The 72,089-nt window shown below is 45.8% G+C and overlaps 2 protein-coding genes across 4 annotated transcripts; both read left to right on the plus strand.

Moving 5' to 3' along the window:
- The first annotated feature begins 7,816 nt into the window (after positions 1-7,816).
- On the plus strand, positions 7,817-35,804 carry LOC139113566 (uncharacterized). Of its 2 annotated transcripts, none has more exons than XM_070674798.1 (6): positions 7,817-9,850; positions 12,189-12,723; positions 32,293-32,436; positions 33,817-34,139; positions 34,217-34,491; positions 34,771-35,804. In XM_070674798.1, the coding sequence occupies exons 2-6, from the start codon at positions 12,411-12,413 to the stop codon at positions 35,486-35,488; spliced, it is 1,773 nt and encodes a 590-aa protein (XP_070530899.1). In that variant the 5' UTR covers positions 7,817-9,850; positions 12,189-12,410; the 3' UTR covers positions 35,489-35,804. The 2 variants fall into 2 exon arrangements, with proteins under 2 accessions (XP_070530899.1, XP_070530900.1); XM_070674799.1 differs by having other exon boundaries at positions 7,817-9,768.
- Positions 35,805-66,966: 31,162 nt separating this feature from the next.
- Positions 66,967-68,694, plus strand: LOC139101203 (uncharacterized). Of its 2 annotated transcripts, none has more exons than XM_070654180.1 (6): positions 66,967-67,072; positions 67,190-67,327; positions 67,521-67,692; positions 67,818-68,006; positions 68,104-68,212; positions 68,318-68,694. In XM_070654180.1, the coding sequence occupies exons 2-6, from the start codon at positions 67,228-67,230 to the stop codon at positions 68,513-68,515; spliced, it is 768 nt and encodes a 255-aa protein (XP_070510281.1). In that variant the 5' UTR covers positions 66,967-67,072; positions 67,190-67,227; the 3' UTR covers positions 68,516-68,694. The 2 variants fall into 2 exon arrangements, with proteins under 2 accessions (XP_070510281.1, XP_070510282.1); XM_070654181.1 differs by having other exon boundaries at positions 66,987-67,072; positions 67,220-67,327.
- The last annotated feature ends 3,395 nt before the right edge of the window (positions 68,695-72,089 follow it).

A 72,089-nucleotide genomic window follows, 5' to 3' on the forward strand; every position in this document is an offset into this window, starting at 1 on the left:
TACCGCGCGGTCTTTCATTAGTTACACATATCGTTCGCCAACGAACGCGATGAACGTCGGTTGCGGGCACCAAAAAATTGGTTAAACTGTTTGTCTTAAAATCGCTATAACGTAAAAAGAAAAAAAAAAATGCGTATTGTGCCAATAGTAAATTTAGCTAAGCCGCCGATCGATCGGTCAGGCTGATTAAAATTCCAACTCTTACAATACGCGACTTATCGCCGATACCAAAGCTACCCGCGGTCTGAGAATTATCGGAGCGCGACCAATTATTTGCCATGTCAGCATTAATTTTAGGTCAAGGGGTTAACAGTCCGCAGGAGAGATACGCCGTAACTTTTAGATACTTGCGGGCACGTCGCGAAAAAATGCGCGGCGTATTTTTGCCAAACCGACGTATCATTTATCTCTCGGGATCCAATAATAACTATTACACAACGGAATTTAACAAAGCAATAAGCCGTTTTTACCGCCTCGATCTCGACAGTCCATGGTTTGTAAACTGATAGCGTATAAGTCCGATTTGAAATCCGAATAAATAAGAATAAAGTGATACAAAAGTAAAATCTTCTTATTTTTCCTTCGAAAAAAAAACGAGTTAAGAAAAGCGTGTAATAAAATATTTTGGTGTTTGCACTATGAGCGTGGGTAGACAGCGGAACTAATTAACGGGACCTAGCCTTTTCGACTATTTAAATGCAATGCGATGAACGGTATAGACAGGAGTGCAAGCGAGCATATCTCGCCGCGTGCAACAAGTGTAGACCCTCCCTACTTTGAACGCTAGCGGTACAAAGCGCGCGTTAATTACGGTGATTTTGATTTAAGCCTCATCGTCGTGGATTTAAGAGCCCCGCCCGTGCATGTGTATCGTAGCCTGCAACGGCGCGATCTCTTCTCGTGCTTCTCTCGTTGACCAAAGTGCATACCTAACGCGCTGTATTGTATCACCATGCGCAGGCACGTGCGTGCGTGTCGGCGAGGACGTGCAGCTCGAGACGGAAAGACGGATTAAGCTCGGTCAAATATCAGACGGACAAACCCGCGGTCCATCGATCAATGGATCGAGAAAGCACCGCAAACGTCCGCCAGCTGAATAGAGCCAATCACGGCGCGATTAGTTTGCATTTACACTTTTTTCGGTCCATTCTTCCCTTTTTTTTATTTTTTTTATTTTTTCTCTCTCTATTTTTCTTCGATCCTGCCTTTCGTTTTACGCGTATATCTCTTTCGGCAAGAAGAGACGAAACGATACAGCACGACGACGTAATTGCAGACATGCTCAAAATGTCCGCCGTTAATAAAAAAAAAAAAATTGCACTTCTATTTAATTTTCGTTTTAATTAATTAATAATAAACAAATGAAGTCAGATGACCATCGGCGGATATACCCAGCAATGCGGATTCGAGCGATTGGCGTTAACTTTATTCCACTTCCTCGTTTCTCCCTGCTATAATTGAGTGAAGCTAACGAATGCCCTCAGTTGGGTAATTAAAATCAAGGTTCCATCACTTTGTCGGCAACGAACGTAAATCTATTATTAATTACCGGCTTCGACATTCGCGTGTATAATCATAAAACAGATCTACCATCGACGTTGAATAAACCTGACTTTTTTACGCATAAATAATTATCTACACGAACGTTTAACTCCGGACGAGATGTATTCATTAAAATAAATTATACTCCCTCAATATTTTACGCAATACATATTTTATCGCAAACATTATCGTCGCGGAATTCTACTTAAATTTAGAATCTCCTAAACGCGATGAATTAAGATCGATTTAATGTTATAATTAATGTTCTTACTTTCTCCGAATCTTGCTCCAGATCTACGGGTATTAAATTCGACGCGATTAAAATTACAGGCACTTGTCGGTAAAAAATAAAAGGAAATCAATAACTCTCGCGCTTACCCGTTATACGCTCTCCGAGCGTGAAACGTGAGTTCTTACGCAAAAGTGTTTCATACGTTTCGCGCAGCGATATCGCGGCGAGGTCGGCAAACTTTTTCCGATTCAGCGGAGACGATCAAACGACGATGACGCTTATACGTTGCGTCGTTTCATTTTCATTAGATAATAATTTTATGATGACGGTTCTCCCGAGACTTTTGCGAGCCGCAATGATAATAACCGGTCACAACGTTGCTTTCACGGCTAATACCACGTGGACGGCTTATTATTATCATTACATAACGCTGCACGTCCGGCACTTTGCGTCAAACCGAGAAAAATTCACCCGCCCGTGCACTTGGAGTACAAGAAATATGAGACGAAAAGCGGACGAGATCGTACCGAAGGATGTAAAAGTCAAGTGTTTTACAAGGGAGAATATTTCAAGGTGCATCTTCTCTTAAATCTACGCGTAAAAGAAAAAAAAAAAAAAAAATGCCGCGCGCGAATTTTATTAAAAATTTCTATTTTTATTTGCAGATAATTTATCGCGCCGCGATGGATTTCCGCGAGTGAATAAATCTTGAGAATACGAGTTTACGCGTAACGTAACATTTGCCAACGGTGAATGTTAAATCGAGAACAAATAAATTATCGGTTGAATGAGCCAGCCGCTTCCGGATGCAGCGATGGTCTCGGCTTAACGCGTATCGCGGGAGCGCGTAATTACCGCTTCCTTCACGCCCCGTCAGTAGGGCGCCTTGCTATGATAATACGGATCGTTTATTACAACAATTACGCAACGTATCTTGGCAAATCGTTTCGCGATACGGTCGGCGGTATACGACGTGCTAACAACTGTCTCTCGAGCGCGCGGGCTGCGAAACAACGGCGCGAGAAAGGCACGTATCGGTTCCCGAAGTTATCCTTCTCGCGACTCCAGGAAGCGGGTTCTTATCGGGACCTAGCGCCGTATTGCGTCGCGCACACCCACCAAGATTATTTCCGCCATCTGCCCGACGCGGTCCGCGCAGCGGCGCGTTACCGGGATGACTCGCGAAATCGCTCATTCGGCGACCCGCGTTATACAGATCGTAGCGTAATCACCCGGAATGTTTCTTACGGGATTATTGCTCCGCGGCGGATTAAACCGCGAACGATCTCCCGCGCGATTCCGCGGTGTCGCGACATTATATTAGGTAACCGCCCGATTGTACGACGTACGTCTCGTGTAATTCCCAGTGGCCGGATGAAACGCGTGAAACTCGAGCTCGCGAGTCTTACCCCCAAATCGAAAATTAAACAAGTAGCGGAAAATGGAAAAATTTTCAATAATCGTAAGACCGCTTTATCGAACCGTCATTCTTTCCGACGCCGCGTCTTCGATTTCTTTCACGCGCGCTCGCGTCGATGAATTAAAAATAAAATAAAATAAAAAAAATACTCGAGCGACGGGCATCATCCGCCGTTTTTAACGGTTTATAAGCAATTCCGTAACGACGCGTTTGACACGGATACGCATAATTTAATGCGCGCGGCGCACGTGTTTGTAACGCGCGCCCGTCGCGCGTGGCGGTACATAAAACCGGCACCGTGCACGGCAACGCGGATCTATTCCGTCGATCAGAAACGATTGCACGGTGCTCTGGTCACAAGACACGCTGGGCACGCGGAACACGGCCGCTTGGTCCGCGAAGGCGTCAATGGCCAGTGCCGATCGCCGATCGGCGCGGTGACAAATACGCCGCCGATTCGTTCGCGACGAAATCTCGATCCTTATCTGTCGCCACATTAATTTCCTCCCGTGATAAAGGTCTATCGCGATTTCACTTTCCATTTGAATAACACGGTCACTTTAAGAAATTACGGCGCGTAACGTTATTATACAATAGACATTTTCTTCCTGAACGAAAAAATTATTACTGTTTCGATACCGTAAAAAAAAAATCAGTGTATTGTAACGTTATGTTACGTGACTTGAAATGCTTGCGCTGTATTATAAAATATCTAGCTCGGGTAATTTACGAGTTAGTAGCTTCGCAAATTAAATATATATATAAAAAAAAAAATTTTTAATAAGATACTTTGCGATTTCCGAATATCAAAATTATCAAAAATATCTACAACGGAGGCCTGCATCGCAAACGTTCGGATCTTGTAAATTTTGCATCTGCAAGACAATAACGAACAAGTTAAGTGCCGCTGTTGGTCGTAACTGGTATTAAGATGCATTCCTTACTTGTCCGGCGAATACACTCGTAAACCCGCGGCGCGTTTCGAATTATCATTGCTCGGCAGAAAAAAAAAAGTCGCGAACAATGCCACTGAGGCGAGATTATCGTGTCCCGATCGATAGCGGGCACACGTGCGCGGGACTTTTATCGTTCGATCAATCCACTGCACGAATTGTATCGTTACCGGCCACGGCGTTTACCCGCGTAACCTAACATAACGTAACCCGAAATGACCTAGTTTCCGTTCTGAAGATCTTTCATCCTGCCTATCACGAAACATTTGCGAGTAAGTAGGGACGAGAGCTTGGCGATTACGTCGAAAAAGCATCGAGTAACTGTACCACGCGCTGTTACGCTCTGTTTTCGCGCGCGTTGACGTAGCCTGCTTTGCTCCAAGTGCGAATAAATGAATTCGCGGAGCCTCGGATCTCCGCGAAAATATCTGCCGCTCGGCGATGTTTTATTTTTTTTTTTTTTTAAGCGCTCAGCGCGCGTAAGAAAATTAAATGTTAATAATTAAGTATTTAGAAAACTGTTTTCTGCGACTACGCAACGGAAGCGGCGAATGACCAAAACGCACGTCGGACGAACGAGCGTGCAATGATATTTACGGGGACGTCACCGTCCCGCAGGTTGCGCAATTTAACGCGAATATGAAAGCCAAAGATGGTGCGTACACGGCCGTGAGTGAAATTGAGGCGTTTAATATGTATGAATGTTTAAAAGGAGCAAGGTGACTCGCTCCTCGGATTCCCTCGCGATCCATCCGTCTTTTCGCGGTTACGCAAGCCCCACGTCTACATAAAAGCATCGATCATTGTCGGTCGTAAAATCGACTGCGTCGCTTGCACAATTCCGCCGCAAGTACACCATAAATTTAATCGCTACTATTTACCGTATCGGTATTTTACATTAGCTACTATTTACTCCCGAGGCGTCGCAAAAAGTCACCGTGTATCGCAAGAAATGAATCCAAGTGCACGTCACACTTTCTTGCCCGGCATTTGATTTATCTCCTCATTTCCGCAAACCTGTTGCAACCGTTTGGACAAATCTGTCCGAATTGACTTTTCGAGCATTGAGATTTATTATTTTCTATACCTTTAATAATTAAAAAAAAGTTAAGCCAATAATTAAATCGAAAATCGAGATTCCGCATCTTGGCAAAATTGAATATTGAAGTCTGAAGTTCACGGCGTAAATCGGATTTGTTTGTCAAATTATACCAACACGTGAGCGAACAGACTGCGTCGCGTCGTATAGCACGTTCCGACACGCGTGCTCGTGTGCACGTGCAGTTACGCGCGCCCACGCGCGGCGCGCGCTTTATGCAGCGTCGAATGCACGAACGAAAGGGAAAGGTTGTCGTCACCGCACCGTTTGCGAAATCCAAGCCCGGAGTTTTACGACACGTTAAGAAAAAAAATGAAAAAAAAAAAGACCTTCCGTCGCCTTGTACCAATTAACCCGTGCGACCTCACGTTTATTGTCGCCAGACAAATAATTTTCGATTCGTAAAACTTGAAGCCGCTTTTTCGGCGCAAATAAGGAAAAGAGATACACCCAGATTTACATGGAAAATCCATAAAACGCGTATCGCTAACTGATGAAATCATACTTGACGGCCTTTATATGCGTTTGTATAAGCATTTTTTTATGGACAGCATTTAAAACTTCGGTTCTGAACGACGGACCTCTTAACTCTTTTAACTTCCCGTCTTAAACTTTCGGCACGGGCAACTCAGTAGTAAACTTCGATTGATTCTGATTGCTAATCAACTTACGAACGAACGATATTTACTCGCGTAATTAACGGTTCGGGTATTATGCATCGTGTGTAACCAATTACCCGTATACCTGCGCCCCATAATTTAAAATTTCACGTTGAATTCGAAATATCCGTGACTCGTAACCTTCGCAAATCCACGTGAACCCGTAAGCTGGAATGCCAAGATCATAGTCGCGTGACTTCTCCGCCGCTGCTCATCGGTCGGCCGTGTACTCGAGTAGCAAAATTACTGGCACCGCGGCGCGATATCGTCTACCGTTGTTGAACGTCGAAAACAGTCGGGCAATTATAAGGACGTAACAGTTAATACCGAGTCATTAAAAAAAAATAAAATAAAAAAAAAAAGTATCGAAGTAATACCCGCCGACTTGAATGACTTAACGCCGTGCTCGCCATATGTTCGCCAAGCAGATGGCGTGCCACTTTTCGCGAATCCGTGAGCTGGACCGCTACACGGCGAATTGCATAACAATGATCGCCATCAAGAATAAAAAAGAAATATCAATTTTTTGTCACACTTGTTGTAACTGTATCCGAATAAGTGTGTCACGCCTGGCCACCTTATTCGGCCAAAGCTTGCCTGTTATCCGTTGTCAAGCTTCGCGAGCGTCGTGCACTCTTTCGTGCAAATTATTATTTAGCCGTGCCAGCGAATGATTCAAAAATTATTAGAGATCTCCGAGAATGGCATGTCTTCGGCAAACAAGAAATATCAGCGTTGCGTGACTTTATTTCCTTAAAAGAAATACCCATTAGATTAAACGTAACGCGGCAGGGTCATGCATGTGATTTCCTAGACAAACTTTTTGCGCCTCGTTAACGAGCACTTTCACATGGCTAAGTGCACGCCCAGCTATCCGACAATTAGCCCGGAACGCGGGAATATTAATGTCTGTGTTTAGGAGAGAAACGTTGCGCGAGTGTCATTGTCTTCGTAATTGTCGTCCCGTCGCGAACTGATTATTGACTCGAGAAAGGCTGATTGCAGCGACGAGGCACCAAGTGCCTTATTGTTTTCTCCACGGTGCGTCATTAATATCTTTTCGCTACGTGCCGGGGCCGGGTCAAAGATCGGAAGAAAATACGAATACCCGCGCGCTATAAAGCCATCATAGGCGTTTTGAATTTCATCGGGTGATATCGCGATTTGCGCTCTGTCTTCAATCCCGAGACGCGCGCGAGCGTTTACGGCCGATGGCGTGACTGTCATTTTCTCGCGGATGCGTTCGCACGCGTGAAAAAAAAAACGGACGAGCGCGATGAATAAATAATCGGACGTCTCTGATCTCAGTTTCCGGTTGGCGAGATCGCAAATTTTTATTAAAAAAAATTTTTTTTTAATGTATAAATATGCTACAGCCATCGACTTTCCTTATGCGTCGGCAGAAAATCGAGCCTACCTATCGCGGAGACCGCAATTCATGAGTTAGGTAACACGACTGCCGCCGCTTATGATTTTTAACTAAACGGCGGCGGTTAATTATTTCTATATCGGCTCGTCCGTCGCGCTTCGTTAGGTAACGACGATTTAATTTGCCGCGCAAGGGGTCAATATTCCTTACCGAGCGTCACGGAATCCCCTTCGCTACCATGGATGGTACACGGAAGCATATCGTACATCGCTGCAAAACGGATAACCTTCCGAAGGTCAGCGCCTTTGCTCCTCGCCATCGACGGACACCGCCATACGTGCAGTGGCTCACGAAAGTCTACGCCATTGAAAATCGGCGATTCACCGTTAAAAGAATTACTTTAGAAAACATGAATTGCAGTAATAAAATCGTTGTAATATAGAACTAAAAATATTTAAATATCACGCGTATTAAAAAATAAATTAAAGAAATAAAAATTAAAATAATCGACGGAAATAATCTCAGAAAAGTGTACCATACATCTGTAGGACGTACTTATGAAATTGTTGCTTGCAGAAATTAACATATATCCCGAGGAATAAACGTTGAAAAACAAATTTATGCTAACCTTCGGTGGGCCTTTATAGGAGCTTTATTATCACTCCGTAAATGCACCGGCAAATGCGTGTCAGTGCATTTATGTGGCTATAATTATACGCGTAAAGGCCGTTAAAAAAAAAAAAAAAATTTACAGAACTCGTACAACGATAAGACTGCTACATCTCAATTTACATATTGCTACGTAATTTATTAATTCGTGCTCTTTTTAAACTTTTCTGCCTGTTTTACGTATCACGCAATGTACATCTGTGTCTTTGCAGATTTTGATACTACAGTATTATAGCATTCTTATTGCAGATTAAATAAAAAAATTTTTTTAATTCAATGACAAAACGCGTAGAAATGAGATTAATTATAAACCAGCGATTTAATGAGAGGTATCCTTTGAGATCCTGTTAGACTAATAATCAAGGCGTGCAAATAGTGGAGTTTCTTGCCGTTTCCGGCGTCTCGTTTCAAACTTTACGCCGTGTCAAACCCGATGTTGGGAGCGCGACGCACGTTCGTAAGAAATATCGATGGAAAACCTGAACTCTCTCTCGCCGGCCGACTGTCTCTCGCTGTTGCACTTTAACGGCGCAGCCACGCAGAAATAAGTGCAGCGTTACGCCGTAGCGTCGTACGTGGATCGATCCAAGGCTCGCTGCGCACGATCCTTGCATTCCTGCTACAACCGATAGGCACAATCGCCACCGCGTGATTACGCGCGATATGCCCGATATGTATCTGAATCGGTTACAATACGGCTTTATAACAAGCGAAATTGGGATAGCGATTTTCTCACAAAACACGCGTGCGCTTAATTGTTTCCTGTTCGGAATCGCGTACCAGGGTGATAGATCGAAAATTATGCCGCTGATCGACGAAGAGATACACGGAGCCTTTCAATTAAAAGTCCTGTCGTACACACGTAAGAAATTTGGGTCGTGGAAATGGAGCCATGTCGATAATATAGAGTGGATTACGATCAAGACTTAAAAAATTAAGGCGATCGGAATTGGCAGTAGCTCCGTTGTATATGACAAGATAGCTGGCGTAAAAAACGAGGGATGGATTCCGATTTCAAGATCGACTATTTTTTCTCTCTATTTTTTCCGTCGCCTACATTAATAAATTAATTAATTTAACAGTTGCTTTTCATTTATCGATTATTTCCAAAAGACAAGGGGGCGTCAAACTGTAATTTAAATTAGGTGTTCGCGGACGCTCTTGCGGTTGAAAAAAAATTTTACCGAAACGTTTCGGGCGCTGATCAAGGAGAGAAGTCGGTAGATCGCAAGCAAGGAAAAGGCTTGATGACTCGCGAAGAAATTCCCGGAGTACGCGAGCCTGCGCGATACAGTTTATTTGAACTGGGGATTCACGAAGTGGGGAGACACGGCTCGATGTTAGCGCACCGCCGCGTCTCTGCGCTCTCTACGGGTTTGCGAACTTTAGTCGCGCGATCTCGTCTGAAGTGTCGAGGTCCCCTCGCAACTTGTGGTCCGATCGACCGGTCGTTCGATGGGTCGAACGTGCCATATGTATCCGATTTTAGAGAAGATCTTGACGAAACACCGGAGATTTTCATTGATCGGGGTACCGAAATAAATTTCGCGCGAACGTAAACCCGCGAGAGATCGCGGATCGCGAGGGAGTTCAACTCCCAGTGGCTTCAAATCGTTACTTCGACATTAAAATTGACGAAGACGTTTAAGACAATTTAATCTAACAGTTCGTTCTATGAGAACACAAATCTCGGAGGTGTCGCGTGATCTTGACACGTGCTTCGGTTTTACTTTTTTTCTTTGCACGCGTGTGTGAGACGAATGGTTCGTAGGACGATTAAATTTTGAATATAACAGAGCTTTGTTAAGTTCCGACGATCGACGAGGTGAGTGAGGATTAATTATAGTGATTGGAGCCGAATCAGAGCACCGTGCTCCAAACATCGTAAAAATACCGGATGCTTAGAGGTTAGAATGGAATTGTGATATTCGTAGTGGATTTCGTCAACGCTGTTCTTTCTTCTCGTTTCTTCGGAATATGGAGTAAGATATAATAAATACATTTCAAAGAAGTAATAAATAAAATAGAAATATACATTTGTAAGTACGTTAAATGCATAATTCGAGTTTGACTTAAAAAAATTTTTTAGCACTCTATAATATTTTTTTTATTACATAATATTATTTATTTGAAACTTTGATTATAATTTTTTAAGCCATTAGCACTTCTTTTGCGTTCTGCTTGGCAAAATATTAATTACCAACGAGCTCCAATATTGTATTCCTGATTTACTTTCACCGCGCTAAAGTATATTAGACCCTATCGCGGAAAGTTTTTATTATACTCAAATTAAAACCCCCTGTTTTGTTCCTGGTATTTAATTATCATCATATCGTTAGAAAGTTGCGCGCAACGCAGAAACTTTCATAAGCTCGATTAAAATCGGTGGGCAGGGTTACGTGCCTAGCGGCGCGATAAGTCTTCTAGAGAAAAAGATAAAAAAGAAAAAAAAAGAAAGAAAGAAAAAAAACACCATCAGGGATGTTCACGGCACGCGCACAATAACGCGAAAAACATAAAACATTCGTAGGCCTTAGAATAGACGCTAATGGACGAATTGCTAAATCCGCACTTTCACTTTGTACAATCTATTATGCACGCGACGAGGCTTTTTAGTTTAACTCCGCGTGAATGCGGCTTAATTACACGATATCGCGAATTCTCGCAATTCGTTTCCCGTCCCGAATCGCTTGCCGTCGCGTTCGACAAGACAGACGCGTACGCTTTAAGATTTTGACATCCAGCCTGTACGTGACGAACGTCAGTTTTAAGCCGCGGACAAAAGCGGAAGGTGAAGTTTACGAAGAATGAAACCGAGCCTCGACAAAAGGGGAAACTATTCTCGTCACAATCGCTCGTATTTCCTTTGAAATTTTCGGTCGGAACGCAGGTCGTCCCCGTTCGCCGTAAGCCGCGTGGAAGAAGGTGGAAACGCGATTTCTGAAAAAGATCGGCGCACGCGAGCGGAATAGCGAGTATTCGTTCGCGTATACAAGGTGCGTACTAACGTGCGAGGGGACGGGACAAACGAACGGCCGCAAGAAACGCGGAAAAACGGAGGTTTCGCGAGGAAGCGTTTGCGTCATAGCCGGTCGCCGTAATAATTCACGATACCTTCGTCACGGTCGCTTTAGTCACGGGCAATTAAAACCCCATTACATGGCGATTACAGAAGTCGCGGGAGGAAAACGTTCGGGCCGCGGACTTACACAAAAAAAAAAAAGACTCCCCATTCTCATGCGTATGCATAACCGGAACTGCGGGTAATGCCCGGAGTCCCTCGCCCGCGCATCGTACCTTACATATGTAGAATATTAATTCCCGTCATTCGTATGCGGTGCGCGCAATATCGCTGCGAATGCGCGTAGCCGTGGAATGTCGCAGGTGCAAGTCACTCAAGAAAGTGCATTATGGACTTGCGCGCGACAGCGGACATGAATAAATTATATTCCGCGTCGCTCTCGTACCTGGCAGCTAACACGAATCATCGTTCGTAATTACGTGAAAATCCCCGGGATTTTGCAAAATCGGAGAGTAAAATTGAGGCTGGAGTCGAGAACGCGCGGAGAAAGTTCGAGGAGACGAGTGGGCTAACTGTAGCGAAAACGTTTAGCTTGTGCCGAAATGTATGTTGAAAGAGACCAAGGAAACAATACCGAGCGGTAAAGCTGCAACGATATTTTAGCGGTAAATTATCCCATTCGCTGCGATATGTCTCGTCTTCCGCGGTACCGCGTTTACTGTTCGTTACGGCCTCGAAGACAACCCCGAGACGATGACGACGTTTCGCAAGTAACATAACAGAGCGCGTGCAGCTTTGCCATTCCGCCCACGTTTCGCGACACACAGAGCCGCTCATCTGAAAGATAAACACCGGTGGCGACACACCGGTATGCCACGCGAGATAATCATCGTCATAAATTCATCATCGTCATCATTGTCCGAGACGCCTGGATTGTAATCACTCATTAGTTTGCGCGATTCACGACTAGCGTATCACTGTCGGGATTGTCACTTCTCGCGAGACAGTAAAAATGATAAAGACAAGAGGGGAGGAGATAGTGAAATACGTTTCACTCCGACATTCCTGAACGCGAATCGCCGATGAGGAACGAGAATGCGAGAACAGCGTTGCACGAATTTTTTTTAATAATTAAAGTCGCACGAATAGTTTTAAATAAACTTAAAAGAAAATTTTTTTTTTTTACGATCTCAAAATAATGACAACGATTTTTCAAACTTCAGGATTATGCACCGAGTCGTTGTGTTAAGCGGTAATTTATTTTCATTAAGTATGCGGACGGAGGGAACGTTGTCTACACCTGATTTCCGATACTGATAGAGAAAAGGTTTTCCTCTCGGCAACGTGAAACGCATACGTACCGTTCGCGCGGACTGACGACATGTAAAGGAAAACGAAGAAACGGATTTAGTGCGCGAGGTATTGTGGAAAGGTACTGCCCGGCGATGTCGTCGAGTGGTGAATTTTCAACGCTGTCGAGCGGCGAGGCGACCGGAACCGGCGACGACTCGTTGCCGAGCTCGAGAGAGGCGACCGCCGAGGCCGCGGGTTCCGGCGGCGGTTTCATGTCGCTGCGCGAGTTCCTGGACAGATTCTCACTGCCAAGGGTGGTCAGGGTCGAAGGTGCCGGTGGAAGGCCGATACTGCTGTACAAGCAGCAGCAGAGATCGCTCAGAGTCACGGCTACGCTGCTGATGCATCGTTACCGTCACGACGTCAAAGTGGGACCGGAAATAGTCATCCCGGAAGGCTATCCCGGTGAGTACTATCTCAAATATTACGCTATTACGTTAGCTTGTACTGTTGCGCCAGCTTACTTGCGAAACATCGAACGTCGGTGAACGTAAAAATGCACCGTGCAACGCGAGGGGACTCCGTTCGACGGGTATTACTCAATATACAGAAATACACATAGGCGCCTTTGCGCGTAATCTACATAGAAACGTTTCAATTTTCTCGGGTGCGGTGCATCCACACACGTTGCATCTGCCACGCCGGCAACAACGATTTCTCACGGCCGTAATCGCGCTCGCGAGTGTGTTAGCGTGCACTCCCGGCGCCGGTTCATAGCTCTCGCTGGCAAGAAGCACGTACGGTACGTACGAGCGAGCGAGCGAGCGAGCGAGCGAGCGAAACGAACATCGGCCTATAAATAGTGAAGGAAAGTATGAGGTAACGCGGCAGAGCGTATCGCGAATTATAATTTAATATCGTCCTGGCTTGTAATACTCGCGAGTACGTTCGCGATAATGTCTATGCGCGCAAAACATACGCGAATGTACGAATCTTACAATGATTTCCCGACGCATCAGCCGAGCGAACGAAATGGACAGCGAGCGCAGAAAGGAAAAGAGAGAAAGAGAGAGGGAGGTGAAAACCTAATAGCTGAGAGAAAAGGAAAGACCGAGGAAAACGCGTTAACGTATTATTCAGTTACTCCGGGCGCGGGTAGGTGGTCAGTGACTTACGGCCGTGAATAATACCCCGCTCATATCAAACATAACGCCTGACAATACTTCTTCTTTTTGTTAATTTTTCTATTTTTATTTCAATGAGCCCAACATAAATTACAAATGTACGGACGTCGGATTGGCGTGGGACGAGATTACGTCGACGAGCGCAGCGAAAACTCCGCTCGCTCGCGCGAGATAGAACAGCGAAAGTCGAGGGACCCGCTTGGCAAAAACGATCCGACAACAAACAGCCGCGCGGGAGAAAACGAAGACCTCGAACGTTGTGAGATGCAGACCGATGCAGCCCAATTAGTCACCGTTAGAATTGGTCGCCTTAACGTAGGCCGATATCGGTTGCACTTGGGCACAATCGTCCGCTAACGAAGTCCCACCCTTAATCCCGATGTAACTTCGCGCGATTCGCGTCAAGGTATCGCTCGGTGCCAGCGGATTAAATAACTCCAAACGATCGTGAATGCACGCGAGCGCTTGATCGAGCGCGGGATTACGCGATGTTATAATCAGCCGCGTAAGAACGACTTTTCGTTTTCCGTCGCGAAGAAACTACCCTCGCTGCTAATCGATAATAAATATTTGCATACGCAGAGAAGGCACGATTTGAGAGTGGGTTTAAAGCTACGCTTCCGTCGTCGTTCTGTTATTATCGAAATTTTACGCAAGCGGAATGGACGCGTGACGTTGCAACCTCTGGTATTACTTGGCGCAGTTCTAATACTTTTCGAGAAGACGACTTCCGCGAGCGAAGCCACGACCAAACCCCTTTGACCTTTTGTTCGGGACCGTTTTCTTTCACATCGTGCCGGATTGTCTGTTAACTGCTCATAGTTGCTTTATGCGCTCGTTCCGAGCGGAGCGACAAAAAAAAAAGTGAAAACGGACGTAACTTTAGAGACGGGTGAATCTATCGTGAAAGCGCGATCGTGACTTTACTTAAATATAAAAGAGTCGTTTAAAAAGGGAAAAAAAAAACAGAAAAAAAAGAAGAAAAATATTGAATTTGCGTAATTCACGACGATTTGAACGAAATTACAATTTTATCAACTTACGAAATAATATTGTACTCTTCGTAAAAAAATCTCATTTAAGCTTCTTACTTTTCCGTTTCTCAAATTATATAAAAATAATTGTGATATTAATTATACGCGGCTAATTAAGAATACACGAACCGACGCGTAATTTGATAACGTAATTCAAATATACTTTTTTAAGAAACTAGTTCCCACCGGCGCGGTTCTTTTTCCACGGACTTCATCAGACGATGTTACGTTTGAGTGCTTTAGTTACGCGGACTAAACGAGTTTATGAGGCTCGAAGCTACCTTTGCATGATAATTAAACACGTCTCGATAAATAACAAAGAACAACGTGCCCCATCACCAATACTCCGCAGCGGCTTCGCGGCTGGAAGCCATTCGTCATGACCGAGCGATTACAGCCTCGAGCGCGATTTAAGTCACTCGGAGTGTCGGAGTTCAGTAGTGGGTGAAGAAGGAACGCGGTGGATGCTGAAGCGTTATTGGGCGGAAGTGGTGGCTTGCGTTTTGCGCCTTCTCTATGCATAACCCTTTGATTTATAGCCAGAAATACGTCACAAACGCGCGCAAACGCCCGTATATAAGTACACGTAGACCGCAGGCACGGGGAGGATTCTCTCGGAACTCGCGCCGCGCATCCCGGCGATGCTGCCTCCCTCGATCATTCTCTCGCCCGTTTTTCCTCTCAACCTGCACCGGCTTCTTCCGCGCGCTTCCGAGATTTGCATAAACCTCGGAAACGCGAGGGAGGCGCGAAATCGAAAGTTCACCATCCCGCCGGTATTAACTACGTGGGGCGTATTCCTAGTGCCTTTTACGACCGCGAGCCGCGGGCCCGAGAGAATTCCCGGGCGCGAGGCGATCGCTTCTTGGACGGCGCGAGGATGCCGACGCCGCGCGCCGGCATCGAGGTCAACGTGGAAGGCGCACGCAGTTTATGGCGAATAAAATCGAAGCGATTTCCGATTTTATTTCCGCCGTATATATACAATATTATATACCTATAGAAATAATAACGATCGGAGGAGAGGCGCCGCAATCGGATCTCGCGCGCGGAGCATCTGCGAGCCGCGACTTTTAATTTCCTGCCAGTTTTGCGAGCGCGGCTTCGTGAGAACAACGCTCTCGAGGTGTAGAAAATATTTTACGGGCCCCGGCCCGTATTAATCGGGCGTTAATCTCTCGCGTATAAGCCCAGCAGATCTCAGGTATCATCGAGCAAAAGTGCTTGGCGCTGAATGCACCTGAACACGCGCGCGGCAGGAGGGAGAGCAGCCGCCGGGGTTTTTATCAATTAACGTATTAATGGATAGCGAGGAACGCGGGCTTCCGCAATTGCCGAGGCATCGCGATGGGATACGACGGCCGTGAAAAACTTAACGGAGCATTAATTGTCGTTTACCTGTGCCTCGCATTAGTGTCCCTCGATAACCGCATCGCGCGGCTATTGAAAATACTCGCTGGCTACTTTCACGATTTCTGTACGCGGTCGATACGCTAAATATACAACTGTACCGGTTTACATAGACTCTCATCACGCAAATACATGAATGTATCGAAAGAAACGAGTTAATAAAAAATATATGTACCTTAACGTATCTCTTATTTGTAAAATCCTTTTTTTTTTTTTTTTCTTCCATAGAGATTTTTAATTTGAATCGTTTATTACGAATGGACGTAGGTAATAAATGCATTAGTATATTAATCACGTCGACAGTGGGATGTATTTCAAGGTTCGGTTGTCACGTTTACGTTTCAAGAATTACCGCTCGATTTTCTCAATAGCGCAATCGTCGGCTTGTGCGTGGCAATCAAACGCGCGCGACGTATCTATACGGCCTATTCCTTTTCAAACCGGTGTTTACACTTGTACCTTGAACCGCCTTGATACACAAGCTGCATTTCAATGTTGTTACGTCGCGCCGTATCGCGAAACGCCGATGACGTTGTCGATAAATATCGCGGGGCGCAATAACGAGCGATTAAAATTGCGAGGTAACAAAGCGAGTGGATTAAGAGTGAATTATAAGAGCGTATTTAAAGTGGCCACAAATACTAAAAGTTGCGACGTCCGCCTCATGAATCTCGTAAAACATTGCGGGGGTATTAAAGCGCTGTCTTCGTAGCGATTATGATAATTAAAATTATAATCTGAACACGCAGCGACATAAACCATTTGCGGTGCTGACCGTCGGATAATAGTATATCATTTAGAAAAGATATCGCAATAATTCACGGCGGTGGTCACTCTTCCGCAAAAAAAAAAAAAAAAATTAAAAAAAAATGCAGAGGTGAATTTTTCTTTCCCCCGAAAGTCGACAGGTAAAGTGAATATATTATTTTGAAAGCGAGAAAATCTCTGATCGTAAACTTGCCGTTATCTTTCGCGAGGTAACTGTTAAGGCGTCGTTCGATCGCGCAGAAAACTGCGGCGGAATAATATAATTGAAATTGCGATAATACCGGCGAGTTAAAGTGTGCGCGGAATATTCGTTGTCTTTTTAACGAGATAATGCATCCGCGAGATATCGAGGTACTCCACACATTCGCGCGCCTAACACGAATCGGAGCTCCGTCCTTCGGATGCAAATTGTAGACTGAGGATCGCGCGGCAAAGTGCTTATCGGGGTAAGACTAATGCGGAATATATTATACACAAGCGACAATTAACGCGCCAAGCTTTTTTGCTATTTGTCTAACAATCGCATCTGGTATTTAAAAAGAATATACGATTACGTATGCATTTTGTAAAGAAACCCGTATTTCGCTTTCAAGTAATAGAATTTGCGTGAAGTGTATTTTTCGTAACTCTTTCTGTAAGGAGTTATCGGAGAAAAATTTTCAAGATAAATAGCCGCACTCTTCGCCGACACAGCGCCATTGTGCTTATTGTACGTCGTTCTTCGTTCGAGGCGCGAAAAAGAGGCTTTTCTGCGTGAATTCTCGCGTGTGAGAGGCACTGTATTAGCGCGCGGCAACGTCCACCAACATGAGACTTATGGTCGCCGTTCGGTAAATGAATTATTGTGTCGGGCACACATTGCAGGAGGCGCGGCGGCGTTGTGCAACGCGAAAAGAAGGCCATTCCCGGCTTCTTAGAATTTTACAATTCCGCGCGGACCCGTCTCCGCCGTGACAGCGCGCAGCAGCCTTTCATAACCGATTTTAATAGCCACGCCCAAGAAATTTCCAAGTCCTATCGTCCCCATCGATACACGAGACCGATTCCCGGTATCGAAAACAACCTGGGTCTGCCGCAATATTTTCGACATCGGAAAGTCCGCTTGCAAAACTTTATCTACCTGAATTCCGGACGCGAATAATCGGATGAAGTCTAAAAAATCGACAAGTGGGTCGTGGAAGCTGCCCCCGGGGAAAAACGAAGGACTTTCTTCCCGTTCTCGCGAAAACTTTCAAGCGAGTGGTTGCCTCAAACTTTTAACTCGGCATCGAATATCCGCGACTTCCATTAACCAAGGATTCAGATCGGAACATGATAGCGCACGTAACAAATCTTTCTTCCTCTATTCTCGTTACGCGAATTGTGTGTTTGTGAGAAGGCTCCCTGAAGAACAGCTTCCGGCGAATCAAGTATTCGATCGCGGCTTAATATCACGTGCTTCTACTGTGAAATTGGAGTAATCTTCCTCGCAACGGGAAGAAGAATCAAAGTGGACTCTACGTACATCTCGCAGATTGATATTCTAGTGAGAAAAAACTACGCCACCGCTGTAGATGAACGATTTTAAGACCATTTTTTTTAATAAAAAAATAATTTCGTATTTTAACAATTTATTTAATTAGACACGAATATTTTCTTTGTAAATTTTTACAAATTTAATTCGAGAGCAATGTGTAACGTAATAAAAAAAATATTCCGTTATTAAATTAATAGCGATCTTTCGTAATAGTTTGATTCGCCTACCGTTGCGTCGAAATTGTTCAGGAAAAATGCCGCCAAGCGTGAAATTGATATTACTTATGGTAATCGATGCGCAGTTCCCGCACGAGCGTTCATGCCACAGACACACGTTCCACAAATTGCACTAATATTTCAGACGCAGCGCCAAGGCCTGAGCGAAATACTTGGCGCATAATTTCTGTTAAGCGCCGGGGAAAGAAAAAAGCAAAAAAAAAACAGCAAAAAAAAACAGCAAAAAAAAAAGAAATAAAAAAGAACTCGCTTGCGCACGTGATAATGAACGAACCGGAGGAGCTCGGCTTAAGAAAATCGTGTGGGTTTCTATTGACCCCGCGAAGGCGCGCGTGCACATCGTCTCGAGATTACTACCCTTACGCGATCCCGCCACCGTAAAGGGCTCGAACGAGCGCTCGCGTACGGGACACCCTGTGTAATCCCCGACGATAATTCTCAACGCTGGTCGGTGTTACAGCCGCGGTATTCGCCGCAGATGTAAATACCCGCGAGCACCCGGGAGCCCCGCGGGTATTAAACATACGTTCCCCGGGTAGTCGACAAATTGCTCGCATGAACCAGAATAATTAGCATCCCTAGCCTCCGGTGGTGTATGCCTACTCGTTTTCTTTCGTTCTCTCCCGTCCCGTTTCCCATTTCGTCCTTGCGTATCCACCTCTCTTTTCCCTTCCCCGCCTCCCCCGGGTCTTACCGACAACTCTTATGCCGCTCGAATCCGAATAGCGCGGTCTCCGAGCACCGAGGAATACCCAGAACGACCGTTTCTCTCCGTCTCGCGTTCGCCCGCCCAACGCAGCTTCTTTTCTCTCCGTCCGTCTCATTGTGCCGACGCAATTGCGTACCGTGGCTGCGTTTAATCAGACCCCGGCCTGACTTGATGCGCGCCGTACCGCCCGGTCCCCAGCGTGCGTGTCGGCTGCTTAAGAATGTAATTTAATATGCGACGTTACTGCGGGCCCCGCCGTGTCATATTTATAGGTATTTATGCATCAGCTTCGCGGGCACGTTTGAGCCGCGCGCTGTGCGCGAGCTCATTGAAATTGCTTCCCGAGGAGGAGGTATTGCCGTACACGTACTCCAGACTCTCTCGTACGGTCCCGTCCGCGTAGGTGGGAGGAATTTATCGTTGTTTATCGTCGGTTTAGCCCTACGCACCGCGCCGATTCTCAACCGCGACGTTTCGCGCAGCTACGACGAAGAGGGAAAGGAAAAAAAGAGAGAAAGAGGCGCATCCGCAGCTACACCTGCTGTTAACATAATTTATTCCGGCCCGCCGCTCGCTGCGCTCGTCAACCTTATACATCAATCTCGAATACGTTTTTTCAACGAACGCCTAGTCGCGATCCCTGGTTTACTCTCGGTCTCGCTTCGCGTGATGTATGCCGGGACCTCGCGTATTTCTCAAACCCTTCGCAGAGATTCTCCGCTGCGCGTATACATGCACGGCGCGGCAGGCGTTGTCTCGCGGAGACTGGCATTGAAAATTAGCATGTAAAATGAACGCGCGTGAGTCAATTCTTTATAACCCCATTAGCGTGACATACTACGATTGTGGGTCACGTCGCGTGCGCGCGATAATCAATTATTAACCTACTTAACGATTCGCGATAAAAAGTCGCGGTGAAATAGGCGGAATATCGTCTCGGAGATACGGAGGTGCATTTGATATCTTCGAATTTATCACGGCGCGCCGAAGGCGATGAATCCACGGCGGAATAATGCACGGCGTGAAATAAATCCGTACCGCAAGAACGTACGAGGCGATTATCTAACCACGTTTTCACAACTACGCGTATTATGTTTATAACGTGTAAAGCTGCACTTTGTTACTCCTCCGAGTTATAAATGAAAACGCGTTGTAATAAGCCGACTGTGTCATTATGTAACGCTAATATAATTTAGAAATCAATTCCGTGCCGGCCAGAAACTGGCATCGCCGCCTGTATCACACTTGATTTAGATTTCACTTCGACGTGATAGAGTAGAAATCGAATTTTTACTCGAGGCGCATAAGGTACGAGCCGTGTAAGTCGTTCGTCAGACACACGCGCGTGGAAATGACGGTGCAATTACGTTCCGCGAGACGGTTCGCGGTGTCGGGTCGCGAGACAAACCGGCGATCGAGCCGCGTTATTACCGCCTTCTCTTTTCTGGGACGACGGGGGCGTAAACGCGCATCGTATCGGCATCGATATATTACGTAAGACGATTAATCGATGCCCTGTTTCGTCGCCGCCATACGTACGAGGGTAGGCGTTCGAGAAGAACACACGTCGACGATACATTGTGCTTCGCGCGATGAATATTAAGCGCTTCGCAGCGGGCCACCTCGGCGCACCGAAAGTATCGGCAAGCTGTTAATATATCTACGCCGAGTATTACGATTTAAATAACAGATTTATTTCGCTATCTCGTCACTCGATATTTATACGCTCGTTGAAATACCGCGGTCACGGCACCTCCTCGGTTGCCGCCGCACGTTATTTATAAATCAACCTGTTTCCTCGTGTGCGCCGCCGAGGAATATAATTTTCCGCATTTTCCGCGCGTTTTCTCGAGAGAGCGGATCCACGGCGTCGACGTGCCGTCGCCGTCGGCGCAACGCCCTAATGACGCGCTCCGTGCATGAACGCCGTAATATTTCGCGATGCCGCGCGCGGTGCGTAATATCGTCAAAGTGTCGAACCCTGTCGGAGAGCATTGCGCTAAGAGGATCCTTCCCGTTAACTCGCGCGCGTCCACTCGCGAGATCTTTATTCGCCCCCGTTTATTTCTCCGCCCTGACAAATATCTATCCTGGCAATTTCACCTTTTAACGCCTACAACTATGTCATTTCTAAGAAGAAACCGTCTACGGCGGACGCTCAAGGACGTTACTACTCGCTTGTCAAAAGGCGGGATAGGCAATTTGTAGGTATCGTCAGCCGCGAAAGAAGAGGACGTTCGATTCGAGGCCGAGATTGCCGGCGGAGCCTCGAGGCGCGATCGTAACTCATAATTGATGAGCGGCACGTCGAGGATCCAGATCCGCCGCGGATCGGCGTTGCCCGAAAAAAAAAAAAAAAAAAAGTCCGAGAGTCGGTACCGAGAATAGCGCGCGTGCCCCCTTTGCCGGTGATGACTTTATAATGTCGTATCGAGGGGGCCCCAGCCGCAAGCAATTATTATCCGTTTCGGTCCGCACTTTTCCGCATCGGCACCGCGGCTCGACGCAACGCTAGCGGCGCGATGGCCTTAATTACAAGGACAGCGGCGAATTCCCGAGCGTACGTTGTCGTTGCACCGCGCGAGGGATTACGTTGCAAGTCGAGTCGCCTCACGTCCCACCCCCGGGAAAGAAAAAAGGGAGAAAATTTCGCAGAAAATTTAACAAGCTCGTCCCTCTCTTCAAAAATATAAGTAGACAAAAGTTGTACGGAATACATTTTGTTAATTAATTCAGAAAGTCCCTGCTATCGAGAGAAAACGACGTTATTATTATTAGGTAACATATCGTTCAGTATCGCATTTCACGTACCGCCGCGTGCAATCAAGTAGAATCAAGACCACAACTAACTCTAGCCGCCGACTTGTCGGGGAATAAAACACGCCCGTTAATACGATTAACTCGACGCACGCGGAAAAAGCATCCAGGCGCAGGAAATTTTATCTCACAATTAATCCGGATGTTGGAGTTGATTGGAAACTACTTACGAGTGCAAGAGGAAATTTAATTTAACATCCATTAAACGAGCTGTTTCTCAATCTTACGTTTACAGAAATGTTATAACGAGAAAATCGCCAATTTAATTATTTCAATTGTATTCCGCTCGGGCCTCAATTTAATTGAAAAAAAAAAATAATTTACTCATCGAGAGAAAAAAAAAGAAAAAAAAAAATTGGATTTTTCGACGAGATAGATCTTGACTTTGAAATACTCGGCAGCGAGTCGTTTCTAAGTCGCGGATACGGGCGGCGGTAATACCGATTTAATGTGATCGAACGAGTCCACCAGCGGTGTTGGCAACGCGGACGGGAGCGAGGCCGCCGCGGCTAACGTGATTACCGGTAGTAGGCCCGACCTGCACGAGGGACGAGTACGTGTGTACGCGAGCGCGTACTTAGCGCGGATGGGCGAACGGGTCCGGTGCACAGGCAACGGTGCCTCCGATCACGTAATCCGACTGATCGTTTCCGGTTTTGCCGGCGCGAACTCGCTTCCAGTATTATGACCACGCGAGATAATGTTAGACCATCTCCTCACGTCGGCTGTGCATGCGCTGATGATACGCCTGACTCACTATGCAGAGGCGAATCTGCACGGTTCACTTGTGACGATCATTCCGGAAAGATTGCCCGGAGAAGTTAAAAAAAAAAAAGGCAAAAAAAAAAAAATTTATTCACAAACCGCACATTCTTGAAAAGATTAACCTACTTTCGGGGAAAAATTATGTGCGACCGTAAGAGATTTATTCTGGCGTTATTATAGAACGATACGGAGTTAATTGATTCGTTTTGTCATTTAACGGCGTATACAATATTCATATATAATTTGCATAGAATAATTATAATCTGTAATTAATTAATCGTTTGTAGCTGTAAATTTTTATCATCGTCAAGACGTCAGATAATTAAATTTTATTCGTCTCGCTTCCTTTCAACCGTTTCCTCGCGAGAAGTATCGAATAAATAAAAATCCTACGAAGCGAGTTGAACGACGTGTTTAATTCCATCTTGCAAGAAGATTTCGGTGTATTAATTGTCGCGAAAAAAAAATTGCCGCGACCGAGCTTGGCGCATTCGGCGAGCGCGAAGAACTTTGCGCGATCATTCTTCAAGTAACCTATTCCGTCGAGAGCCGTAATTTAGAAATTATCCGTCGAATTGTCTCGGAGAAGGTCCGGCAACGTTTTCCAAGTCCTTCGAAATGCACCTCGTTAATAATTACCGTAAGTAATCCACGTCGGGGAGCTTTAATGCTTTTCGCTCGAGCAGCGCTCAATTCCTGATATTACGAGATCGCAAGGTCACGCCGCGCTTACAGGTAATAAGGGAAATGCACGGAGAGCCGCGATTCTTTCCGGCAAACCGGTCACGAGAATCCCCGAGGGAAATACACACCGCGCGTGCATTGTGCCGCGATGTCGGAACGGTGCACGGGCGCACGCGCGCGCATTCCTTCGAAAGCGAACAAAGTGCGGCGGTTAAAAGCGCTAACAATACTCGCATAGGTATGCCCGGCCATTCTATTATTCCATTAGCTATCTTCGATTTCGCGGGGGAACGCAACGGAGGTATATACCACCCGCCCGGCGGGCACGAGCGCCGGATTTTTAACGCGGCGCGCGAAAATTAGCCTCGCCTTAAATTTCGAGACACAGGAGTAGTCGCGGGAGTTTATTATACGAACAACATTGATGTAAATCACGCGGCATCTGCACGCGCGTATTAAAACTGCATCGCAAGCATCACCGGGGGATATAATGATGAAACGAACGTTTCGCGCGAAAGCGCAACGTCACGCGCGATAATAAAGTATAACTAAATTTAAATAAAATGAATAAAAATTAATTGTCGTAAGTGACGCGATAATCGAGCCGTCTGACGGCCGTGTGAATTCGTAGCTCCTTCGCCGGGACTTCCGCGAGAGGTTAAAAGAAATCGGCGCTCCGTCGGGCGTTAGCCGGCAGACGGCCGGCTTGATCGGGCTCGGCTCGGCTCCGAGGAAATCGAGAGTGGCCGCGGGACGAGAGAGCCGCCGGGACAAGGTCGTAATCCCCGCGGTTGGAAAGGAGAGAAAGCATTTAGCTCTCGATCCCGGTTGTCTCGGAACTCCACGAAAGTATATCGGCCGGTTGCGTAACCGCGTTCGAGATTGCCTCGGCGAACCCGACGGAGGAGGGGAATAGTCGGATCTGCTTTTTTGCACCGTCCCGACGCGAGTCCGCGAGCTAAATTTCGCGAGGACGCGCCCGGTTTCGATGCCTGGGTGAAAGATCTCGTAGAAAAATTTCTCGCGTCGCGCCCGTGACTCGGTTATTTCTCGTTGGTTGAATTTTGCGCAGGAGCGAGAGAAAAAGAAATAGAAACGGGAAGAGAAGAGAAGAGAAAGAGAGAGAGAGAGAGAAAAGGAGAGGGTCCGATGGTCGGTCCAGACGACTCGTTCTCCCGGTGCAAGCGTGGGATGTGAAGGTCGACGACCCGACATCGCGAGGATCTCGTCAAGGCCGCGCCGAGCGGTCGAGCGTCACGAATTTCGCGCGATTATGTGAACGATAGACGGGGTGTGCTCGGAGAGTATCGATGCCCCGCAGAGAAAAAGTTTGCGAACTAATTCCGAGACGAACGCGAACGTTAAAGAATACTTTTGTAAATAATTCCGCGTAATCAAGAAGAGACTCTCTCATGTCAGGCACTCGGTGCATCTCGCAGAATGCAGTGCTTCGATAAATTAATTATTCCATGAACCAACGTGTTTATCGTAATTATAAAAAAGAAAGAAAATTACAAAAAAAAATTGTTCAAAAAAATCTAGAATAAATTAAAATAATTTACTAATTATAAAGCGCGGCGTGAAACTTTGTTAGGCACAAATTATTTTCCCTGTTAATTAATATTTTATTTGTATGCGGACTCACCGTTTGCGTCAGCTGTGAAAGTTGCGTCGCATCTCCATCCTCGTCTCTCTCTCTGCGAACGGGTGATGGTGTCCAACAATAGGAGACATCTGGGGGTGCTCGTCGAATCCACGATTGACCTCTGGCGTCCACTTGCGATACGAGACTTCACGTTTCCATGCGAGGTTATACGCCGCGCAGCGTCTTTCGTTTTCCGCAGAGAAATGTTTCAACGAGTGGTTTCGTCCGAAATTCACTCGCGTAGCAGTAGCGCGCACACTTTTTACACTGGCACGTTGACGCGTCGTTGAAGAAAGAAACGCGATTGATTTCTAATTGTCTCGGGACCAGCTCGCTCTCGTTGCGTCGACGTGTCACTCTTCTTCCCGGAAACGGAAGTGGCGAAAAACATGGCGGAGGCTCATTTCCGCGAGGAATTACTAATTATCGCCGCGCGTGGCTCTGCCTCCAGGAAGGGGAACCGGCGAAGAACATGGCGGCTCATTTTCGGCGCCAAAGACGTCATCGTCGCGCACGGAGATACGCCGACTTGGGCGACCCGTCGTATTCCGATGTCTCACCCTCGATGAAAGGCCGTCGAACGACGCCGAGTCTTGACTTCCGGCCGAGATTCATCGTTTCCGCGACCCGCGCGAGAACCGAAGGTGAAACGGCCGGTCGAGCGCCGCGTATTCACTTGCACTTTCTTCAGAGTCTCCAAAGTCCGAAGCCGACGCACTGCGTCGATTCCGTTCGACGCTGCGGGACGAACGCGACGATATACCGTACCGCGTCGGAAAAATGGATCGCTCGCGACGAAATCCCCGATGCGATCGATCAATCGGACACGGAAGTGCACCGAGGCCAACTGCAGGATCAGCGTCGCGCAATAATCCGCAACGAACTGAACTCCCCCACCGAGTTAGCAACACGGAAGCACGCGATTGGTCGGCACGGTGTCGCGAGATTTGTGGGCGTTTTCGTAACCGAAATTTTACTAACACAACCGTCTTCGCGACGGACCTAATGTCCAAGTAGGAAAAAAAACATCTGAACGCTGGACGTAAACAGAAAGTTTTAGTCCGGCTATGTTTACATTCTGTACATCAGCTCGACCGTGCTCTTGCTAAGACGAGTATTTTGTACACGAAATAAAAAGATATCTACGATCTCGACCACGTTCGACACTTAATGCTAACGAAATACGTGAAATAAAACCTTGCAGCGATTTATTCGTGCGTCTAGCTTTAGATCTAAAAGCGTATTTAAGTCCTATTTAATATTTTACAAGCTAAAAAGACACCTTTCAATAATTAATTTTAATTAATTTACTTCTCTGAATTATTCGAAGCTTGACGGAAAAAATTAATCATATAAAAAATTATCCCAAAGTCGTACAGAAAAAAATAACCGACAATGCGTTTCAGGAAGAATATCTCGGAAGACTTTTCTTCCGTTTTCTCGCTTTTTTTTCTTTCTTTCTTTCTCTCTGAGTTTCTCTTTTTACTCACTATAATGCCGATCCTACCTCGATGGATAGATCAACTAGGAAGCTCCAGTACGCGAATTGCGTTTACGTGCGTAAATCTGCCAAGTCGTCCGCGATGCGTGCATAGAAAGGAAGAAAGTTCGCAATCTCGTTCCTCGGCTTCTTTGCCTTTCCCCTCATGCTGTTGCGCGTGATAACAAACGCGTGCGAACGTCCGGTATTCTTATTGTTAGCGAGCTCGCGACTCGTTAGCAACACTCCGTTATGACCTCTCGGTCGCTTTTTACACGCGCCATCTCGTTGTACTTGCAAATTAAAAATAAAAAAATTTATTTAAAAAAAAAAAAGATACGTAGAGATTTAATTCTTGTCGCATTCTCGCGGCCGAGTCTTTCGCTTGACTCGCTTTTGTACCGCGAGAGTAAATGAAATTTTAACGTAAATTGACACAGATTTGTACGCCGAGGGAAAGCGAAGAAGAGTGACTTCACAGAAACTCAGCGTGATGGGTCGAAGACGTCGTTCTACAAATATCGTGCAGGACGTGACGAAAAGCCCCGTCGAAGCCAATCGAACGCGCCGTTTATCATCAATTTGCGACACGTTGAATTTAGCGGGATGAAATTCCTGTGCGAATAACGGAGAAGGTGAAAATCGGGCCAACTGTCGATCACCGGCGACTAACAATCGCGTGATTGTATGATCAATACGACGAGACTGCAAATTCGAAAATCTCTCGGCATTTGAGCGGTTATTCGATCGATCTCGATAACGATCGCGTGCAGACACTTGCCGATAAAATTGTTAACGACTGCGTTTCTCCATCAGACGTCGTGATGCAAATCGAGTGGAAACGAAATGTAAAATGTAGACGACGGAGTCGAAAAAAAATGCGGAATTTTAGGCGCGCAAGTCCCGAAACGAAGATTATCGTCTTCCGACGTCGTGACGTCGCGACGCGTCGCCTCATCGACAGGCCAAGGAAAATGCTGCTAGCGAGGAAAAATGAAAGTGAAAGCGAAGATGTGGGCGATATTTTAAGAAGTACCGCGACGCGAGAATTCGCGATCCGCACGATAACCGATCTTGCAAGCGTTACATAGTTCTGAGGAATAGCGAAGAGAAAGTGCGTTAAGTTATTATTAAAAAAATGTACGCGGTAACAAATCTTTTCGAATAATTAATTTGACTTACCTACCATACGCGTATTAAACTCGATGAATAAAAAAAAAACCCCAGTAAAAAAGAACTCTGCGCGTAGAAAAAAAAAAAAAAATCCGTCGATCGTTATTTATTCTGATTCTTGTATTACGCGGGCGGCCGGACATTTACATACGAAATTGGCAATGGCATAAGGGCATGAATTTCCTCTCGCACGATCGAACGTGCGAGCTGGACGCGAGCAAAAAAAAAATAAAAAAAAAATTAAGGCCTGCCTTACGCAATTGTACGTTGAACTGTGGTCAGGAATCGGCCGTCTCTTCGTGTTGGCACGTTGACACGTATCATTTATGTATACCTCATCATGTTCACGGAAGATCGGCCTGCACGAGCAAGCGAGAGGTGAACGAGCGAGTAGTTTGCAAGGAAAAAAAAAAAAGAAAAAAAGACACTTGGCCCCGCCTCGCTCTTCTTTCCATTCACTCTGCCATCCGTCGTTTTGCACGTCACTCGCGGCCAAGAACGCGGCAAATTGAACGTGTCAGTCGCGATAGAATATACATATGTAGATCGGCGAGTCCGCGTGGCCGCAATTGAGAGCGAAATTCCACGCCGGCCAACTCTTACGGGAGCTTCGCGCACGCGAAAATCAATTCGGAGCGATTGAACGAGCGATGCTCGTTCGCTCGATAAGAAAATTTTAATTTGTGGACAACGAAGCGGTATATAATATGCTTGGGAAGTGCAAATTAAAATTCGTCCGCGATGCTTAGCAACCAGATTACGATCTCGCGGAATCGCTCCGGCAAAAATACGGCTAACGGTTGCAGCGGCCGTGGTCTATTATTACTTAATCAGCGGATCTGCTCCAGTTTACCAACATCGCGGCTGGCTTAACGTCGGTAAATCGAACACGGTAGCGTGAACAGGAATTCTCAATTGCAGACAGATAATTTCATGCATCGAGTGGCGCGGTAGCTACGCAGCTCAAAAGTCCCGGCGGGTCTAAACGAATTGTTCATCGAGCGTTGTAAATCGTGAAGCATATTCTATATGGTTATTACCATCTCGTTTGCGAAGGTAGAAGCTAACGACCATGACGTAATGCCTAGAAAATGATTGAGACAAGCGAGATGTTAATTGCGCGACAATATCCCGCGTTAAATCTCGAAACCTTTGCATAAGCTTTGCTCGCGATTATTACGATAACAATTGTAAAATCAAATGTCTATTTTCTAGAATAAAAAATTGACGTATTCAACCTAAAATAAAGTTTATTTGCATCCAGTTTTAAAAAAACCTAGTAATTGTTAGATAAAAAATTAAATTTATAAAAATAGCATTCTTGTAAAAGAAATATTGCGCGTTATCGCGTATGCATAGAAACTTGCTTTTAACTGCGCGTAACATGGCACGTGCTAGAAATAGCCGTACACACGTGCGTACGTAGGTATACATATATGCGACCAGAGGGCAACGATTACGCAACGTGAAAGTTGCCAATGGAATTCACTCTTACTTGGACGTTCGCCCTGACCTCCGCTCGTAATGAGAGTGATCTGAATACTCCAATGGCACGCATTCGGGAACGTATACGATTACCGACTTCTCTCTTTTCGAGAAATTAGCATACGAATATGATTATCGCGCCCGCTTATGAAATATTCAGATTAGTTGGACTCAGGAATTGTATTCCGTTGAAAAGATTGATCGACCGATAATATACGTGAGCACGGTCGCACGCTTAACTTTTATCTACAAGCCAAATTTTAAGCCAGATGAAACAAACGACAACTATGAATATTTAATCGAGACAGGCCGCAAAACACGTTCATCATTCACCGCGCATATAATTATTTTGTCAGATATTCCTAATGCGAGTCAATGTCGATGTCTCGTTTATAACCGTGGACCGTTAATGTTTTTCGTTAATCATCGAACCGGCGAACGTGGACGTGCGTGTGATCGACTTCTTCCTACGTATACCGTCCTTGAAATTTCTTTTTTTTTCTTTTTTTTTAACCCGCCGGAAATTGGTTATCGGCGCGCATAAGCCAACCTATGTAACATCGTTGTGAGAAGAGAATTTTTTTAATATCTACGCGGCGTCGATATTATCTCGGACCGCAAAGGATTAAACTTCGATCAAGATTACAGCCGGAGAAGCCTTGAGCGTCGATTCAACCCGCCGGACTTGTACGGCCCGATGCCGCGATGTGTTTGAGTAACGGTTTATACCGAACCATCAAGTTTCCGCGGCTGGCCATTCGTACGGTACCTATCTCTTGAATAACTTCGTAACCGCAATAGAGAGTTTTCCGCGTCTCTTAAAACGACAGGTGACACGAGCATGCGAGCTTTCCAATATACACCCTGATTTATTAACGCGCGTTCAATTACATTTACAAATAACGCAAAGCGCACGTTTGCGCCGCTCGCCGATAATCGAAGCCAGCGGGGTGAATAAAGTAAAGAAAGAAAATAAAAGAAGAAGGTGATAAGAAAATCTAGTAGCCTCGGAGATTCGTCCGCAGAAAAGTGGAGAGGAAGAGAAATTACGAAGGTGCCGACGGTAATGTTAATAAGATTATAAATCGTCCTAGTTTTCAGGCGATTAAGTCGAACGAGATTTACTGCTGTTTTCCGAACATCGGTAACGGAGTAGTAGGCGTAGACCGGAGACACGGTATGCCTAACGAGTGAAATCGAGGGCGAGATAGATTTCAAGCAGGACGACCGCGCCGTGAATGAATCGGCCTTTGATAATCGGTATAATAGTTATGTCCGCAATCGGTTTTCTCGCGGACGATACGCACGTCCCACGAGAAAACTTTGCCGGTCCGATCGGTATCGCGCCGCCTCACGGAAGTCGTTGAGATACGCAAAGGATAACTTTTCCGCGTGCGTTTTATCGTCTCTATCGCGCGGTGAAATCGTACACGACCGTAACTCTTGAATTAATGACAAGTATACCGCGATGATTGCGCGCTCAACGATTTCACGGTGACTGAACGTAAGTATCGATCGCGGAACGATTTACCATAATCCACATTTAGATTATCCGACGAAAATCCGAATTCAAAGCCGGCGCCGATAGTCGGCTGGGATGGCTCGTAGCTCGAGATGCTTTCTCTTAATTCCGCGCCGGTTAATTGGCACTCGTTAATTGGAACTTATCTTATCGCGCTTTCTACGTTTAACGTTTTGTAAGATTCTTTAACTCGCGCTTTTACATCTCGAAAACACGTCGCGAAAGTTTCGAGCGCGCGTGCATAATTGCACGTTCGGCGTCTCTCAAATTTGTCCCGGATGTATCGGCGGGGGAATACCAGCGCAAAGAAAATGGTAGAACCCAATTAGGCGAATGGAATTAATCGAAAATTTATCGCGCGCCGTGAGGCCGCGCGGCGCACGTTTTATCCCTTCGCCTTTCGAAAGAAGACGTTGCGATTTAATCTGACTATCGCGCGGTACGAAGGCCGATTAACGATAAATCCGAAATTGGCCGTAAATGTCCAGACGGCCGATAGCTGATAAAACATTCGCAATATCCGCTTGCGGAGAGGGACCGTATCGCGAAAAGGGCGGCACGGTCGTCTGGATTCGTGAGCAACAGGCTCTCATTGTGTAAATCAATTCGAAATGGCGGAAACGCGATGTATAAATCGCTTGCGAAACGATTCGACGATTTATACGCTCTTACTGTAAATACCGTGCCCCGAAGCGGGCACATTTATATTCGGCTATAAATTTCCCCGCGATCCACGTCGCGCCACAAATCGACGACGAATTACTGATTTAATCTGTACTCACGTGACGGTGATCCACGGTTTGCCATCCGAGTAATCTGCTTCATCGTTCTCGCACAGATAACTGAAAAAAAAAATATTACATTGATGAGTGAATTTATTAATATATATATATATATTTTTTTTTATTCATATAAATATATTAAATTTAAATTGATCGATTGAAAAAGTGGAGTAGAAAGAATGAGGTAATCTTAGACAGTTCACCACGACGAAAATCACGACTGAGCGTGATATAAAGACATAACTCGATCAATGTTATAGGTGATTTAAACTGCTTTTACAAAACTGGATCTTAGGATCTCGTTAGGCTGTTATAAACGTCGACGTTCGCTTCGAGACGCGGACAGACTGCTTTCGCGTTGACAAAGTAGATCAAATTGACATCGGGATTTCGCAAAAGGATTATTAGTTGGCCGCCGGTTTATTTTAACGACGCCGCCCGAACGTAGGTTTGTGAAACCAGCCGGTGAGTTTTTCTCCGCGCCGTGCGAAAGCGCGCTCCTTAAAGTGGAACGAGTTTCCACGCGGCGTGCGCGTGCGGTGGCGGCGCGACGCTTGTTACGTTTTGCGCGCGCGGAATGGAACCGAGAAGCGTTAACAAACGACCCAGCCGCCGTGAAACAATGTCACGTACGATCGGTAATCTGTGCCGCGTTATCCCGTCGTTATCCTTCTCCGAGAAAGCGAAATCATCCCCGCGCGTCACGTAGAATAAAATCTTTTACGCGTCGAGAAGCGCGTTTTCTATGAGAACGTAAAACGTTTACTTATGATTTTTTAATTTCTTTTTAAATAAAATAATTAACGATAATCTTTGTGTCGCAGGCTGGTTCTCGGTGGTCTCCAACAACAGCGGTACCGGAAATGCCAGAGTGTACAGAAGAGTCGGCGCCTTGGTGCGCGCTGGAGTACCGGCGTTCTTGCTCGTGAAACCACTGCGGGCCTACACGTTGACGCACTCCAAAATGGGTGAGTGATTTTTTTTCTAACAATCCGCTCGTATTACTACACATGTCTCGTGTCACATCCCGTTGAGTTCATTATTGTACCCGGCAAGTCCGCATTTTCCTTGGGTCAACTGTCGTAGCCGCCGCGCTATCGCCCGCTGCGATCTGTCTGTGGAAATGCGGCCCACTGCGGATTGCACACCGCGATCCGCGGCAACCGGTTGCCTCGCCGACGATATTAGATCCTTTCCCGTGCGAGAAATTTCCTTTGTAATTCTTTGGGAAAGTAGCGTTCGAAGAAATGGCAATTGTGCGCCGAGTAGGCGAACGGTAGACCAAACTCATTTTTCGTCTGCTTAACGGTAACGAAAGGCCGTTAGTTTCGTTTTTTCTCTGGGTCGTCATTTAGACTCGATACCTTACGATTATTCGTACCGGTTCACAGATTCACGCCGCGTGAATAACAATATTTTCTCGATCTGGCTGCGCGAGTGTCGAGTACATGACTGCGTTCGGCGGAAGAGCTACTTTTGCAAATGCTGTAAAACTTCTAATTCCGTTCAGCGCGATGCTTTTAAATTCAATAAAAAATTAAAAGCACGCGGCAATCGAATTCGCGAGTTTCGCAACAGCTTTGCGAAGCAGCTTTGCCTGGTGAATGCATGTGTTTGGAGTGTGTTTAAACGTACGCGAGGCGAGGCTCGCGTCGCGACAAACGTATAACGTAATAGGCACGCGGCTTGGTGAAAGCCGTCCTCGTGAACGCGCGTGCATAAGCGGCCGCGAACGCATACGCGCGGATACAGCTCGCGGCGCGAGCATTATGCCATCGTAATGATTATGGTCACGGTGGAAAAGGAATCTTCGCGCGAGCGCATCTCTCTCAACTCCTCCTTTCGACGAGAGCCAAATAGGTCCCGTAAGTCCCGCGACGCCGTCGACTCGCGTCGGTGTCCGTTATCCGGCGTGTTTATTGTCGTTAATTGCTCGCCACCCCGCCTTTCGATCATACCTAAGCGTCGGTGCAACGGTACACGATCGATTGCATGAGATTCATATGGAAATTCGCCGGCGCGATCCTCGAACGTCAAGATAGTATCAAACGGTCGTCTTAGCTATTCGTGCTATTAAGTTAAATACGCACGGCATTATTAACGATTTAAAAACAAAATTAGCATTTTCGAAGGCTGCGCTTCTGCAGCGTCATGGAGTAGCGGAAGCTTTAGAATCTCGGAAAGTGCCAGTTGAATAGAAAGTGCCAATCATATTAAGCAACTGTATTAACGATTAAAAAAAAATTTTTTTAAATAAAGAAAAAACCAGGAGACAAAAGTCGCGAATTAAAAAATGTCAATTGCATTAAAGTTTCGCATGTCGAGTTTCGGATCAATTTTTTTCGCAGAGAACGGAAACCTGCGGGCTCATTACACGAAGACGACCGTGCGCGCCGGCGAGGTCTTGCGGCTGACGGCCGTTTTCCAGGACACTCGCCGGGCACCGGTGACGACCAGCGCGTCCGGAATGGTCCCGGAAGGCAAGTGCTCGAGATCGTCGGAGCGGGATCAGTACGCCCAGTGCTTGGACTCGCACGGACACGAGCTGTTCGCGCCGCTCTCGACTAGAGGCGAGTTCTACGCGACCTGCCAGAGCGGCAGCTTCGACACCGGTAGCGACGCGGTGCTCTACAGGGTTCATCAGCTCGCCAGAAGGGATCTGCCTTTGAGGGTAAATCTTATCGCGGCACTCCGAGATTAATTAATTAAAGCGATACGATCGCCGCGTGTATACGATCTGATCTCCAGGTGCGTCTAGTCGCCGGACCTTTACCTGTGCCGCTGCCACGAGATTACAGCGGCCTAATGCAATTGGAAAACGCGACCAGAGGGCCGATAGTTCTCGGATGCGCGGTACCGCTGATGCCCGAAAGACCCTTGCCTAACACCACCGTGCCGGAACTCTTGGAGCTCGTCGCCATCGGACCAACCGCGCCCCGGGTAAAAAGAGCACGACTGGGCTGCCCCTCCGAGGCAAGATTGCTCGCTTCGCCAAAAATGCAGCGATTACTTTCCGCTTGCAGGTAAGTCTTGACCGTACGGAAAAATATATTACTTGTGTGTGATATCAATATATTTCTTTTTTTTTTTTTTCTTTTTAATTAAATTTTTTAGATTTAATTTGAGAAAATATTTCTGCAAAGCATATAAATTTTATGTATTCAATTTTTAACGCGCTTCAGATTAACGCCTATTTTCTTTAATAATTGTACGTTTAATAATTTATTTGTATTTAACGTGTATGAGATAAATTAATTAAAACGGGAACGATTATATGCTGTGATATTGATATCGCTTTATAGAAGAGCCTTAGACCAAAGAGCGACCGAGCCTCGAGTCGCTCCACCAAAACCGACCTCCAACAATAGTCAACTGAAGGAGCTGCATTTGAAGGAGATTAAAGCGAAGCCAGATACAAAGCCGATACTGCAGAGCTTGAAAGAGGGTTTGGAGCACATCAAGAAGACGACGATTCGCGATCGAAGCAACAGTCGCAGCACCGGCAATAATCATAGCCTTCTCGACAGGATCTCGAGGATAGCGCAGGGTGGCAAGAGCAGAAACCCGGCGAAGAAATCGGCATCCTTCACGTTCGCCGTGCGACCGGAGATCGGTATGCGATCGCCGGAACGATATGCCAGTTTGGAGTCGGAAACGAATCTGATGCAGGCAACGCAGGCGTCGTCTAGATCGCAAGTGCAGCGTTCGATCTCGACCAGCGTCCTCGAGACCAGCAGCCCGGACATGGATCCCCCGTACTCCAAGGTGAGAGACAGCCTGACGCCGCTGCCACCCACCCCGCCCCCGAAACAGGAAGAGATCTACGCCGAAATTTGTGAGCCGGGCGGCGGCAATAATCCACCGCGAGATTTATCGCGAAACGAGAAGTCGCCGCTGCTAGGAGGAAACGGCACCAGGGAGCGGGATCGGGGCTACGTCAAGCTCGCGCTGTCCGAGATATCCGACGTGTCGGCGAGCACCGGCGACGACGAAGAGGGCATTTACAATACCGTTTGCTGAAAGCGCGCCTCTTTCCGCCGGGATGTACCGGACTATTCACGGGGAAAACGTTTGCGATTCTCAATAATTGACTCTAGAGTCGACCGGAACAAATGATGTGACGTGTACGTAAGTCAAGAGGTCGCGGGAACTCTTCGGCCGCAGTTGTGGATATCGATGGACGCTTACGAACGCGAGAAATATTGGCGGCACGTCTTGAAAAGATCGCTTGAGGATCTCGTTAAAGTGGTTGAGCCAGTATTGTCATAAATGTTTTTTCCTTTTTTTTTTTTTAGAGAAAGAGATGTAAAAATATAAGCGAGATTTTTTTAACCGACTGATAATCTATTCTTATTTTAAACAGCCGCCGATTATTCTGTTATTAAAAAGATAAGAGTGATATTAAAAACCGGGAGGTTAGCGAGCGGTTTTTCGGAAGAGACGGCGAAGGCGGTGTATCGATGGCATCCACGAACGAGTTGACGAGGGGATTTACAGCTCGGACCACCGTCAAGGAAATTGCTATGCCGACCATTTCTTTTGCCGCAGAGGACGCGAACGCGAACGTCCACCACGGGGTATTGCGCGGAATGATTTACAAGGCTGTTGACCGAGGAAAATGATCCCGTAATTACGGGCCCCGGTGCATGCTGCTGTAGCGGATGTAGCGGGGCACGCTGACTGGGAATACAACGCACTATCGCTTCTTCGTGGCTTCCGTCATTAGAGAATCTGTCGTCCGCGCAAGAGGCGTGTTAATAGTAGCGGATTTTTACGCGATTACCTTCGGCCACGGCCAACGGAATGACATCGACATCGGGAAAAACATGCCCGATCACAATTAACCGATCAGGTATCCGTTGATCTGTGAGATTAACCGCGCGATCGGAAACCGCAAATCTCTTTAATCCTCTCACGACAATATACGTGATATCGACAGTTCGATTAAATAAATCAATTTTAAAAAATCAGAACTTTGATTCTCTGTTTTAAAAAATTTTTTAACGTTGAAAAGTTCTTTGGCATTGCATTTATTTCAACATTTTACGATGACTTTAATTTATTCTCGTGTAAATTTTTATTATTGCACGAGCTCTCTTCTAAATGTATAAAAAAAAAAAGAATTTTGAAATGTTCGATCTTTAAGCTCATAACGCGCAGTTTATATCCTCGAAGCAAATTTATTGGCCGTGTACACTCGTATATTCCGCCCGGTGCGGATCCCAGCTCCATAATACGAGAACAGGATAGAATGAAATGTTCCGACTGCAGCTTGTACGTAAGGATCGCATTGAAGGGAACACGAGGCGGGTCGTTGAACGTCGATCTAAACTTTCCGAACACGTTCGAAGGCAGCGTGTATCGCGATGCGCGGCAACCGGCGCGCTACGGAGAAATCGACGGTAGAATGTAAACGAGCCGGTCAGCGGCTTCTAGGAAGAGAAAATTACCAACGTCCTTCGAAGGTCTAGGTCATCATTGGGATCGTTCGGAGCGCGAGCGAGGCGGTGGGCAGCTTCGGCCGCGGTTCAGGCCGAGGCCGAGCCCTCGGCTCGCTCGCTCCTATCCGGAGCGATATTTTGTGACGATTAATTCATTAGCTCGTCATGCTCCGTAGCATTTGGCTTCCTTTTCATGTACGATGACCCCGTAGTCTCGCAGGCTCTCGCACTCGATTGCGTGACGCTGCGCGATTGGCTGTTAAACGCGTGATTACAAACTTCGCAGTACGTAGCAGGTACTGCGTTCGAAACGCTTCGAGGAAACGAGAAGATCTCCTGCGCTCTTCTCCATCGCACCGCCGCCAGTTCACCTCTCTCTCTCCTCCTTTCTCCCTTTCCGTTCCCTCGCATGACGGAGCGCTCAGAGCTGCCAGTCGGTCGCTACGCCGCTCGAGCTAGGATGATGAAGAAAGGGCGTAAAAAATCGAGAGAACGACGGACGAAGATGCGTCTAATGGAAAATACCCGCGGGAGAACGCGAAGAAGATCCAGGATTCGTTTGCCGAAGGTTCCCTCGGAAGAGCTTAACGGCTGTAATCTCGTCTAATTCGACGTCCCCGTCGTTCGCTCGAGTCGTGCGCCGAGCGCGATAACGATGTAATATTTTGCAGGTTTTGTGCATATTCGAATGAAGTCGTTAAGAAGGGCGAAAAATAAAGATAGAGAATTTTCACCGCAAGACGTAACGTAATGCATTTCCTACTGATTTCCTCGTTAGCGGAAAACCAGACGTCGTTTGGAAGCCCGCGGATAAGTGACTCTTGAAACGCGACGTACGCGCAGCGCGATCGCTGCGCGGATCTTTGCAGGGCTCGCTTAAATTTAACGCGACGTTAATTTCCATCGTCTCGCGGAGGAAACAAGCGCGTCTTTTGTCACGTCGTAGCATTATCCCGCGGTGCTACGTCCAGCAAATAATGTATACGGGGACCAGGCCCGCTTCTACCGGCGCGCATTTTCGCGATTACTCACTTCGGCCGGAGGCTCGCTCGCGATCGCGAGCGTGGAAAATTCGCGCCCAGGCCGCCTCTGACTTTAAGGAATAATAATAACGCGAAACGATCGCCGACCGCTTGCGCCGGCTATTGGTCATTAATGTTTTACGAGCCCGCGGTACGCACCGGCCAAGTCTATTCAATTATTCCGAGGAGAGAGGGGCTCGGACGCGGTGGGCTCCCCCTCGGTGCGCTTCTCCCTCGTCTTTGCCGCGGCTCATCTCCCGCGTCCACCTCCGCGTCCACCTCTTTGTCCTCCTTTATTTCTCTTTCGAGCACGGCAACGCGCATTTACGTCCATTAATATTAACGGCTCGAAACAACGATAATAACGGGGAGTCACGAGGAAGCGGAGAGGTGTTCTCTGCGATGGTCACGACGTGTGCAGCGCGTCGGACCCACTCGCATGGCTCGCGTGCATCGCCGCATGCATCATACCCGCCACGAAGATCGACAATGCCGGGGAAACGCGACAGCGACGGCTTTTATCGTTCAGGTAAGTTCACGGTTGAGACCGGCCGAAGAGATTACGTTGTTTCACGGTGACGAGAAACCCCGCAAACACTAGGAACTTCCCTCTCTCGCCTCGAAAATGCACTTTTGTTCTCAGCAGCGATAGCAGACGCTTCACCTGAACGTGATTAGAATCGAGGATCGCGCTCTGAACCGCGCTGGCTCGCATTTTCACGCTGGAGCCGTAATTAATTGACGTAACGTGCAGAAAAACGCGTGGTAATATCCTATTATTAGTTATCCCAGAAAATTGCCCCGTGCAAAAAAATGCGACGATACAATGTGCAACGTCTAAGATCTGGGTTAATGCATTGCAGGGCGGATTGAAAACGCGATACGGGCAAGAGCGACTGTCTCCTGTCACGCATACATGCGCCCAGGCGCTATTATTATCGTAATTATTAGTATCGCGCCGTATCGTGAGCAAATACCGCGAGGAGTCGCGCTCGAGCGTAGATCGATCGGGACAACGCGGGGCGCTATCGAGATCCGGCGATCTTGGGGTCCACGGGTGCATATTTCAAGATCGGCATGCGTGAACGGTTTCAGGGACGTCGGGTTGCTTTTGCGGTCGTGTATAACTTGGCTTTACAACGCTAATGCGACAGACATGGAGCGCGAGGTATCGTATTTCGCGGACCCGGGTCGATCGATCGAGGAGGCATGTTTTAATATGCAAATTAAAATGCAAATAACGCGACCCTCGTCGTTTCTCGTCCCTCCGCCCGTATCGCCGCCGTTCTCTCTTCGGCGATCTCTCTAAGCACACCTCGCGCGATCGTCATCCAGCGGCCTGAGGACAAGAGCGCGACCACGAGATCCTCACCTTTTTTCGTTTCGCTTGAGGGATTTGATTCAACTTTTTTTTTTTCTTTTTTTTTTTTTTATCGTTCCTTGCCTTATTCGCTCGTAAATCTGCGACCCAGAAAACAACTTATCGGACGTGACGTGATCGATTTCCAAATTCCCATTATCGTTATATAATTTTTTTTTTTTTTTCAAATAATATTAAATAAACATATATTGTTTCATGTATATAATTGAATGTTTAAACGTCATGCGGATTTAAATTTTGTAATAACGTGTTTGGATATACAATGCAGATTTGGGACCATCGCGCTCGACGGATTATTATCTAATCTAAGCGGTATCCGCGACGCATCTTCCCTGAACGATACAAAAGGATTATATGTAGAGCGGCCGGATGCGTCGGAACGGATCCTTGAGCTATCGCATGCGTAATGTCTTCATTCAGCCCGACCCCTATCATAATCTCATGATGATGAACGAGCGCCCTTTATGCGAGGACGCAGAACGGAGCGAGATTAAACGAAGAGTCATCAATAGGCCGGTCGCATTAAACGGCTTGCCGTGTGCGCGCCGCGGAAAAATCGGAACGAGTCAATTAGTCGCACTCCACCTGTCCGATCTGTCACAATATACAAAACCCCCCTCCCCTCTCCCTCCCCCGTTTTCCTCTCTTTTTCATTCGCCCCCTTTTCTCTTCGCTCCTTTCGCTATTCCGGATCACGTGCCGCGGGCGAAATATCTCCGAGCTCTAGCCATGTTTTACGGCAAGGTTAACAAATAGCGTGTCGCTGAATGCATCGCCGTGCATGCGCGATGCTATCGCGTCGACGTCGAGAAAAATTAAGCGCTGCGATTACTCACGAATGTCCCGCGATCGGCGGCGCGAACGCCAGAGACTCGTCGGGCTCGGCTGCTATTTCGGTAGCCGAGTTTTGCGTAAGCGCTGCGCGCCCGAGATCCTTATAAGCGCGACGTCGATCTGTATCTGCCACGTAAGATCGATGCGCGTCGAATAAAGTCCGCGATCAAAATTACAGAGAGACAGGGATATAATTTTTGATCTTAATCATCCGCAATTAAAAGTATTATCCCCCTCGCTCGTGTATAATAATTTACCGGGGAACGGAGCGAAACTTGGAATTTTCGCAACCACCCGTGTACGCACTTTCTCGCTTCCTCAGGTTCTCCAGATTTCTGCGTCGCGTCTCGGAGACATCGTTTTGAATTTAATGCACCGGCAGCCGGTCTGACCTTCACGTTGCGCAATTACAACGACCGCGAGCGATCTACCAGCCGATGTCGCGACACACGTGCGTGCACATGTCGTACGTGCCGCTTAGCGTACGGGTTGACATCGTCGAACACGATCCCGGAGAAAGCAGATCGACTATGATCGGCTAACAAATGTATAATGTAGCGATTGCACCTTGCGCGCCCGATGCGTCTCGCTTGTTACAGCGGCGGCAGCCGCCGCCGTCGCAACGTCGGAGTCTCCGTTAGATGACGAGAGAGAATACACCCTATCGTGTCATGCTCAGCTCTGTCCAATGCATACCAAGTAGTTATGGAAAATCAGTTGTCGGTAGCTCGTAATGCCGAGTCCGAGCGAGAGAAAGATTGAATGAATCAGCCTATCCTGGCTGGCCTTGCAGCCTGCCGGTTCGAGTGTACGTATGCCTGCACACGTATGCTACCAGGACTCGTCGTCACCAACGCTTTCATCATCCCACCGCCTGTTACGACTGACGCCGCAATTGCATAAAATTTCCAACTCTTTGCGCACCGTAAGGCGACTTATATCAAGCCAGACTACTCAAAAAAAAAAATATACGCTTTTCTATTACCACATCCGATAAATTTAATCGCCGCTGCGTTCCTTCTCTTCTGTCCAACTTTACAAATTTCTATTCTCACTTTTCGAGTGATACCGTTCGTTTCGCACGCGCTCACGTAAACGCGCGTACGATTTCGGCGATCGCGTGCAATTGCGTTAATGCAAGTTTTTAATGGGAGGGTCCTCCAGGGGATAAAATGCGAGGAGAGAAAATTTCTAGCAGAGAAAAGAGGAAGGAGAGGAAAGACGAAGGGGGAAAGGAGGAGGGTACGTTGGCGTCGCCTGGAATGCCCGCGGACCACGAACGGTGCCGATACCTTTTACAGCCTACCTACCGGTCGTTTCACTCCAACTGCGCACCTTCAACGTCCACGCGTTATATATCTCCCCATCCCCCTTCGTCCCATTGCACCGCCGCTTTCGCAGCTTTTAAAAATGCTTCTCCTTTTCGCAGCGCACGCAACTCCTCGACACCGCGTGTACTCGGATTAATTTAATTATTGACCACCACCTGCTGTCAATATATAAAGAGGATTTATATTAAAGGAATATTATACCTTTTCGTTCTCCTCAGTGAAGCCTGCAAGAGACGAACCGCATCTCCTCGAAGATAATGCGTTTGTTTAGTTCAAATCCCGAACCGATAACACGCATATAATCCACGCGTCGGATTAATATTCGGATTAATATTAACGAGAAATATTTAATATGAACTTTGGAATATATCGGCGATCGTAGGCTGCGGAATTTGACGCAACGAGATGCAACAGTAATGAAACGTTTCGCGGTTAAGTAACACCGCGATTCCCCGAGAAAGATGTCATCATTTCTACGATGATGTTTATTCATGATCACGATTAGCTACTCGCTACGCCGGTTAGAGCCGCCCGCTCTCTCCGCCCACCTCGTAAATTTTCATGCTCCATTGTATTCTCCGTTCCCGTCGTGCCTTTGCATCATCCCTTTGCACGTTTTTAAAAGTAACTTCTTCTTAAAATTGCGTTTACGCAACGTCTTGAAAAAAAAAAAAAAAAAATATGAAATCGCCGTGCGGCATTTTAAAATCTATTTATCGGCCTCGGAGGACTAAATTAATTGTACGATTATTGGAGGGATAATTGGCAATTATTCTATGGCACTCTACGTACGAGATTAACTCACACCAGCGTCCCGAAATAAATTACACGCGCGGAGGGATCTTTCACTCGATCGGCTCGACCTGCCTGACTCGGCGGTGATCCTAACTAGGCTTCCACGGTGCATTACCGCCGCTGCCGACTATCTCCTTATAGAGCTCCGAAACCGCAAGCGTCAGGGAATCGATCGAGGGGTATTGGTATATTAAATAAATCGAGGAATAAACGTATTGCGCCGCGTATACCGCCGGAAAGTCAGCGGCATCCGAAGCGAGGGTTAGCCGCGATCGTTGCACGCAGCGCTCATTTGCCGCCTTGGGTTATCTTAATAGAATTTCAATAGTCTGATTCGATATCTTTCCACGCTACCAAGCGTCTGGAGAAAGCAACCAGAGGCGTACCTATACGCGCCGAGCGTTTTGAGCCGCTGCTGAATTTATAAAACCTTCTTTTTTCATCTGCCGTTAAAGCAAATCTGACGGGTATCGCGTTGCGACGTGGCTCGATAAGTACCGGTTATAAATAAGAGTCGCACGTTCCAAGCAAGGCGGAAAAATTAATAGTTACACCACAGACGACAGTCACGAGCGATCATTGGAACGATTTAATAATCTTCGTCGATGCCGTTAATTAATGTTCTCTTTACAGCCGCTCATATTCGAGGGTGAGACTCGGACTCGCGCTTTAAACGTTATACGGTATTAGCGCTCGATCTAATTTCTTGGTTTAACGAGAGTAATCTGATCGTAGGGAGAACGACGTGGACACGCGTGATAAACATGCCGGCCGTCTCAAGGCGGCCAGCCACGAGCGAACGGCTCGTTAGTGACAGATGCGATTTGACCCATTAGCACAATCACGACTGCGTATTCTCTTTCTCCTCGTGTCTTCTGGCATAACGCGGCTATAACGGAACCCGCGAATGCGGACCGGAAAAGAGCGCCGCACTTCGGAATGCCGACGCGTGCCGCATCGTTCGATGTGTCCCACGTGTCCATATATGAGGGTCCTCGGAGTTCAGTCTTGCCTACAATTCTTTCACCGCATCAGAATGGGCTGAAATTCTTAAACCCCCGTATGGAATACAGCTGAAGACGGGCTCCTCGTCGCGGCACGCGCGCCGCGTCCATAATGTTGCAGATACGGAATGTCCCGGAAATGCCGTTGCATAATTTAATCTCCCTCCGAACCGTACAAACCCATGTTAATACATGCACGCACACGCATACTACGCATTTTATGCGTATCGCGATAAACCCCAAGTTTTATTAAGATTAATAAATATTTATAGATATACATATATATACGTGAAACGATATGTATAAATATTAGATAAAAAAAAAATATCTGCAGCGGCTCATTCCTAATGATTTTAAATTAAAATGCTCAAACGTATGTACATACGCACGGGCGTGAAAAGATAAATCTTCCTTTTTTTTTTCTTTCAATTTCTTTGGATTCGGATTTCGCATTAATGAACCTTAAACGTGATCCGAAACTTAGTCTCGCTAGGATCCGGGGGACTACCTTTGGTCGCGTAAAAACCGCTCATGAAATATTCAGGTCTCTCTGTTCAGATCTCCCTAACAAATAGAGTGGAGCTGAAAGGATTAAGTGCATCCCATCCAGCCCGGTTCGTCGAACCGAGTCGCGAAGAACGGCGCACAATGACTCTAACGAGCCGCCGTGAGGCCTGCCGGTGTTCCGGGCCTCTCCCGCATTCCCCCCTTGGGAGGGATTCGGGATGCGGCCGAACCGCGGAGAGAAAAAGGTTAACGAACCCCGCAGGAGCGCGCTATCCCGAAATGGCACGCCATGTAGGACGACGCTCCTGTTAACGCCCACGCGTTCCTGTCGCAGCTGTCCAGGATCACGTCGGCGAGCCCGCAAATACGCGGCCGCGTTGAATTTCTTAGAAAGAACACGCACAATATCTCTCTCTCTCTCTCTCTGTCTTTCTCGCATTCTTTGCCGGCCTCAGGGATAGCCTTGCTAGTCGACGCGACGAGATTTATCGACTTATCGTTTGTTAACGGAAAGGAACCAGCTCGTCTTTCGTTTTGTTGAATGGATATCCGCGCTTGTGACACTGTATACAATTAAGATAATGTATAGTCGGACTGAAAATGATTTCGCCGCGCGGGACGAAGATTTGAAATACAATATTCCGTATTATCCCTTTGAGTTTCTCACGGTCTAAATCGATTAGAGTTGAATTGTTACGAAAAATTTAATTTCTTTGAATCGTGATATTAAAAATTAATATTACCAAATGCAATATCACGCGTGGAAGTATCCCCGATCGTTATCTGGCGACGAGTTATATTAAACTCGACAATTTCTTTTCGTTTACTTTTTGTCTTAGTCTATGATGAGCGTCTATTGTTCAGTAACTCGAAATCATTATTCGCGCTCGTCAGAAAGTCAGCAGGTCGTCGCGCCAAATAAGGTTGCTTACCTCGGGTAAGCTCCGCGGGCTCGAGGTTCAGCGGGGTCTTTTAAAATTTTCGACCCGATCCAAACCCTTATCTTAATCGACGGATCTAAGTTACGGAGCCGCGAACATCGGTGAACGAAAAAAAAAAAAAAAAACAAGCAAGTCGTGAAAAGGAAGGATGGCGAGGTGCCTGGGGCCGAAAGTTAAGGCCCTCGCCCTCGAGAGAGTCGCAAATTAGGCAAGAGCGACCGGGGAATCTGAAGATGGCCGAGGATCATCGGGGAGAAGATTCCGACAGGCGGGTGCTCGCCATACATCTTGCTCCTCGACAGATCATCTAAGAAAAATGAGAGAAAGAGATACGACGATGCGCGGGACCGATTATTAATTAATGCCAATCAATTTCCAGCGTAATTATTCCGCATTACGGGCGCGTTCTTAATTAGATAGACCGCGTACACGGTCGTCTAATGACTTTGCCGTCAAATATTTATACAATCGCGTAATTATTCCCGCGTCAAACGCAATTCGCTCCGCGTCGACCGCATAGGAGATCGTTAGGCTCGTTTGGTTTGCTGCACTTCGCACTTGAAGGAAGGACAAGCCAAGTTTGTGCATCACGTTCGGGTCACTGGTGTACGGGCGGACCGTTATGAGTCGGTATGAGCCACAGGGGAGGTATTATGCATAGCTACGGGCGTAATCCTGACTTCCAAGAAACGATCGCTCATTGATCCCGGGTCTCCCCCTCCTGTCCTCGACGACACAGGTCACGTCTGCATAACGGTCTCTCGGTAAAGGACACGTGCCTCTAAACTGCGCGCACAGGCTAATCAACTTGACGCTGATGCAGGAACCGCTATTGTGATCGAACGATTCCTTCCGTGCACGAAAGATTGACGGCTGTCTTACGGTAAATCCTCCCAGTAGGGCTCGCGAGCGAAATAAGACACGAATAGGGACGATCGGAACACATCGATCGACGCGTCGAGGCGCTTAACCGTCGCCTGCACCGAGATGACTTCGATGCGTCAAGATTTATCACAGTTTTTTTCAATTTTTTATTTAGCCGCGCGAGAGAGCACCTTACAAGCCAAGCGAATCCTTGATTTATTATTACAAGACGACACATTAGCGTTTATCGATACCCTCAATGTTCCATTCGCGTGCAACGCGAAATACGGAAAAAAATCTCGTACTCCTTGACACGTGAATGCATGTCTCAATCCAGGGATTTATCGTCGCGTCATCGTTTAACATAGTCGGTCAAGGAGTCGTCGCAACAGTGGCTCGTACGTCGTGTAATTTATGAACGCCGCGGCAACATAACGTAATCTTAATGGTCCATTACCTCGTGAATCGTCAAACGCGGATTTATTAATACGAACGTTTGTGAGACCGCACGGAGGAGCTTTAATTAGGCGATCGAGCCCGCGTACGTTCGCGTAATTGTCCATCGTAGGCGGGCTTCCTTTATTCCACGCTTGCGGGTCTCGCTTTCAGGGGGTCGTTAAAATTTTGCGCTACTGACCGAGGGCGAGCTATCGTTACCGTAACGAGAATCCGCCTCGTTGGTACATACGTACGATCGCGTATCGAAGGCAACGGTACTCGCCGCTTTTCCCATCGTTTCTCATATGTACATATACCGCCGAACGGGCTCCTGACGGCGACTACTGCTAGGAATGATGCATAACGTGTCATGATATAATAGACCTCCGTGCATCTCTATCCTCGCCGTGCAAGACGATCCATTACTGTCGATCGCGAACGGTAATGCACTCTCAGGGCGTAAACAAAACGAAATCGAGGCGACTCAATTCGGATTTTACCCGAGCGCGCCTACCGCCGGTATTGCAAACAGCTGGCGGGATTATTAATGCCGCGCGTCCGCGCGCGATTGCCCACGGACTGATACGCGGGAATGCGAATTCTAACGGCGCGCGCCTCGCCGAACTTGCAAAATCATTTAATTCCACGATTACCCGCAACAGGTTTATACTCGCGCAATTTGACATTGATTTGCGCGCGAATGGAAGAAAAGGAAAAGACGGAGCATGGGAACCAATCGGTACTATCCCCGTGAATATAAAGCGGCGTTCGCCCGTGATGTACGACTCCGCGCGAAGTCATCAAGTTACAGTTACTTGCCGCCTTGCGAAGCAGGCGTTGCCAATTGATATCGCGCGATTACGCCGGCGATCGCAGCAACAATCTGGAGACCCGGTGGAATGCACAATACGCGGTTCTTGCATGCAGATTTTAGCGCAAGCCGGATAGCCGCTCGAGAGAGCGAGCTTTGTCCCTGACGCTTTGAAGAGAAATCGTGGAAGGAAGGCGTAAGAGCACGCTCGTTACGCGAGGGTTACGATGAACTTGAGACGTTTAATTGAAAACGTGCTCGCGAGGGTGGACGAAAAATAGTTTTGCAATTGTGTCGTGTCGACGTAATTATTTCGCCCGGCTCGTTAAACAGTTAGCCTATTGCGTAAACAATAATTTTATTTCCCGCAGATGATATCGCTCGCGCTCGAAGGTAAAAGTTGGCCCAGCAGTGGGCGGGGTACGTCGTCAATGCGCGAGGAAAGCTGGTTCTCTCTATCGAGGTTTGCTGTTTGCGATTGCGGCCTATGATTTGTGTCGTTATCGCGCATCGATCGCGAGCGATGGTTTAAGAAGTAGAGCGGACGCAGAAATGCACTATCGCTGATGCTGATTACAGTTCTCTCGGAAAGTAACAATAATACTCGCCGCGTGTGTTTACGATAGAATTATTTCCCATAAATATGCAGCTGTAAAATGGCTCGCTCGTTCTTCGCGTCGTGAACATTTCCTCGATCAATAATTCTTTTTTTTTTTTTTTTTTTTTTTCCCTTAAACCGCTTATCCATTACGACATCGAAAATGTAAAAGCACTTTTATTATTCATAATTCACCGGCAATCTTTTTCGCGTACGTAGGCAGAGGATTAATTGAATCTTAACGCGCATTCAGAGCTATCTTAACTGTGCGTTTTACTATAGCGAATGGAACGTGAAATGATACAGATCCCTCTTGCGTGGCATAAAATTCGCCCCGGCTTGCTCGTACTCTCACGAGCGAGCAGCATCATTAACCGCGACAGTTCGCCGCTTCTCGCTTCCTTCTCTCATTTAAGAGTCGGGAGGACTTCTGGCGCAGGTTTGGTGACGCGACGCCTCGGACCCTGATCTTACTATACCGGTCGAGAGACAACAACGACGTCGACGGTACGACGAACGTGCCTGATACTTTGTTCTCGATTCCTGATACGTTTTGCCCGATCCTGCCTCTTTTCATCTCGATCTCTTCTCCTTCTCTCTCTTTCTTTCTCTCTCTCTCTGTCCCTCCTTCTCGTTGCTGCTGCATCCGGAACGACCGGAGAACCGAACGAACAGCGGGTTCGACGACCTGAACGGCGAGGTCCGGCGCGACGAGTGCGCTCGCGCATCGCACGGTACGACGCGTTATTCGAATGCGGAGCTCGGCTCCTCGAGGCGAGGCTCATCGCGTACCACGGGCCAACCGACACCGTTGTTATCCATCTTGCCGCGGGATTCCGCGATTCGTTAACATTCCTCCGAATCGGGCCCTGTCGCCAGCGCAAGTCTCGCGAATGCAGACCGGCCCAGCTGCACGTGGCTCGTCCGTACAACAGCCAAGACGGCTGCTTCGTCGACCACCGGTGGTCGTTTGTCCCGATGGGCAAAGAGTTGGACATTGTTCGAGACGTGCGCAATCTTAGAGAATTTTTTTATTTTTTTTTAATACAAAAAAATCTTAAGTTATTACGAGATTACATTTCTTGAACCGATCTACTGCTGCGTCTTATTTTTATTTCTTTTATATATATATATATTTTATTAAAATTGTTAAAAAATGAGATAATAACTATTAATTCTTTACATTCGATGTTAATCCACCGGCGCAATCTTAATCGAAGCCGATAATGTAATGTAATGAAGCTGATAATAAACCTAAGTCACTTGAGAAAAATTGCGTTCTCTTTATTTACTCCCGAGGATTACTCCATGTGTCGACTGAAAATCTTTAGAAGCTATTTTCAGCCGCTTGTACTTGTTTTTAGCAGCGTACGGCTCTTATGCTGGACGTTATCGTGCGCACAGCTCGCAGTAAATTTTCCGCCACGGGGGGGGGGAGGGAAGAAGGGAGGAAGGGAAAGAACGGGCCGTGTAAATTCACGGCGAAGGAGATCACATCGTCGCGATGAGAATATAAATACCATCGTTAGGCGAGAGTCCTCGGCCACTTAAGCGGCTGAAATCGCTTGTGATTCACGCGCTTGGACGCATTTAGACCGGAAAAAAAATTCATTATATTTGCTTAACTTACTACCCTGCGTTCTCGCCTCGATACGTGGCGTCTGCTCTAATCCAATTCGCGATCGTTCAATATCTCCCGGTATCCTGATACTTGATGACGCGACGTCGCGACACGAGATTGTCGCGGTCGCGAAACATGCCGCGATATAGACCTCGTGGAAGGCTGACTAAAAAAGAAAAAAAAAAAAAAAAGGAGACGAACCGCTCGGGCGCGGCGAAGAAAACGAGAGTGCGAAACGATCGTGCCAACGATCGCGCGATCGTATTCGCGTTACCTTGTTCCAGCGATCACGAGAAGTTCTTGCCACTCGGCTCACCTTCACGTCGCAGAAATCGCCGATTCGATCCGATCCGGCGGCGATCTAACGACCGCGCTGGTAAGTCTAAACTGTTTGCGTTCGATTAACGTCAGCGAGCGCATTCTCTCCCCCGTTCGCGTTCGCGTTCGTGGATCGCGGTAAACTGGTTCCGCCGAGGGTCGTAAGAGCACGAAAAGGGCGGCCTGAGGCCCGGATTCTATTACGTTCTGGGCTCGCGCAGGAGTGTTCGCGATGCTCGCATTAATGTGGAGAGGAAAAAAAAAAAAAAGACGATCCAGATTCACTTACTGCGGAGATATAATTTAGCAACGATTGGAGGCGCTCGGAGGCCGGCCACGCTCGGATTACTTTGCTCTCACCGTTTTTTCCTCTCGTAATTAAACGTGATTATAGAGGGTGTACTGGAGGTAGAAAGAAAGAGAGGGCAAGAGGGAGATCTCTTTGTTCCGTATGTGCGACGGCGAGGATGAGACCCGGCCAGAAGAAAAGGAAATTGCTATTTATAGTATTCGAGAGTCATACGTTACAGAAATTAATAGAGATATAAATTAGCGTGAGGAGATTAATTTCGTTCTTTTTCTCCGGGCCGAACGCGCGGCCCGAGACCGTTCTCGCTCTTTTTAATTCCGCTTCCACGGAATCGCAATTTAATCAAATCAACCATTAGCAATCGCTATCTTTGGCATCCTCTTATTACCTCTCCGACGGTATTAACTAATGAAACATCGGTGATGCTTCCCCGCAAGATTATATAATTGACGCGCGAAACTCTATACGATCATTCGCGCGGCCTCTCTCGGGCATTGGACCGTACAAATTTCTATCTATTACGAGACATTAGGAAGAATTGCGGCGGGCGTCGCGTTCCCGCGTGTAATGACCATGTCGATCCGGAGACGTGCGAGTAAAAACGACACCGACGACGCCTTAAGCATATATTTACGTCAGCATTAAGTTACTCGCCGCAAAAAGGGGAATGAGGGAGGGAGCCGAGGGGGAGAGCCAAGAAGTCTCGCCGCGGGTGCGTGCGTGTTGTATGTACCTGTCCGTCGCTCGCGGTGCGTGCACGCACGGCCCGCGCGGGAGGGTAAAAGCAGCGGTTAAAGTAATTACGGTGGACGCGCGCGGTCGTGAAGCCTCAGTTTCATGGAGTTGTCGCGTCCACCCGTACGGAATAAACCCGGTAATTGGTACGTCGTAGACGCGGCAGCGGTGAAGAGGGGAAAAGAAAAAAAAAAAAAATGGATAGAGCTCTCTTCTCGGATACGAGTGGCCCTCTCGCTGGAAATGTGCCATTGATAACGCACCTGACGTGGGTGCATCCGCAGCTCGGCTCTCTCTCGCCCGCAGGAGCGCATTCGTCGCGTAAACCGGACAAGAAGAAAGCGAATCATGATGCGAGATAAATGCCAATGAACATTGAGAGCACCGGCGTAAATATTCGGACCGTACCGGATCAGCCTCCCAAGCGGAAGATAGCTAAGACGTTTCGCGCTTACTAAAGATTCGGTAAGAAAGAATTTTTTTTTCTTTTTTTTTTTCGATTTCTAATTGTTCGGAGACGCTGCGGGAACAGTCGCTTTTGAAAGTGAACTCAATCTCTTTCAATCTCATTGTCGGAAGAAAGTCTTTCGCGACGCTCGGCTTGACCGCGCAAACTGATGAGAATTTCGAGAGGCAGCATGCGCCCCTGTCTCATTGTCCACGGCTGGGAACAGCTATTAAGAAAAAGGCAAGATGGGCAAGAGCCTCTTCTCCCTCAAACGCAAGCGCGCGCCGACACTAAACGACCGCAATGTTAATGTCTAAAGTATGTTACCTCTGTCCGCGCATTTAATGGCCATCGCTTCTAAATTGGCGGGGCTCTCTCGTGCTACGGCGAGAAATCGTACGTATTTCTCCCGTCCGTAAAACAGGGTATCGATTTATTGAAGATACATAGCGCGCGTTAGGTTCCTACGCCTGGTCGGCGCGTCGTATAAGTTATCGCGGTGTGGCACCGGTACCGTTGCATCGCCGATGAGAAAATACCACATGATTCACCCTTAACCCTTTCAAGGCTCCCGGCGTACATGCGTATCACTCTATGCATCTTGGCTGACGTAAAGGATTAGTATACAAAATGTATATATACGATAGGAATGATAAAGTGTACTTGACGAAAATTTGATTAGAACGCAGAGGAGAATTAATAAAATATTAACGGTGATTTCGACAAATGTATACGACGATCGTAAGGTGGTATTCTCCCTCCCGCTTCGAAAATAGTCGCGAGATCGACGGCCGAGAGTGCGTCTGCGGCGGAGACCGCGACTGATATCTATCGCGTCGCGTTTGGTCCCGTTTTCTATCTTCCGAACGCTGTCACCGCGACAGTCGATAAATCGCTGGATTGGCGCGATAGAGACGCGCGGGAAAAAAAAAGAAAAAAATGTGGCCGAGATACGCAAGCGGCGGCTAGTGAATTTCGCATGGGCGTGCCGATGCCATAAAGCTTTAAAATACGATGTTCCCGCGGTGGACACGTTAATTGCTACGTGGAACGGTTCGGATGAAAGGAGCGCTTGATAAATTGCGCTGTTAAGGCATCGTGTTCGAGTGCTCTCTCGCGCAAACGTTATCCTCGCTGCGGCACTATAGGTGCGTGTAGCACGTATATACCTTGCGCCCCGTAACTCACCTGCTCCGATCTTTCGGCTCTGATAAATCATTCGGCGACCCGGCATCGGCCGCGATACGCACGCATTGGGCAAGGCCGCGCTTCTTCAAGGCCGTTCTCCCACCCCCTGTACTACACGCGAAAAGAAACGAGTAAAAAAAAAAGAAAAAAAAAGAATTGTACATTCGATTTGATTTTGCCGCACGGCTCTAAGTTGAAGGGAGATAAATTGCACAGATATACAAATGCAGTGTAGACTCGTAAGTCGAATGCATCGGCGTTTTTTTTATATCCTTAGTTCTTTCTGGCGTATTTGATAAGTGTCCAGAAAAATATTACGCGAAGTGGAGAATAGCATAAGCACGCATTTCTTTCGGTTTACCAAGACTTTGACTAATTGTAAATTCTTATAAGAGCGCCGAAAATGGTTTGAGCTCGCGCCGGCTCGGCCGACGACTCGGCATGCGTTGAATGCATAACATTTTTATCAAGATCAGGAGAAATTATGCGTAGACGGAATATCCGAAAACCCGAACGGAAGGGATTCAAGGCCGCGTGCACGCGAAGACGAGGCGCGTTCTCGTATCCTACACGGCTCTTATTCTCGAGGCTAAATTTAACCGCCTGGCTGTTTTCGGTGCGCGGACTCGTAGATTAGATAAGCCAGGTTCAAAACAGATTATTCACCGGCCGCGAATGAATTATCCGCTCGGTTAAGTTAACGACAGGCGCGAAGAAAACAGGACGAAGCATTGGCATTGAGACCCGGCTGGACTTTGAAATCATCGCCGAGCTACGCGGATCTCCGATTTCTTTATCAGTCCGATGAATCCGCGAAAGATGGCGAAACTCTCACTTTCTAAATGTAAACCACCTGCATTGGTAGCAGGTGAAATCACTCGAGTTTTGTAATTCCATATTATAAAAAAAAAAAAAATTAATAAAGAAAACTTTTTACAGAAATTATATTGTATTTTTTTACGAGAAGAGCAATCCTTATTTTTCGTTTACGCGTTTTTTATTTTTTTTTTATTATACCGCCGATAGCATTATCCGTGAACTTCTAATCTGATAAATTTCAAATTTCCTCAATAATGTAGCAATTCGTACTGACGAGCGACGTACACGAATCGGTAAATTTTCTGTGTCGATCACTTCAACTTTCACCTGCAACATCCGGTTGCTCGTGGAAGTAGCAGTGAACGTGCGGAAAACTTGTAGTGAATATAATCGGCATATACGTACATACACAACACATGTGTACGAACTTATTAGGAAGATTCGTCGAGGAGGCTCGTCGACGTAACCAAGGTTAATAACCATTGTGCGAGCAGATATCTGTCGGTTAAGGTCGCCGTGATTCCCGGCCGTCAGTCTCGTCAGCAAAATTCCGATATAATGAAAACGACCCACTACTCGATGACATAACAAATTTCCCCGGCTAATAAACGTCCACGAGCGCGCTTAATCTCTGCTGGCTGAAATCCGCGTCGTCGTCAATATCGTATCGTCGATCGTAAATCGCATTGTCGCGTAGAATAAATTATTCTGCATGTATTTTTCGAGCTCGGTTTCTAAAGTGACTCGACGTAAGCCGTATCGGACAACGCCCGGAATTGGTATCGTTAACGACCCCCTAGAATAAGCGGCGCGGATCGAAATGTTGATGAAGACTGCAACTCCGATCGCGAAATAATGAAGTATAATTGAACGCGGTGCGATTACTGTCTAACCACCTTCACCTGCGACCCTACGCGTTCTCATAGGTCAGCGACTTCATCAACTTTCTTCGTCGACGAACACTTTGCCGGGAAACTTGACGAGCCAAATAGATTGCCGCTAGTTAAGAGACGCGTGTATATATACTCCACGCTAATGATAATCGGGCGATTTTGCGTCGCATTTTACTGCTCATTGACGTTCGCATGCGGGCCGTTTCGCCCGTATATAAAACGTGCGCCGGCTTTATATTATACTTTACGCGCATACCTATATTTGTACATTTTGCCAGGTTTACGGGGATACGCCGGCTGTCGCTTTCCGGTGGCAGCGAATAATTATCGTGGAATAAGCCCGTTCGTGGAAAAGCCGGCGATATAGTTATTAAGGCATTCGCGGACGGACTGCGATATTTGGAATCTGCGGATCGGCGCTTTGCTCCTTCGCGTGACGTAGCGCGGCTCGGTTGGCTCCGCTCGGGTCGTAACTGTATATTAGCGGATAAATTGGACAGAAGAATCGCTATCGAGGTAAATCGAACCCCAGCGGATATATCCGGTGAGTAGCCTCGCGTGCGGTTGTGCATACGCGACTTGCGCCCGTCGGTGAAATATTGCAAATGCCCGGATAAACGTTTACGCCGAGGGTACGCCGCCGTAAAAATACGAAAAGCCCAGCGATTGCCGGCGCAGGAAGAGAGTAAATGGCAGATAGTAATTATCTTATAAAGTTATAAAGGACGCATCTACCCTGCGCCGCTGATTAAACCGCGCCGGATACCCGTGATCCTCGGCAACTTGATATATCGGAATTATCAGGAGGTAACAATATACGGATAATATACCGAATAAAATGCCTTGTTTGAGAGACTACGAGACTCATAGTTGCCTCTTTGGATTTTCGAAAAAAAAAAAAAAAAAATAGAAATGTGAAGCGCTCAGGCGTTGAGGCGCGATCGCGGACTCGTCGGCCGATCGCGGGGATTTCTCGATTGAGCAATATTTGCGTACCGTTGTCACGTATCAGCCGTCCAGCTGCGCCGCAATGCACGTCGCGTATCGACGTGGAAACGCATTTAATTTCCTAATAGACACGAGCGATGATAAAAGCGTGCGGTAATGATCAGCGACACGCAATACGGCGGTATAAATTGCGCGAGCCGTCGGGAAAGATACGCAGAAAAGAGGTGTAAGATTGAGGAACGGTTAATCGTTAGAAAGTGGAACACCCGGGATTTCCACTTTCGCGATGACGGCTTTGATCCGCTTTGAAAAGGGAAAAGCGCCCGTTCGTTTCGTTCGTTCGTCAGAGGCATCAATTTGATAATTTAAATGTCTCGCGTTCAGCGAAACGTTTTTGCGAATCACGGAGAGGAAACCACAGCGGGAGATCGGGAAGTGCCGGGAAAATGCAGCGACCGTGAAGGATGCTAAAAATCGAGCAACGGGAAGCTCTTACCGTGTTTGTACAAGCGCCGTAAACAATATTATACGTATTCTTTTTTTATAAAATACGAAGGAAAATTAAAACGCTTGGTAAGAATTTAAATGAATCTAATTAAAAATTTACGGACGATAGATACTTATAACAGTTAATTAAATTTGTAATAAATGCTAATTTTATTGAAATGTTTATGTACTCTAATCCTCTTGCAATTAGTCTTAGTCCTGAGTTTAATCAAGTGCGACGTAATCTCGTTTTATGAAGGATCGGAAACTATTTTCATCAATGTTAAATGGCGTTTGGTAAGAACCTGATGGATACACGCGTGGACCACCACGGATGAAAAGGCATAAGGTTATCGAAGCCGCTCGTAAAATTTCGTCTTTAATGCCCGATAGGCCTGTCTAGATAGATCTCGAACTATGCAGCAGCGTGCCTTAACTTATCGTCGTTTAATGCGTTAAGTAATTGGTATATATGTATAGTTATACAGCGCGAGTATATAAGCGCAATGAGTTGCGCCGAGGCATAATTAAATCGATTACGCGGTAATTAAGTTTAATTGACTCGTTGGTAAGCGATTGCAAACACGCTGGCGCAAAATGGATGTTGATTATCGATCCTCTGATGAAAGTGAATAGACGCGGAATTGTGCGCAAACGGAAATACCTTATCAAGTCCTCGCATACAGATTCGCGAAACGTCAGCGGAGATTTATCGATGCATCGGCGGTGCATCAATTTACGAGGTAAGGAGAAAATGCGCTTCGCGATTCGTGGAGGATAAATTTCAGCGGACGTTAAATATCGCCGTACTTGTTTGTTATTTAATTAGATTTGGATCCGTTTAGTTTCGATCTAAGTTTAGGATTTAACGGCGTTTAACGAGCCAGCCGCGTACGTTCCGTTATGGAGATGTGAACGTTTACTGTTAAACCGAAGGTGGCCACTTTGGCAAAAATTCCTATTGATTACAATCCACGAATACTCGTTTCTCGTATTCCCTCCATCTATTCCCCGTCACGTATATCAGACTGTGGGCGCAGGAATAGTGCATATCTATACGTATACATATATATGACCTGTAACACATGCCACTCCTTCCAGCAGTGCGTTCTGCAATTTATTGAAATTGATACTTCTTTCATAAAATTTTATCAAGCCTTATCTCCCTTAATTTATTAATTTATATAACTTGCTAATTTCTTGCAAACGTTTCCGCGTATTATTACGCCTAATTGGAAAAAAAGAAAAAGAAAAAGAAAAAGAAATTAATATCCCAATTAACTTTTTTAAGATTTATCATTAATTTAAATAAAAAAATTTCAAGACGCTCTGTATTGTGCCGCGCGTCCATCCGCAGCCAGGATTCACGCCCATGATTGTCGGAATTTTGCCTAATTGAAAAAGTTAATTGCCGGCTCGTCACGGAGAGACTTAAAACTTCGCCGAACGGCGGTATTTAATAATATTCCCTCGGCAAAGGGATTGCGTAGAACGCCCCGCGCATCCCTCTCAGAGTTATTTGAGATCTCAGGTTGAGATTTTAATGCGCAATAATTTTTGAAGATTATCGCAACGTCGAAAACCGTCCGACGGAGACAATAATTAATCCGCGAGCATTGAAGAAAAAAAAAGACTCGATCGGGAACCACCCCCTTTCGTAGTAATAAATTGCGCGGGATAAGCCACCGATTATCCTTTATCGAACGGACAGACATTTTCAGCAAGGTAATAAATTTATTTCTTTTAGGGTCCGAGCTACAACGCCATAGACCGTCTTTAATAATTCTGGGCTGGCAAGTCGCCGTCTTTTTCTAAATTACAATCCAATCTGTTATACAGGCGAGGAAGAAGATAAAATATAATTAATTGACTCGGTGAAAAGAAATATCCATTTCAAGCGCTTCGTCGAAGAGAGTAGCTAGGCATTTTTATTCAATTTTGTTCACATAAAATTACTTTTTTTTTAAATAAATGTACGTGATTTATATTAAAATAATTTAATAAATGACGTTATTGCTCTGTAAATATTCATGAAAACTTTTAAAGTTGATCGCAAAATAAATGTTAGACATTTTAAAATAATTTTTTACAATTACCTTTAATTAATTGGATGATTAAGAAATAATTAATTTCTAAAAAAAACCCACACTTTTATCGTGAAACTTATACGCGAGTGACTCGATAAATGCACAGAAGAATACGGCCGTGCAGCGTATAAATTATTTAAGAAACTCTATCACGTCATATCGTATAATGGTCGGCCATAAATTATCCGTCGCGAAAATACGGGCCTAGCTGCAAAAATCGGCCTTGCCTACCTTCGCGGACGGAAGACCTATATTTCTTTTGCCTAAACCCGCGCGATCATTCATCATCGGCCGGGACATCTTACAAAAGAAACTTTTTTTCGTTTTCAACCACGTCGGCGTGATCTGCCACTACATTTTCCTTCGCGCCGACTGCGCACAGCAGATTATTTAAAATTGCAAATCCTTAAGAGAGAGATAGCTGCATTATTTATTCATTCAGTTGTAAATTGATAGTCGTACTTGCGATGAGTGCATTGTTCATTAATACAGATTTGCAGACGTAACATTCCTCCCGGTCAGGCGCTCTATAATTATTCGACTGCTCGTTGCGAGCCTCTTTTTTAAACCCGCCCACGGAAGGCAGGATCGCGATCGCGATGACCAAGCTAATTGATAAACGGGTCGGACTTATCGCTAGTCGACACGCGTCTTAAAATAATACGCGCCGCGTCAGAAGAAAAAACCGGTGGCGGATGTATAAATATTCGGGCGCGAAGCTGGCCGGGGGTGCCGGTTATTAAAAGAGCCGCGCGGCAGGTGGCGATTATTATTGCCGATTCTTATCGCCGCTGTCTTTCAGGGGTCCGCGATTAATCGGCCATTATGAGATATTACACGCTCGCGAAACGAGTCGCGCCACCGATCGCGAAATTTGTGATCTGACGCGTGTACGTTGCCCGCGCTGGATAGATCGGCATAATATAACGCTGGGCGGCAAACAAGGCCAGCCGTCGCGCCACCCGTTAGGCTCGTTCACACCTCGGGGGTACGTCCGTTTTGGATGAAATTGGTGTCATACATCATTCGCCCAAAGGCATAATCAAGTCGGAGAGCGCAGCCAAGAGAGTCTACTCCCGGCCGACTTAACGTATAACGTTCCCTGAACCTAACCCGCTTCTTTATGCGACATGCAAATTCACGGACGCTCAACGCACTTTATGACGGATACATGAATCGGAGCAAAGACAAATCACTTGTGTTTTTAGGGCAAAAAAAACTTATGTTACTTACCGATCTGCATGAGCTGCAGCGGAGTTGTCGAATTCTGCCGGTGACTGTAACAAAAAAGAATATATTAATGTAGATATGTAAATTAATTAATGAGATTAATAAAAAAAAATATATATATTTTTTGTTTAATTTATACTTACTTAAAAGTTGCTCCGCCGATGCAGGATGCCCGTCCCGGGCCTGCTCCTCCTCTCAGATGGGACGTGACGAGTCCTCCTTCCGCGCACAGGTCACTCGCGAACACCCCGACCCGTGATTCTATAATCGCGAAAATTATTCAATAATCACTCGCGCGCGTTCCATGGTCGGCACTCGCGATTAAAAGAAAGTCGCGTGTCGAAAAACTACGCCCGAATACTCAGCGGATCTCCCGGATCGACCGACGAACCGACTGCGGTTCGTATGATTCTCAATATCGGCGGTGAACGACACTTCGTTGACGACTGCGGGATGCAACTGCGTCGATCTGTAACAGAAAGAAATACAAAGTTTAATCGTAGTTACGTGCCGAAAGGGTTTTCGTTAAAGGAAAGTGCGAATTACTTTCGGTATACCAATTAGAGAGAAATATATATATATATATTAGAATTTATAAATTATTTATATTATTAATTATTTTCACGGTTGGATTGCAAAATTAAATTCTTTTATTTTAGACGATTAAATAAAAATTGCATTTATTAGTTACGGTGCTCAATATCGATTTTTATAAGCGGACGCTCTCAAGGGATATCGATATCCCGCGCAGAGGATTCGCGGAACGTTGGGATACTCCTGCACAAAGGACGGGTCTTAATGGATCAATTCGTTCGTCGGCTGCGCGCGAGGTGCAGGCCGGGCGGCGGGTTCGAAGGACGAGTAGGTGCCACGACCGGCAAAGCATAAATTCAGTTTCGTTCCGGCGTACGGTGCGATATAGTGCCGCCTTTACTCGTCTGCCACTTCGACTTCGCTCTTTCTTTCCCCGCTTCTTTTCCCCTTCATATTTTTAAGCCGTTCGCGCGCGATAGTAGCTGCGGCATACCAGGCAGGTACCGGCTAGACCGGCAACTATCAATAAGTTCGTATCTGACAAGGAGAGAAATCGGAAGGGGCCTTAGATCGACGAGGCCCATAAAGCCACCCACGGCGAACGATATTTTAACACGGTAGCGCGATGCGCGAAACCGGCTCCGGTCTCGGGATCGGTCCGCGTGAGGGATCGCGAGAAGACGGGAGACCGATCCGATCCGCGGCGGCCCCCTTCCTCCCCCCGATCAGGCGAGCAGAACGTCTGTCGACCGCCTCCGATTATCAGATTGACCGGCCAGCCGAGACGCCGATAAGTACGCATCGCTAAATATCTCACCAACTCTCGCTTAACGCTCGTCCTGACCGTACACGCCTACCGCGCGCGTTCTCGTCTTCTCTTTGCGCGCTATGACAGTGGACGTGGGGACCGGTATCGCGCCGTACAGGCGTGTACAGGGGTTGCTTTCATGTTCGAGCTGAGCTAGTCGGTAACTCATGCCGTCTGACATATAGCTATTGTCCCGCCGGATGCAACTCGCCCCGTCGTCTCCGGCGCGTATATACCATTCGCCCGCCGTGCTCCCTGCCTTCAGCCAGTGGTGAATTTACAGCTTCTGCAGCCCTAAGCGGTACTATATTTAGAGCCTCCCCTCTTGGAGAAAGAGAGAAGGACGCCGGGGTCTCGGGAATAAAATAACTTATGTTATATCCGCGTCGGTTGTAATCCGCGAATGATTATACTCGTTTCTACAATTGCGCCGTTTAATGACGCAAGCTCTTAAGGAACGTCCGACGGCGCGCCTATACGAAACGATGTAAGAAAGCTCTAACTCAGAGGCCCGAGAGATCGCTCAGAACGGTTTATCGCTGCAGGCTTCACTACTGTTTTCAGCCTTAAGCACCCGCGGTCTATCCTCCAACCGATTATCCACGGGCGGAGAATTTTACAGTAACAACTCGGACCTTCGATCGTGGTGACGTAGCACCTGGCTCTTCGAAAATACCACCAGTGATATGCACTGATATAGGGCCGACACGCGATCGGTTGCGTTCTCCATCGTCCGGATCGCGGCCCATTCAACACACCGTCGATTGCGTAACGAATCGCGCGACACGATGCAATATCGCTTTCATTCCGCCCGAGTAAGTCCTCACAAGTCGACAAGCGGGATCTCATATCTTTCTAATCGCCAAACGATACGACGCTGGTGCAAAGCTGAATTAATCGTAGTCGAATTTAATATTTTACACATTATTATCACGCTGTATTTTTTTTTTTAACTGTAATTACTGTAATTAAACAGTTCATATTTTCCTGCACAAAAAAAAAGATTAAATCTCAAAGCCGTTCAATTTTTTTTTTATTCCCCATTGCGCGACTGAAAAGGATTTGCTCGTGTAAGTCTAAAGTGATAACAATTTTTACTCGATGCATTTACTCGGTCGCGAGTGCGCGAATAATGCCGCTTTGAAAACGCACGTTCTCCCATGGGCGAGATTACGCTCGCATTGTCCGGAGCCAGTTTCTAGGATTAAAATTTTTTCGCAGCGAAGGAAGAAAGACCGCTTATTCGTTTGAATGCCGCGATCATAGTACGCGGTAACCACTGGCCATCTCTTATACCGAACGCGCGCATCTCTTCGGGTATAGACGTAACGCGCGGATTCCCGTGCGCTCGTAACACAATGCCGACAAATGACGACGACGTCGCGCGAGATCGCGAGTATACCGAGCTACTATGTGCCAGCCCGATCGTACAATATCCCAGGTGGTTGCTGCCCGGCGGATAAGAGCGAGTCCCGGGGCTGATCCGTTCCCGCGGAATGCTCTTAACGAGTCTTCGGGGAGATCTGCGGATCTCTTCTCGAACGGCGGCTACCGTTTGCGGGATCGCGAATGGATTAGCGTGATTTAAATCGACAAATAGCGGTAGCCTTACGGAATCGTTAAGCCATTTAGTATCGCCCGTATATCCGGTACTTTTACTTTCTCTCTCTCTTTCCACGCGGCTGCACTTCCTCCTCTTTGTCCGTCCGCCTTCTCCCGCCTGCTTTATCTCGCCGAGGCGCGTATATCCAGTCATCAGCGCTCTACCCCTCGCAGATAATTAGTCGGAGCGGCTTTCGGTATCGCGGGCAGATTAACTTGATTTACATCTGAGCTAGCCCGAAGGTCGCGCCGCTTAATCACTCATCCTCGGCACTATCGTTACCCACCTGTTGGTCCGCGAGCGAGCCTAAGTGCACTTTGTACGGCTCATCAGATTATCCCGTGCTATTAAATACACGCAAGAGTGGACTGCCAGCCACGATTCCTCGGGCTTTTTAAGACGCGTCGCGGAGCCCGTGCTTGCGCGCGCTCTTCGGTTAAGTCGCGCGATATCTCATAGTTCGAGAAGACACTCGGCTCGTCGTAATTTGTAACGCGATCGGCATTTCGCGGCGCATTAATCAATTAATGAACGATTAATCTTAATCATATTTTGTTAAAAAAAAAAAAAAGAAATTAAATTTTTAATATCGAGAAGTCTAGATCAGTTTTCGACACGAATATGTTTTTAATTACCGGAGAGACGCAGAAATATTAAATTATATCGGCAAAATTAACCAGCGCTTGAAAGACACGTTGCAACGCGAGGTAGGCGACGCTGCCCAGTCTTCAAAATACGCGTTTGAGCCTTCCTTCGCGTCCGGTAGTTCGACGACCCGGGCTTTTTCAGGGTCGACCCGAACTCATCTGAATATATCGAGCCGCTTTGGCCGCGCAAAAACCAGTCGGACCAAGTCAGAGACAGGTTGTTCACCCTGCGACGATTGACAAGTAAACAATGAGACACTCGCGTTGTACTTTCTTTACATTCTCAGCACGCCTAACTGATTTCTTTTCGCATCGTCTTCTTAAAAATTACGGTCCGCGCAAAAACGTCGCTTTTATCCCTACGAAGATCGTAAAAATCAATGAACTGCTCGCTTAATTTTTTTTTTTGCTTAATTACGCATTAATCAGCGCCGTAAACTCACGGGTTTGCAAACGAAATAAATTAATAAGTAAGTTCTCAATCGCATGTTCCAATCGGTAAAGAATTGCTCTCGGTATATTTTATATATCGCCGTGAAATCTGAATATACAGGCGTATCTTGTAGAAGTGGGCTTCAGAATTTCTTTAACCTTCAACATTTTATCCCTCAAGCACGTGTAGACCACATGCTGTTTACCGCACACCGTGTAAGTATGTTTGTCAGTATTGCAATTCATCCGACCATTCTATGTAAATTTCAAAATGTAACTCGTTTCCGGACACCGGGAGTATATAAACACATGACTCAAGAAATAACAACCACGATACAATATCCTCCACCTCTTTTCTCTCTCTCTCTCTTTCTTTGATTTTTATTCAAAAGTTTTTATTTTTTATTTTATTAATATTTTAAAATATTGTCAATATTTTAAGCAAAAGCATCTTTTGATAACTGATTATTAAACTTACATGATCGCAGTTTCACGTACCAAACTCGGACTTATATTATTAAAAAATTTCTACGCTGATTCACTGGCCAGCTCTTCGACATTCTTTCTCTTAGAAACGATTCGACTGCGTACGTCGCGTCGTTTCGAAACACTCCCATCCAAGTACAGTGCAAAATAAAAAACTATTTTAATAGAATTATAATTTGCCGGCGATCACAGCGGAATCATCGAACCGCGAAGAAGCGGAGGTTACATAAATCTGACAAATCGACTTTAAACGGATCTCTACGACTTTATACGAATTTATTAACTCGTTTTACCGGTATTGATGTGTAAAGCATCGGCGGCGCGAATACGTATTGATCTGTATCGCCGGTCCGATCGAACGACCGGAGGCGTTGACGGACTCGCCGCAAATGGACAGCGAAGAGATTCGGAGCGCACGTGAGTTACGCGAATCCGATAGGTTCAAAACGCGTGGTTGATGATATTTTTCCGACGCCTGTGGACCGAGATATTCGAGTTTTTGGAGTTTTAAGAAAAACTCGAGTTTTCGGAGTTTTTCAAACTCTTCAAAACGCGGTGAAACAATGACTCGCGAAGGGTAAAAAACTTGATGTGACAAATAGCGCGGCACCGATAACGCAACCAGCGACAATGGGCACCCCTCTGCGATATTTCATTCGAACGTTATACATTTCGAGGTGCGCGCCGAAATAAAACACGCCGTGAATTTATGGGAATATCGGCCGGAGATGCAAATCCTTGATACCACTCGTGAAAGATTAAGAAAAACGAGACGTGCGATAAAGAGATGCGCGGGTAAAAAATGCTGTTCGATAAATATTACACGGTCATCGGGTTATCGGGCCCGCAGATTACGATGAACAGGACGATAGGCATTTCTCGAGGGTGTCTATTTTTTTTTATTCTTTTTTTTTTATTATTCGCATCCTCTCCGCCTTCGCGAGAAGGCCGCGCGCGGCGGACGTCGGGACGTCGCGGCGCGGCGAGGGCACGAAATACCATTCGACGATTATTATCGCGGTCTGTGTCATGTATCATGTCGTACTACAAACTGCAATGGTAGCGTGTGCGTGTATGTAAGTATGTGTGCGTGTATACAGGATTTCTCGCCGAGCTTGCTCCTCTGAGACGTAGGACTCGCGACGCGATCGACGCGAGGGCACGTCCTTGCATAAGTCGGCACTTCGGCCGAGCATTATCGACGTCGCGATAAAAGCAAATCGAGACCCCGGCCATTTGCTATTCGCCGCCGAGAAAGAGAGAGAGAAAGCTTCATAAATCTCCGCGGCCGAACGACGTGCTCCTGAGAACGGGAGACCTTATGTCACCCGGTCCTCGTTGCCGGAGAACCGCGCGGGTCTGGATGCCGTGGAAAGTGAGAGTCCCCTCTCGTCTACGGAACCCCGCGTCCCGAAACAAAATGGAAATCGCCAGTGAAAGCATGCCGCGCTTTCGGCCGCGGTAATCCCCGATAATGCATTCTCACGCCATGTAATCGGAAGGATTACGACGAGAGTTCGTTCTCTCGGACGCTGCTACGCTTTTTGAATGATAAAATACGGATTAGAATTGAATGGCTCGATGTTAAAATAAAATGTTGAGAGAGAGGAGAGAGCTCAGTTCGGTATAGGGGCTGTTTTTCTATTTTTTTTTTCTCTCTTTTTACTGCCGCGCGGTATTCGTTCGAGACTAATCCATCCTTGCTTTAAGCACACTCTCCCTCGTTATTTGCCTTCGTCATATAAACGCGCGAATTATTGTACAATAAAGGGTCGTCCCTTAAAAAAAAATGTTTCTTTAAAAATAGTAATAATATTCTTGTAGATGGAATATTTTTTTTTTTTTTTAATACGGATTAAGTTTTACACAAGGCCGTCTGTCAGACTAATAGCGTATTTCACGCGCGTGACGTTCTTACGTAAAGCGGAATTTTTGTGGATATAAATCTCGCGAGTGTGCCTTACAAAATGCGTTCCGGTGAGTTAATCTTCTATTACAAGGACGCCTGATTTCCCGGCCTTAATTCCGCGCGCGGACATGGTTGCGATCGCACTCGTTGCATCGATGCGTAAATTAGTCGGGTCTCTCAAGCGAAATTGGCATTGACGAACGGTTCACCGTGTAACGATGACTCGACGGTCACGCCGGTCGAACGTTCGTCAGATTTTGAAGGAGAATCGGCCCGTCATCCCTCGAGAAGTCGATCCGATCGGAATCGCGCACTTCACGGCTGACTGCGTGCTCTTCTGGGTTAGGGAATTACTTGTGCAAGCGGCGAACACCGGAGGCAACAAAAGTGAAACTCGACGAAGGAAGAAGTGAGAGAGAAAAAAAAAAATCGCGTCGCGTCGTCCCCGACTTCACCTGGTCTAATCCCACGAGAGATACGATCCGTGTATCATACGACACTCGTTGATATTATATAAGATTGCCATTTTCACCCGGTCACCCGCGCAACCGTCGCAAGAATGCCAGCCGTTTCACGAATCTCTGCGGGAAAATGCGCGGAGAATAATGATTTATCGGCGCTTTGAAAGTCTACGATTTTCTAAAATTATCGCAAACAGCATGACTTAATAATAAAAGAAAAAGAAAAAAAAAGAAAGATAAAAATTAAAAGGAAATTTAACGGTTCATCAGATATGCTTCGCGTGGTAATAAATTGTCTTCAATTAATGATACAGCGCGAATACCCGTCGCGCCCTTTTATCGCCCATCGGCGGAGAAGAAAACGGCGGACGTTCATTCGGAAACGAGAAATTGCTTTTCCCGGGTTCGGAAGGGAGAATCGCAGGCTCGCCGCCTGTAATTTCGCGAGATCTCCGTCGGACTACAATGTTCGCCGGTTGCGAGAGACGGTGTGACGTCCCGCGTGTCGCTCGCACGGCGCGTTCGCATTCACACGACGCGAATTCCCATATCAGATATTCATCTTTCCCCGCGAGAGGATTTTGCCATCGAAGGCGACGCCATTGTGCCGGCCCCCGCTACCATAATTCCGTGGGATTCTCATTACGAAATGCTACCGAGCGTACACGGATCCCCGATGCTTCCGTCCGCGTATTGTGGCGTATGAAATTCAGAGCCGATGTCGCAAGACGGAACACCCACTCTCGATGTTCCGTAACGGTAGTAGTAGTGACAGCTGTAATTTTATGTTACCTTGGTTCAAAAGACCCTGAAGCGTACAGGAAAGAAAGAAAAAAAAAAAATTACATAAGCCATATAGAAGATATGAGTAGATAGAGATAAGAGCATGTGTAACAACGTCAAAGCATTTCGACATCACGAACGGCGCACGTAAAAATAAAATTAATATCCAAGATCGTATCGAAAATTAAAACAGTAAACCTGGTTAATTATTAAAAGTTGATAAAGAATATCTGAGATTGCATTTCAATGAAGACTAAGACAAAAGGGAAAACAGTTGTATAAATCACACGTAGCAAGAATATTGAATCGCAAGATGTTTTATAATTTTATCCTCACTTTCAAAAATGTAAAAAAGTATAAGAAGAAGGTGACGACAATCAATTTTGTTCGAGTGTATACTCTTGGCACACGAAAGGTAAGTCACTGGGGACCAGGAAGAACAGTGTCGCTGTCAATTAGTTTTAAGATTACCGAATGTAGAATAACGCCGAGAAAAAGTTGAAAATAGAGACTAAATGTTATACGTCAGCGTTTCTTTCATCAGCTTCAATCATCTCTCGTGACATCCCGTCATATATTTTAGTTAAAAATTTCACCGATCTGTTAAAAGCGACCTATATACGACCGTGATAACGCAACCTTCTCAACTGCAACGTGCAAGATTCTTATTAATTCGATGCAAATTATACAATCGCACGAGGACAATTGCGCGACACTTACAAATGACTTAACTTATAAACAATTCATGCATAATTATCACTGACGTTCTTACCGAACGTAAGTTTCCTATATATAGTGTTGAACGTACGATATCGCGTGCAAGTAATTTGACTGTCGACTCGCTCGATACATCGAATTTTATCAAAATCTCTCTGCGCTGAGAATATTCAGGTAAACTTTTTTTGGCATGCGTTAACTTACATTAATTTACAAAGTTAGTATTGCTTTTCTGTTAAAAAGTTTTTGTCATGAAAAAAATTAAGAACATAATCTCTTCTATATCTTTAGAAGTAACTTATACAATTGGAGTTTGTGCAGAAAAAAAAATGAACTTTGTACTGTTCGGAATTATCCTGATCTGTTGCCACGCTTGGGCGTTTAAGATCGACGACATTGAGATAAAGGATATTGAGATAAATGATAATTGTAAGAAGGCATCTGTATTTTTTCTCTTTTCTTTCTTTCTTTCTCTCTTTAAAGTCTTTTGAATTTGTTAAGTATTACTTAAGACATGTGAAGCATTCGATATTGAATATTATCAAGAATCGTTTAAAGTCTTAACATATTCTTAGTGCTGATTATACAAGTATATGTATATGTATTACATGCAACGATTTAGTTTTAGGAGAGGCTTTAGCGAGCAAGAAAACTAAGTTAGAAAATTTCCTCGAAAGTTTTAAGTCCACGTTACGAAGTGGAGACAGCAGTCTTGGACTTCCGGTTCTTGATCCATTCACCGCGGCCAGTATGCCCATCAAATTTGATAAAAAGGATAATATAGTAAATATAAAGTGCGTATCAGCTGAGCTTTTGAAGTAAAACGTTGACTCTTGACGCGTTAACAAGAAAAAAAAAAGATACAATTGCAATTAGAAAATTTTAATTATTATTTCTCATTTTATTTCGTCTTTTTCAGCCTTCTTGCAAATTTGACAAACGTCGAGGCAACTGGCTTGTCTTCGTACAACGTCAATAGCGCTGATTTTAAAGTGTTCGGTTTAAAAGCACACGCTGATCTCACCTGGCCATTGATAACCGCAAGTACTAATTATTCCACCAACAGCCAAATCTTCAACCATGCTCTTTATGGAAATGGAGGAGTGAAGTGAGCATTTACTTTTTTTTCTTTTTTTTGAAACTGTTATTACCCTAACTTTTGATAAGCGAGTTTTTAAAATGTATGCATATATTTTAATTTTCAGTGCAGCGGTGCATAACTTTAGATTTCAAATTAACATTAGTTTCGTACCAAAGGGCAAACATATTCAAGTTAAAAGTTTATCTACAACAATTTCTTTGGGAGCGCTCGACGTAAGTATTTAAATTACAATTTCTGATTCAATTTTTTTTTATTTCTGTTACCGTAAATTACTTTTTATACTTCATTTATAACATTTTCTTTTCTATCATTTGCAGTTTAAAGCGACCGGTATTTATAATGACGATGAAACGTCTGAAGTGTTGAGCAAAACAATTTCTGATACAGCACCTGAACTGATCAAGCAATATCAAAATCAAATTACGCAAGAGATCCAGCAAATCTTGACTCAAATAATCAATAAATATCTCTCCACTATAACGCTAAAGGAACTTTTAAAAATGCTAGGCCTATAATAAATTTTTATCATGTCAATGCTATACTAGATGTATAATTTAAGTGTCGAGTAAATTACATTTATTTAAAGAGCGTTTGTTCGCAAGCAATGTCTACGATGAAAATTCTGTACCAAAGCTGGCTTTGGATTAAGATTATTACTATAACATATCAATAAAATTACCCATTTAAAAAACTATTACTCTTTCTATAATAAATTCTTTTTTTTTATGTTATTTCTGTATTAATATTAAAAATGGAATACATTATATGTTACTCATTTATGTATTTACTAGAAGAAACCGTGCGTGCGCTACGCGCGCGCTATTTTTTAAGACACCCCGATTAAAAATTGCGAAAAAGAGAATTATGCGACTTACCGAACAGCATGAGCTTCAGCGGAGTTCTAGAGTTCTGCCGGTGACTGTAACATAAAATGAAACATATTAATATAGACATGTTAGCATTTAAATTAATGTAAAGATAAAGCTTAATTTTAATAAAGATTGTATAAAAAAGAATTAATTCTCACCAAAAAGTTGCTTCGCCGATGCCTGATACCCTTCCTGGTTCTCCTCCTCTTCTAAGGATGTCTGCGGAATGTCGGATCGGTCCTTCCTTCAATGCTAGAGTATTATCTGAAACAGAAAAATTACGATTAATATTCTGTTCCGTTCGATGTCTTATTGAGCTATCGATTTCTTGAATCAAAATTAAAAATTTAACGAGAAAGGCGGTAACACGTTCTGAAGCGCGGTAGAAATAAAACGCGGGATAGTAAAATTATGATTAATATTCTGTTCTATTCGATAATTATTGAGTTATCGATTTCTCGAGTCGAAATTAAAAATTTAACGAAAGAGGTGGTTGCGCGTTTTGAATAACGGTAAAGATAAAAAGCGGGATAGTGAATACCCCCCGGTGGGGGTAACACAAGGGGGTAAAGAATATCCCGCGCGATAGTAGGGAAAACATTGAAGGGGTTGGGGGAAGTTTTCGCGGTCATTCTACCGACGACTTTTGACCGCGCAACAGGGTGACGTGGACCTCGCTTGAAGTGACAGTTAGATTCTTGTGTCGGGATTCAAGGTTAATAGGAAGTGTCGTGGACTATCTCGCGAGTGTCTACCGCGGTAGGAATATTTTATATCGCGGCGCGTTTTATACCGGTGCTTCGTGCAAGTTTTGTGTCGTTCGTTACACCGACCGAAGGATTAAAGTGACAGTTAGACCGCGCTTACGTCTCAGGGTCGTGTTTAAAGATTTAACGGAAGTGTCGTAAATATCCCGTGAGTGATCTAGTGCGCGGAGAACGTTATTTTATCATAAAACAAGAATGCTTTTTCGTGATCGGAATATTGTTTCGCGCTTTCGGGATATAATAATTCGCGTTTCAATTTATTTTTTAATTAATCGTCGTACAGCCAGAGTACGCGTTATCTCTCGCGGAGTGTCGATTTTCTGTCTGGTAAGACGTGCTAATAGTACAGTGACCGGTAATGATGACTTGACTCACTGTGGCGAAGGCGGCTAACGCGCGTGAGCTAGGGTGGAGTGCGTTAGGCCTTACCGCGGATCGTGTGCGTGAACCTTGGAGTACCGAGAGAAGCGAGGAAAAGAGGAAGGCATCATGTTCTGTTCTGTTTGCGACGTGCGTGTGAGAGAGAACGCATGTGATCGCTAAGAAATCATTATAGGCGCCTCTAATGATTTCTTAGCGATCACTCGTGCGTTCTCTCTCACATGTACGGTCGCGAACAGAACAGACCATGAAGATGCCTTCCTTCAACTTTTCCCTCGTTTTCTCGTTTCTTTCGGTACTTCAGGACTCACGTACGCGATCCGCGGTAAGGCCTGACGCACTTTACCCTAGCTTACGCGCGTTAGTCACCGTTGTCGCAGTGAGTCATGCTGTTATTGCCGGTCACTACTATTACATGCAATTCGGGAAACGGCATTTTCTGTTTGAAAGATTCGCGTTACGCCGGATTGTGCGATGCGTATTTTAGTATTTTTTTAATTTCTATTTGAACAATTTTTCCTTGTTTTATGATAAGTTACGCTCTAAGTGACAATGTAATAAAGTGCGCGGTGAATATTATGTGAGTGAGTGTGAGTGTGAGTGTACAGTTTTGCGTTTTTGTATATTATACGGGGTGCCGTGTTTAAGTTATTATGTAATGAGTGATAGTGTAATAAAGTGCGCGGTGAATATTATGTGAGTGAGTGAGTGTGAGTGTGAGTGTATAGTGTCGCGTTTTCGTTTATAATACGGGGTGCCGTGTTTAAGTTATTACAAAACAAGGTCGCTTTTCTCGTAATCGAAATATTGTTTCGCGCTTTCGGGATATAGTAATTCGCGTTTTTAATTTATTTTTTAATGGATCGTCGTATAGCCCGGAGTATTCGTCGGTCCCTCGCGGAGTGTCGTTTTCTGTTTCGTTAGACGTGACTGATAGTGCGTGCGCTACTGCACGCAATTCGGGAAATTGGCATCTGCTGCTTGAGAGATTCGCGTTACGCCGGATTGTGCGACGCGTATTTTAGTAGTTTTAAAGTCCTATTCGAACAATTTTTTCTTGTTTTATAATAATTTAAACTAGGTACGAGTGATAGTGTAATAAAGTGCGCGGTGAATATGAGTCATAGTGTTATGAAGTGTTATGAAGTGCGCGGTGAATATTATGTAAGTTAATGTGAGTGAGTGTGAGTGTACAGTTTCGCGTTTTTGTTTATAATACGGGGTGCCGTGTTTTAATAATAATTTAAACTGTGAGTGATAATGTAAACTAACGAGTGATAATTTAAATTATGAGTGATAGCGTTAGGGGTTAATGATAGTATTTCGCGAGAGTTTCCAGTGCGTGAAAAGATGACTCGACGACGATGACCTCCCATCTGAGAGGAGGAGCAGGCCCGGGGGGTATCCTGCATCGGCGGAGCAACTTTAAGGTAAGCATTAATTTTTAAATCAAAATCTTTATTAAAAAGAAACTAACATGTCTGAATTAATATTTTCCTATTTATGTTACAGTCACCGGCAACAACTCCGCTGAAGCTCATGCAGATTCGTGAGTCGCATGCTTTTATTTTTTTTTTTTTTTTACAAATTTCTTATTTAAATGTCTTTATTTTAATTGTTATATTATATATGTTTTATGTATACTTATATATTTTTATATACATATGCTTTAATATATATTTTACTTTCAGAGAAATAATACTTTTTTTTTTTACAAATTTCTTATTTAAATGTCTTTATTTTAATTGTTATATTATATATGTTTTATGTATACTTATATATTTTTATATACATATGCTTTAATATATATTTTACTTTCAGAGAAATAATACTTTTTTTTTTTACAAATTTCTTATTTAAATGTCTTTATTTTAATTGTTATATTATATATGTTTTATGTATACTTATATATTTTTATATACATATGTTTTAATATATATTTTACTTTCAGAGAAATAATACTTTTTTTTTTACAAATTTTTTATTTAATGAATTAAATAAGACAGCTGTCTTATTTCCTTGAATTAAAATACAGGCGCGCGCCTGTATACATATATTGCATATATTTATTT

The sequence above is a fragment of the Cardiocondyla obscurior genome, linkage group LG03 (assembly GCF_019399895.1).
Source record: "Cardiocondyla obscurior isolate alpha-2009 linkage group LG03, Cobs3.1, whole genome shotgun sequence".
NCBI classification, from domain to species: domain Eukaryota; kingdom Metazoa; phylum Arthropoda; class Insecta; order Hymenoptera; family Formicidae; genus Cardiocondyla; species Cardiocondyla obscurior.

What these genes read in the sequence shown, in the direction of transcription:
- LOC139113566 (XM_070674798.1), top strand. Translation starts at nt 12,411, where the DNA reads ATGTCGTCGAGTGGTGAATTTTCAACGCTGTCGAGCGGCGAGGCGACC. An exon ending in CATCCCGGAAGGCTATCCCG is followed by an intron (nt 12,724 to 32,292) that starts GTGAGTACTATC and finishes TTTGTGTCGCAG; the next exon opens with GCTGGTTCTCGGTGGTCTCC. An exon ending in CGATTACTTTCCGCTTGCAG is followed by an intron (nt 34,492 to 34,770) that starts GTAAGTCTTGAC and finishes ATCGCTTTATAG; the next exon opens with AAGAGCCTTAGACCAAAGAG.
- LOC139101203 (XM_070654180.1), top strand. Translation starts at nt 67,228, where the DNA reads ATGAACTTTGTACTGTTCGGAATTATCCTGATCTGTTGCCACGCTTGG. An exon ending in TATTGAGATAAATGATAATT is followed by an intron (nt 67,328 to 67,520) that starts GTAAGAAGGCAT and finishes GCAACGATTTAG; the next exon opens with TTTTAGGAGAGGCTTTAGCG. An exon ending in GATAATATAGTAAATATAAA is followed by an intron (nt 67,693 to 67,817) that starts GTGCGTATCAGC and finishes CGTCTTTTTCAG; the next exon opens with CCTTCTTGCAAATTTGACAA.